The sequence below is a fragment of the Artemia sp. Qi Xiang Cuo genome, chromosome 18 (genome assembly GCF_049724085.1).
Source record: "Artemia sp. Qi Xiang Cuo chromosome 18, ASM4972408v1, whole genome shotgun sequence".
NCBI classification, from domain to species: Eukaryota; Metazoa; Arthropoda; class Branchiopoda; order Anostraca; family Artemiidae; genus Artemia; species Artemia sp. Qi Xiang Cuo.
In genome coordinates this window covers 45826192-45893264 of record NC_142811.1, presented here as the reverse complement: position 1 = coordinate 45893264, position 67073 = coordinate 45826192, and the positions used below count along the sequence as shown (strand labels likewise).

The window sequence follows — 67073 nt, the reverse complement described above, 5'->3', positions numbered from 1 at the left end:
TCATTGTCAACAATAACCCCCCAGGTCCTTCTCCTCACTAACTGCCTCAAGCTGGGCATCTCCTATGTGATATGCAAGTTTTGGATTATTGCATCCAAGATGTAGAACTTTACATTTAAGACATTGAACTGTAGACACCAATCCAATGACCATCTCTATAGTCTGTCCAGATCTTCTTGTATAGTTGACAGATTTAGGTTGTTTTAGTCCAGTACTAGGAGCTTGTAGTCATCAGCATATAGAATTAAAGGATTCTTCATGTTTGTAGTACAGTCATTGATGTACATACTGAATAATGCGGGCCCCAAGATGGTACCCTGTGGCACTCTACTTGTGACTGGTAGCAGTTCAGAATAGAAAGCATTGTTATTGCAGTTGTACATTAATACCCTCTGAGTCCTGCCAGTTAGAAAGGCTTCTATCCAAGCTACTATATCTTCATGCACTCCATATGCCTTTAATTTCAAAATTAATAGTTGGTGTTGAACTTTGTCAAAGGCTCTGGCTTGGTCAAGCAATATGACATCAACTGGCTGACCAGTATCTAAGAGTCTAGTCACTATAGCTTAAAGAAAGTAAAACAAAATTGTTTTCAGCTTCACAACTTTGCTCAATCCCAATTTATAAGGTTTTAAGCATATGCAAATACATTTCCTAAATTTTGGAAAAAAAACAACATTGATATAGCTTAATATTCTACTCAAATAATAGAAATTCTATTTTCAGAACTAAATCCAGAAGATATGATGTTAGGAAAATGAAACTTTCAGGGATGAGTCTACAGGCTAAAACATGTCCTGGGAAGGTATTTTGAAGTACCTACCTCTATTTGTTCTCCCTCAAGAGGGTCCTGAAATTTGCTTACATAACAGGTCTATTGAAATTTTGACAAAACAACATTTTACCACAATTTTCAGTTATTAGCCTAGTTTCTTTTTTTCTAGATCTAATTTTGAAAATTAAATTCTTATTATTTGATCGTAATCTTCGTTAATATCAATGTTTTTTGCTTTTGCTTTTAATTTAGGAAAAATATTCAATATCTTTAAAACCTTATAAATCAGGATTAAGCAAAGTTGTGAAGCTGAAAACAATTTTGTTGTACTTCATTTTAAGCAGAAGATCTATTTTATAAGGTTTCACAATAAAATAAAAGTTCAAAATTGGGATAAAATCCTTTTAAATAGACAGTGCATAGAAAATTCACAAAAAATACCAGATATTTTGGTCACTACTGATTACTACTGATGAATAGTTTTACTACTGATGACGGTCACTGTATATGTGACCAAAATATCTGGTATTTTTTGTGAATTTTCTACATACTGTCTGTTAAAAAGGATTTTATCCTTATTTTGAATTTTTATTTTATTGTCATGGAAAGACAGTGTGGTCTCCAAAATTATCTAAGGTTTCATTTTTATAACACACAGATTTTTAAAGGTCATCAAAGGTCAGGACCCTCTAGAGGGAGAAGGAGTGGAGGTAAGTACTTCAAAATACCTTCCCAGAACATACTTTTGCCTGTAGATCTATCCCTGAAAGTTTCATTTTCCTAACCAAACCCCTTTCCAATATAGCCAAAAGTAGCTAAAGTAGAATTTCACCTACAATTAAAAGCCTATTTTATGTTCTTTCTTAATGTAATAGTCAATTCACTTGTAAATCCCCCCCCCCCTTGATATTGCCATATATAGCCCAGTGAAAATAAAAAAGCCTTTAAAGAAAACCCTCAAACAGCAAAATTCTTGCTTTATGATATTACCTTAAATTGTAGCTAGGAGCAATCTAAGAGTTTCTCTCTGTAGAGCTCCAGAATCATGACTTGAGTTGTATAAAAAGTTCATTAGTGACCAGGTGCTGTTCCATGTTCAGTAGCATCCCAATTGAGTTTACACTCTTTGGAGGACTACTCAGCCTGTAGTCATTATTTAAAAACATCAAGGGATACAGCAGTAACTGTTTCATTAGATAGTTTGTTTTAACTATTGACAATGCAAGATGAAAAGAACTGATTGTAGACTCTAGATATTGTAGACTGCTTGACAAGTTTCAGGTGATGACCTCTAGTTCTTAAATTGGTACCAACAGTAGAGAATAATGCTGGGAGAGTATTAGCCATCATCAACTTTAGGCTAAAATAGCATTCCTTCTATTTCTCCTGTAAACAAGTGTAGAGAGATTCAGTTTTGATGGTCTTACAGGACAGGAAAACTTTCACATTCCAGGTATCACTTTAGTGGCATGTCTCTGCACATCTTCAAAGCTCTTATGTTTGTTTTTTTTTTTAAATAAGGGAAGGCAAAAGACATTCCAACTTCAAGGTTAGGATGCAAAAGTCTCTTATATAGATGACTGATGACTTTGGGGAAACAAGTTGATATTATGCTTAATCAGTCCTATGGTTAAACTAGCCCCAGCAGCAGACCTTTTAGCTTGAGTGCTGAATTTTAATTCTTTGTCAATAGTGACACCAAGATCCTGCTCATTATTTACAGAGAAGAGTGGGTGACCTAAAAAAAGAGTGTCAAGGACTCAGTTTGCCAAAGTGAATGATATGGCACTTGACAACACTGAATTCAAGAAGCCAGGCCTCAGCCCATTGACCCAGCAGTTGAAAATTATTTTTTAGCAGGGCAAGGTTTTCACAGGACAAAGCTGGCCAAAGAAGCTTCAGGTTGTCTGCATAAAGAGTTGATTTACTGCTGATAATAGAAGGAGCATCATTGATGAAGATATTAAATATTGTAGGACGCAAAACACTTCCCTGATGAACTCCACTCAGAATATGTGTAGAGAAAGAAAGAATATGATTACCAGTGTCATCAAATAACTATGCAAATTGAGATTGCAAATACAGAAAATCAAGGATCCAGAACAAGGATTTCTCTTCAAACTTGTCTGCTCATAATTTAAATGCAAGTTGCTTGTGACACACTTTGTCAAAAGCTTTAGAAAAGTCAAAGCAGAATCATGTCAGCAGGCACCCTAATATCAAGCAACTTGGTGATGTCATCATACAATTCAAGGAGATTGGTGTCAACATATCTTCCTGAACGAAAGCCATGTTTTGAACTGTGTAAAATTTTATTTGCTTCAAGGTGTTTAACAGCTGCAGAGTTGATTATTCTTTCAAAAATCTTAGCAACTGCTGATGTCATGCTAATGGGTCAAGAATTTTCACTAAGGTCCTTTCTACCTTTTTTAAATATAGGAATAATATGTGCATTTTCCAATCCAGAGGTAATCTGGAATGATTTAATGATAATTTGAACAAAAGGGAAAGAGGTTGACAAAACTGTACAACACTCATGTAGGATATGCAGTCTGGACCAGCAGATTTACCTTAAATTGCAGCTATAAGCAATCAAAGGATTTCTCATTGTAGAGCTCCAGAATGATGACTATTTGTATGCAATGTTCATTGGTGACCAGGTGCTGTTCCATCTTCAGTAGCATCCCAATTGAGTTTGCACACTCTGGAGGACCACTCAGCATCTAGCCTTTATTTAAACACATCAACAGATTCAGCAGTAACTGTTTTGTTAGATAATTTAGTCCAAAGTCCAAAAAACAAAAACCCTTGAGCGGATTGTGAATACTGATATTTTGACACATCTCTGTAATAATAATATACTTTCCCCCGACCAGCACGGATTTCTGCCAGGAAAATCGGTTGAGACCAATCTCCTTGAGACTTACAGCACCATAACAGATCACCTGGAGAAAGGAATCCCTGTGGACCTGATTTTACTGGACCTAGCCAAGGTTTTCAACAAGGTACCACACAACCATCTCAGATTGAAACTTTCAGCAGCAGGTACCCACTCAGACGTGGTCGATTGGGTCATGGATTTTCTGACTGGTCGGAGTCAGCAGGTTTGACTCTTCACAACTAATGGCGACAAGGTCTTCTCTGAAACATGTGATGTTGTAAGTGGAGTCCCCCAAGGTACTGTTTTGGGCCCTACCCTATTCCTTGTATACATCAACAATATGATGAACGGAAAAGAAAACAACATCACTCTCTATGCCAACGACTCCAAGCTGTTTGGGCCTGCAAACCAACAAAGTCTGCAGTGTGACCTTCATAAAATCCAAACGTGGGCACAAGATTGGCTACTTTAATTCAACACATCAAAGTGCAGTGTCCTTCACTTTGGAAGCAACAACCCCCGTCACCAGTACAACATGTCCGATCCCAATTCACTGACTAGCTTAGTACTAAAGACAAGTCCCAAAGAAAGAAATTTAGGAGTGCTGATAGATGAACAACTGAAGTTCCATGGCCACTGGCAACAAGCAGTTTCAAAAGCAAATTCAAGCCTTGGTCTCCTCAAACGCACTATAACCAGCTGCTCCTGTACAGTCTTTCTAAGGCTCTATAAGGCTATAGTTAGACCCGTTTTGGATTTTGGTACGTGTCTCACCTCCCCTTCTTATAAGAATGATACCAGTCTAATCAAAGGAGTTCAGAGACGTGCCACAAAGTGCATAGCTGGCCTACAAGATCTCCCGTACAACAAGAGACGGGAACGCATGCATAAATTGAAGTTTTTATAAAATTACTGGGTACTTCCCCCTTTTCAAAAATCATATTGATAATCTTCAGTAATTCCTCTCTAGCTTTGTAATCACCATATTAAAAAAAAAATCATTTGCCACACTATCAGCACGTGCGACTTTATTATTTCGTAATCCTTTCTGTACCATCTGTAATTCTTCCTCACAAAATAAATCTTTCTTTGCTTCCAAAGTGTCACAAGATAAGATAAGATTTATTTTAAAAAAATGGATTATCACTGGCCGTTAAAGGCCAAATTCGCATTCTGAGTCTGAGGTCAAAATTCTGAGGTCAGGTAAAATATAAAAGATAAAATTGGTTATGTACAAATTAAAAACTATTTATTATATCAGTAAAAAAAGGGATAAAAGATTTTCTGTATTGCAAGGTAGTACAAGGAATGGGAGATAAGGTGAGATAGGCTGGGTCACACTTCGTGGAGGACGATTTCTATCAGGTGCATGGTATTCAGGGAAAAAGATTCGCGGTACGGGGGTTCAGAAGTGCCAACTTACCAAAACGGAGGCACAAATTATTTCTTCGGCACTCGAGGGTATCTAATTTTGAAATATTTAACAAATGCAAATATGGTACCTTGCCCTCTTCAAAAATGATTCTTAGAGCTCTCTTTTTGACAGTTTCAATCTTTTGTGTTGCTTCATTTGGGAGGCCAGGGTGCCACACAGGACAAGCATACTGTACTATGGGACGCACAAAAGAAATGTATACTTGTAATAAATGTGATTGGGGAGCAACTAAATTTATTTAAAAGTTTAAGGAGGGAAAGTGACGAGTTTGCTTGTTTTAGGATATTATTTATGTATGAATATAGGAGGAATATATCTATATTAGGAGTATATTATAATGGGGGCGCCGCGTTTCAAATTGGAAGAAATTGTAACACCAAGGAGCTTAGTAGATATGACAGAGGTTTCAGAAGGGTGTTGGTCATAAGAGACAAAAGGAGAGGGCCTAGAATAGTCCCCTGAGGTATATCAGTAAATATGGGGAGATGATCTGAGAAACAATTTAGATATTTAACTGATTGAGATCTATCATAGGCAGCGCGATAGTGCTGCCTAAGTAAAGAACGATGTGGGCACAATGTATGATTTATTTTTTCTTCTTTCTCCGTACCCAGGATCTTCCTACCGAAGCAACTGACGTAGAAACTTCGGAAAGGGCTCATTCGATTGGAAATTGGAGTGGCTAGTGTCCTTTTTAATAGTCGGAAGTGATTGGAGGGCAACTAGCCCTCGCACGCCCTTCATTCCCAAACACATCCAGTCAAAATTTTGAGATAGCCATTTTGTTCAGCTTAGTTGATTTCCAGATAGAAATATCCTTTTGAGGAGGACACTCCCCCACAACCCTCGAGGCAAGGGTTTTAAGTTATGCCCTGGGGGCATATAAGACTTTTATAGAAGGCGTTGTCAGAGAAACTTCAAAAAAGGCTTATTCGATTGGAAATTCAAAGGGCCAGTGCCCTTTTTAATAGTCGAAAGTGATTGGAGGGCAACTAGCCCCCCCACGCCCATCATTCCCCCAAACATATCCAATCAAAATTTTGGGATAGCCATTTTGTTTGGCGTAGTTGATTTCCAGATAGAAAATATGTTTTTGAGGAGGACACTCCCCCACAACCCTCTGGGCAAGGGTTGTACGTTATGCATTGGGGGCATTTAAGGTTTTTATAGAAAGCTTTGTCGTAGAAACCTCAAAAAAGACTGATTCGATTGTAAATTTAAAGGCCTAGTGCCCTTTTAAATAGTCGAAAGTGATTGGAAGGCAACTAACACCCCTTCCACGCCCACTATTTCCACAAACACATCCAATAAATATTTTGAGATAGCCATTTTGTTTCCACAGAGTTCAAAGTTCAGGAAATTATACATTTGAGCAGGACACTCCCCTCACTGTCTTCAGGGCAAGGGTTATAAGTTATGCCATGGGGGCATATAAGGTTTTCATTGAAATCCTTGTCGTAGAAACTTAAAAAAGGGCTCATTCGATTGAAAATTCAAAGGGCTGGCGCCCTTTTTAATAGTTAAAAGCTATTTGAAGGCAACTAACCCCCCTCTCACGCTCACCTTTTCTCCAAACATATCCAATCAAAATTATAGATAGCCATTTTACTCAACGTAGTTGAAAGTTTCGGAAATTAGGTCTTTAAGGATGACAACAAAATTTGCACTTTACTGAAAAAAATATAAATGTTTTTACTTTTATAACTTTAATAAATCAAATAATATTAACATTTTGATTACTAGATATCAGTATATGTATATTAAACTGACAATGCACATTCATTTGTATTTTTTTTTCAGTAAAATGCAAATTGTGTTCTGGCCTTTTGAAGGCATAGGAGTTTTGAGCCCTATTCATGTTAATTTCTGCTCGTTTTGAGTTTGACTCGGTTATTTATTTTAATTTCTGTTCGTTTTGTGTTTCATTTATTTATCGATGCTGATTTGTGGTAGTTTCACGCTTGGTAGATTATTTGATTTTATTTTTGCTCATTTTTTGTTTAATTGAGTTCTTTACTTTTCTTTGAAAAACTTATTTTGTGGAAAAAGTATTTTTAATTAATTAGAGAGAAAAGAGGCAACGAGCTTAACCAGGAAAGTTTCAACGTGTAATTAATTTATAAGTTTATCTATGAGTAAATTATGGTTAATCAAATCGAAAGCTTTTTGAAGATCAATAAAAATCAGATTAAGCCAAGTATTAGGTTTTCAAGTAATTTACCCATGGTATCAACAAGATAGATCAGGTAATGAAGCTATCTCCTTCTTTCCATATTATTTCTTGTAACTTTATCCTGGTTTAATACATTTTCAAAATGTCCTGCCCATCTCTCTTTAACTCATTCCTTATCACCAGTTGTGGCCCTGTTCCTATCTTCAACTGGGACAAGTCTGGATTGATAGTTCCCTCTTAAATCTTTAACATGCCAGCACCATATTTTACTATTACGGCATCTGGCTGTATCTCCTGGATCCTCAGCAATTTTATCCAATCCATGGTCTGTACTTTACACTTTCTTAATTCATGTTTTAGTACTTTCTCTGCTTTCCTAACATTCTTCTTATTTTTATATGATCTATCATTCAAATACTTCTTGTGAAAGCTCCTCCTTTTCTCTACCAAACTTGAATATTTTCACTAATATTCCTAGCTGCGTTGCTAACTTCCCTCCTTAAAACACCATCTGCTACTTGACTATTTTACTAAAAATATTTCATTCATCATCTACATTTTCAAAGTTATAGTCTCAAGTTTAATATTCAACTGTTCCTGGAAAGTTTCTCGATTTCCCATTCTGGAGTCTACCCACGTCAGAATTCCCTGTAAGGTAGTTTCCCTTCCTAAATTTCAGCTTTAGATTAAGTCTAAGCACTGCTAGAAGGTGATCTTCACTTTAACATCAATAACAGCATACCTTTATACCCTAGTATCTTATACCAATCCTGCATCTTATTCACTACTAACTATCTCCTGCATGCGGCTCTACAGGGGCATGTACTACTATCACGGATACCTTGTACTTTTTAGTTGTAAAATGAGCAACTCGAATTCTATTATTAACACCTTTCCAACTTAAGAAAGACTTAGCAGCTTCATATCATTGAAAAGGAAAAGTTCCTTTTGGAAAAGTTTTTGGAAAAGGAAAAGTTTGGAAAGGATTCAGGAAAAGTTCCTTTTGATTCTTTTTAGTTCAAAAGGCTAGAAAATTCCTGCCCCAATAAAAATTTTGAAACAATCATTGGTGATTTCCAAAGCAGGCTGTCTTGTTTGTTGATGTAATCTTGTATCTTTCTTCCTTATGTATCTAAAAGGAAGACAGTGCTTCTGAAAATTTACTGCATATCAAACTACTGTAACTAGATCGAAGGTTAGGTTATAGTGATATATAAAAGAAATCACCCATAGAAGTTTGAACAATTTTTAGTTTTCCAGTGCTTTAATGATAAATGGGAAACAACTCACAAATTTTTTATTTCAGTCAAGCACTAAAGACCCTCCAGCCGTCCAAAGGTTTTACAGGTTCTCCACTTTTATTCATGGTAATTTCTGCTTGTTGTAATTTTGACTTGACTGATTATTCCTTTTAGTGATTTAGGTTCCATTATTTACCCATTGTATTATCTGTTTGTTTCAAATTGGACTTGTTTCTAACTTATTCTTTTCTTTTTTTACTTTTGTTTGCTTTTAGTTTTTTAATTAATTCCTGTTGATTTTTAATTTACACACAGTAGTTCATTTACGGCTTAATAATAGAAATATTTGTAAACTTTTTTTTGGATATTCTGCTAAAGGTCTAAAATGTCGGATTCCAATTTAAATTTTGGGAAAAATTGTAACATTGAGTCAATATTTCCAATCAGCTGTTGTTTTGTGTTATGGCTTTTAAGAATATTCTTGCTTAAAAATTTGGCTTGGGGCGCATGATTTTCAATCTTACAGTGTGATTACATGGTCCCAAAGATTTATGGATATTTGTTTCAAGCCAATAAAACAAAACAAAAACGGCTACCCTATCTGGGAATCCCATAGCCCCAATCTAATTTTTGTAGATTAGGAACTCCTTGACATTTAACTTTCAAACTCTTTGGATAAAATTTTTTTGGCCCTTTTATTAGCTCCATTTTTCAGGGAAGCCAACATTTCTCCTTGATTTTGTTATTAATGGTGACCCCTTGGCTGTAATCTTTTATGTGGTATCTTAGTTTTGTCAATGGTTTTGAACTGTCAAATTTCTGAAATACGGTAACCCTCTAGGCGTACAGAATGAAACCTTCCTCTTTCTTTACTAATCAGTATTTTTAATGTCTTTATCTGTGGCACAGTCGCGCTTGTTTTCAGTTTTATCACATCCTGGTTTTGCAAATATAATACTGATTATCTTGCGACCTTACAGAGACACAAAAGCTCCATATCATAAATTATTTGCTATTTTGTATAACATAGCTTGTTCACGTGTGCCAAAATTTGACACTGGATGGCTCCATTACACAGCATTACACAGCAAGGCTCCATGTGTTTCGTTGTTTATAAAATTTTCGTTTTTATTTTAGTTTTTGTGCATGTCTAACCATTGTCTTTAAATTGGTGATTCTAATCTATTGATTATAGGTAAGAAAATGGAAAGTGAGACAATTGGAAGACAGGCCCTTGAGAGATATAGTAGACAAATTATCTTGCCTGGAGTTGGGGTGGAGAAGCAGTTAATTTTGGCTAAATCATCAGTATTAGTAGTTGGCTGTGGTGGCTTAGGCTGCCCTGCTGCCCTTTACCTTGCTGCTGGGGGTGTTGGCACAATCGGCTTAGTTGATCATGACACTGTAGAAACTAGCAATCTTCACCGACAAATCCTTCATAGAGAAGGGACGGTTGGCATGCCCAAAGCAGAATCTGCTGCAGAATCACTATCAGCCCTGAATAGCAGCATTAAAGTAAAGACCCACAATGTATTATTTGACAGTAATTCAGCTTTACAAATCATTGCTGATTATGATATTATCTTGGATTGCACAGATAATGCTGCTACGAGATACTTACTTAATGATGCTTGTGTTATTTTGAAGAAGCCTCTTGTAAGTGGTAGTGCTTTGAGGTTTGATGGCCAACTAACAGTTTATAATTGGAAGAATGGACCTTGTTACAGGTGCTTATATCCTAGTCCTGTCCCTGCCACCTTAGTGACTAACTGTGCAGAAGGCGGGGTTTTAGGACCAATTGTTGGAACGATTGGTTCATTACAAGCCCTTGAAGCTATGAAAATAGTGATGGGAATGGAACCTGCTTATGGTGATAAAATGCTTTTATTTGATGGAGAGCTTGGTAGTTTTAGGTCTATAAAGCTACGACCAAAGCAGTCAAAGTGTGAAGTATGTGGAGAAAATCCTAAAATTAATGAATTGATTGACTACGTTGCTTTCTGTGGGTCTGGTCCTTCAGACAAAGAAGAGAAATTGGCACTTTTACCATTAAATAAAAGGCTTTCATCTACTGAATATAAGCAATTATTAGATCAGTCACATGACCATTTACTTATTGATGTTCGTCCTGAGAATCATCTATCGTTTGGAAAATTACCAGCTAAAAACTATTTGAACATTCCTTTTGAGAATCTAGAGAAAAACTTTGAATTGATTAATGAGAAAAGTAAAGAGGTAGTTTTATTTGTTTGCAGAAGGGGAAATGACTCTCAAAGGTCTGTTGCTGCGTTTGAAAAGTATCTTGCAACACTGGGTAAAAGTTTACAAGTTAAAGATATAATAGGAGGCATGCACTCCTGGTCGTTGGAAGTAGACCCTTCATTCCCAATTTACTGATATGTTTCTACAGCTTTATGTTTTATTTTTATTCAATTTTTTGTATTCATTTGAGCTTTCATTTATGATAATTTCCTGAGCAAATATCTTTTAACAGGCTTGATTTTGCTAATAATATATTTAAATTATGAAATCCAAATGAATGACTAATTTGTTGCAAAACCTTAAAAACCATCAAGTGAAAATCTGTCCTTCAAGAATCAATTTTTGCTTTTGTTTCTACATTCGTTTATTATTTTAATTTTTATTTGTGTAAATTGATCTTATTCCTTTAATAAACTATTTCTTAGTTTTTATGATTTAGAATCACTAACAGAGCATCTAAATTAGGTGCAACTGAAGGATATATGAAAATGGCGATTACTTGGAAATTTGGTTGATTAATATGTGTCTTTTATTCTAAGGACGTTAGTATAGCTAATTTATTTTGTAGCTGATATCCTTAAGTATGATTTCTTCACCTTTGAAATTATTGTAGAATAACGGCTTATAAGCAGCTTGTAACATAATGTTGCATCATATGAATTATTGTGGCCACACAATCCATACGGCGCATGGGCCAGTTTCCATTTTGTATTTTTTGTTTATTTTTTTATTGAATATTTTCTCTGAGAAAAAAAAAACAACAAATTAACCCTATCCTTCAGTTAATTACTTGTATTTTATAAAATTCGCAAATAATCAAAATTATTACAATCACTTGCTTTTGAGTTACAATTTAGAATTATTTATTTTATTATTGAAGTTATTCGTAAAAAACTGACAGTTCGATCGTTTTTTACGATTAAGTTGAATTCAAATATTTTTCTTGTAGTATTGCGGTCATTTTTATTGCAGTGTAGTTTTATTTTAAAGATATGAAAAATGAATTTTGTAATGAACTTGAAATGGATGACACGTGGTATTACTATAAATGCTAAAAGTATTGCAAGGCCACTCACTTTTAAGACTCAAATTTTGCTATTTGGACTTATTTCTTGCATGCCTTTCATTTACCCGTATCTGAGGTCAAATCTTGTCAAAATTCAAAGGGCTTTAAGATCAACAATGACTGAAGCCTCAAGTGTTCAGCCTCCTCCCAGTCAATACTCTGTTGCGTATGTCACTGCTCCATCGGAAGAGGTGGCGAAGGAGTTATCGCGGTAAGCAGTTTTCTTTTTTGTGTTTTTTTTTTAACCTTAAATGCCTCAATTGTCCGAATTCCTTGGATATCCCTGGTAACATTTATGTTTTTTGCACATAGACACTGGAAACCTCCAGTTCACACTTTTTGGACGTCCATCGTGCAATCTTCATAAAGGCTACTTCCTTTTTCGGACGTGTTTCTCCCCTTTGTGTAAAACTATGCAAATATTTTTGTGCTAAAAACTTTTGATGGGTAATTTTAATCATAATGGGTTTATCTAGAATCAACGTAAAATTAGATTCTTTTGATGTATATATTGTTATCAAAATTCTGTTTTTAGGAGTTTTGATTACTGTTGGAATGAGCTTTTCTGTGTTATAGACTGTTACTACGAAGTGTATAATAGCTTATACAGAAGAACGTTTATTATTGACCTTGCATTCAGTAATATTAACAGTTGTACATTTTTGATTAGTTGCAGTCTAATTACCGGGGGGAGGGGTTATCAATGGATGTTTTTGTAAAGGGAGAGCGTGTCTGAACCCTGAAAAAGTAAATTTTAAATCCAGATTCTCCAAATTTTCTTGAGGGTCCTTTTCATCAATATAGAAGGGTATTTATCCTATAGCCATCCTTCATTTGAAATGATATATTAAGACCAAGCATGCAATTTTGATGTTTAGGAGGTGGCCACTCCCCTCTTATTACAGAACTATTTTGATCAGAATTAAAAGATAACATTCATATCATCTTCACTGTACAGAAATGGAAGGTTTAGTAGTTCCTGTCTAGATCAAAAATTTTCAAAAACCCTCTGAAAAAATTATGACCCCGTCGTCCCTTTCCACTCCCCACAAAATTGTTCTCTTTTTTTTAGAGATAATTATCGCTTTTTGAGTATTTTATGAAAAAGCCAAACTTTCACTTATTGAAGGGCTAATAAGCATTTAGGATAACCCTAAACATAATATTAGCAATGGACAAAAAAAAATATTTTTTTAATCCAACAGCTTGTGACAACGAACTGAAAGTAAAGAGTAACTCATGTCAATAGTTTTAAAAAATCTAATACAAGGAATTTTGACAATTTATCTGTATTTAAAGAACCTTCTTCTTAAGGGGATTGGAAATTTATGAACTTCATCGCCCCTATTAATGCTATTGCTCAAAGACTTTTAGCACAGGAATATGTCTGTTAGTTTAGAATAGGAGGGAAGAAAACAAAAAGGGGACGATCTTTTTTAAATTTTTCCTTCAAATTTGGAAAAAAACATAAAAAAAAGAATAAATCACATTCATGACGTTTCTTTTGGAGAAAATATGAAATTTCATGGTTTCTGTAGATAGCGAATATTAACTTCATCGCCCCTATTAACGCTATTGCTCAAAGGGTTTTAGCACAGGAATATGTCTGTTAGTTTAGAATAGGAGGGAAGAAAACAAAAAGGGGACGATCTTTTTTAAGTTTTTTCTTCAAATTTGGAAAAAAATTAAAAAAAAGAATAAATCACATTCATGACGTTTCTTTTTGAGAAAATATGAAATTTCATGGTTTCTCTTTGCTCTAGGGTTCTCGGATATGTTAGTTTTTATGACACAATTATCATAAAGACTGCACCCGTTTGGGGGTTCTGTTGATCCTTTTTCTGAAATTATGCTGATTTGTATGTTCTCATAGCTTTTGATGGATAAATTAAAAATTAAAGTTTTTTGCATTTGGAATCAGTATTAACAATGAATCAGTTGATAAAGTGTAAATAGTCTGCTGTTACGAAAATTTTATGTATTTTTAGTTTTGGTTTATGTTGACAGCATAAACCAACATGTGTTGACTCTGTACTTAGCATTCATGTTCTAGAATGATAAATTTATCAAGCATAATGAAGCGACATTGCTATGTAAATTTGTTGTGGCAAAAGTGCCACAAAAACTAAAAGCGAAACTTGTGAAATCTTCTCAGAAAGTATTTCGAATAATTTTTTCTTATTTAATACCTATGCATGATAAAATCGCCAATGACACGTTTTCACTAGCATATTGGCATAACAAGTTAGGCTAATATGCTAATAAGATTAGTTATGCTAATAAGATTTTCATAAGCGAGTTTAAATTTCATAAGGCGGCTTGTGCTTGCCAGTTCCAGCTTCAAAGCCCCTATGCCCATATGGTATAGCAAGGATCTTTCCCTATGGCTTAAGACACGGGTTTTTGATACCTTAATCACCCCCATCGCAATCTCCTCATGTGAAACTTGGACGCTGAAGATGGATGACCAGCGTCGACTTGCAGCTTTTGATACTAATAATCTACGCCGAATCGCCTACCTTGGTAGAATTTCAAATACTGAACTCTTCAAGTGCCTTAAAATCCAACAACTATCCTCACCAAGGTCCAGCCTCAGTAACTTTGGTGGCTTGGTCATGTCCAACGGATGATTCATTCCTGTCTTTCAAAAATCATTTTTGCCAAATTCACAGTTCTCGTCCTTCTGGTCGTCCCTCAAAGAGGTGGAAGGACAACTTCGCTCGCGCCTCACTGCCTCTTCGAGATTTTTTGTCTAACAGAAGACCGCGATGCATACAGAAGTCACATAACTACATTTTAAGACCACACTGGCTGTTCATGACGTATGTAACCAAGAGAGCAAAGGATATAATAAATGAAACAATAAAATCAAATATGTAAGAAAACGAGGATTTTGTCAGCCAGCGAAAAAAAATATAAAGACAAAGAACAAGCAAATATTTCGACAAGGACCTCCGGCAAGTCTTTTTATGTGCTGAAAAAAGAAAAAAATTCTCCCCAAAAAACACGACTTGTCGAAATATTTGCTTGTTCTTCGTATTCATATATTGCCACTGGCTGACAAAATCCTCGTTTTCTCACCTATTTGATTTTATTGTTTGATTTATTATATTCTTTCCTCTCTTGGTTTCATAAGAAGTCACATCTACGCCATTACGAAGAAAGATGCCCCAAGACGACCCTCAAGGACAGACGGGACTTAAGTCAAGGGTAGAAATAAACTTTCTTGTTATTGGGAAGAAGCTGGTTCCTGCGGGCATAGGCTCTGTAACGGCATACGCACATGTGTCTTATTTGATGGGTTGTGTTGGTCGTGTTATCAAAAGAATTGATTACCCAATGTGAGCTCTTTTATTGTATTGCAAATGAAGTAAAGTATGTTCTTTTGAATATAGTTAGCCTTAGTAAGCATCAAATAGTACACTTAATTAAAAGAAAAGTAATTCGGAATCAGGTTTTAAAAGAAACCTGATGGAGGCATTTTCTTGTTAATGATAAATTTTCATTTGTGATACTATTCTTATACTAATATGCACCTTTAACTTTGTTTGAGAGCAGAATTGGAGTAGCTGAAAAAATAGATCTAAATTTGAATTAAAAATTGATTTCAGGAAAAAATATCTATTAGATTTTTCTGTCTCGTCTAAAAATGAATGGGGGAAACCAAGCTGAAGCATTTCTTTTAAGATGTATCGTAAACAATTGGAGACTTTGTCAGTTTTAGTCATAAAATTAAATACCAAGCTTTGTATTTTAAAATACTATTTTCCTTGACGGAGAAGCGAAATTTTTCGACTTATAACCAAAACAGATGTAAAGAGCAGGGCCGTATCCAGGATTTTTGTTCAGGGGGGGTTTTACTAATTTTTGACTTTTTTGGGGGGGGGGTTTACTAATGTTTGACTCAGTTTTCGACTAATTTTACTGATTTTTACCTAGGTTTTACTAATTTTCGACTTATTTTCGAGTCGGTCAAAAATTTTGGGGAGGGGTTCAAACCGGGTAACCCCCCCCCCCCTGGATACGGCCTTGGTAAAGAGGTTTGGCCAAGCGAAGATCCCTTTTTGCCTCGGGTGATTTTTTCTGGCTTGTGAAGTAAAATTTCACTCTTTTCTTAAAATTCTTCTTCTTTTTTTCTTCTCTTTTCTTCCTTCTTCTTTGAAATCCTTCGAAAATTTTTCTTCTTTTGGTGTTGATGTGGCCTATTGACTTTTTGAACTATTGAATTTATAACAGGGGCTATTCCTTTAATAAATTCATGATATGCTTTTTCTTCTTTAGCTCCTTATAAACATTCAGAAATCATCATTTTTAGTAAACACAACTTAAGACTGCCATTGAAATTTGTAAATGTAACGTTTATCAGTTTGTGTTTTCTAGGAAGTTGATCTTCTTTAAAAGGCGACTTGGATATTTTTTTGTGGAAGTTAACTCTAAGATAGGAGATCATCTCGCTCTTGCTGATAAAAAAGAAAGAAAAACTATATTGTGTTTCCTTAAGCCTTGCTGTGCCTTTGATTGTTTTTGTATTTTGGTTTAAAATTTAGATTCATTTTCTTTGAGTTTTTTGTCTCTTATTGAGGAAACCGCTGTATATTAAGGGTTTTTGCGATAATTACATTGAAAGCTTGTTACTAAAGCATTCCACAAAGTTTCTCATCGCCATAAGCCATAATCGAGTTACACGGACTCTTATCCTAAATATAGACAGCGTGCACATTCATATTAATGATCTGAAACCTCAATGTCCATTACATTAGAACCAATCTTTTAACATTTATTCAATTTTAGTTTACTTTTATTAACTATTATAATAATTTGATATTTACTGTGAATGATATTTCAAACTGGCTAAGAAGCTCTATTGCGCTGGTTTACATAAGCTGCGTTTGAATATAGACTTGTTTTTAAATGATGATTATTTTGAGCCTACTGATCATAGACCATTTTATGCTCTTTTAAGTAGCTTATACTACGGAATGACTTTGTGAAATTACTCCTAAAAATAATTTTATTTTTTAGTGGACTAGTGAAAGAAAAGCTAGCAGCTTGTGTCAACATTATCCCAAAAATAACATCAATTTATGAATGGAAGGGAGAAATAAATGAAGATAATGAAGTCTTAATGGTGAGTCATTGACTACATGCTTTCAAGTTTGATTGAAAACTTATAACTGTAATGGTTTCTTTTATCACGATTTCTTGCTTCAGCCAATAGATCGCCAACTCTTTTCTTTTTGTTGTGACTAGGTGCATATACTTTAACGTGAGTTCACACAGGGGAGGGGGGGGGGGTCAGGATAGAAAAATAAAGCCCCCTCTCTATTACTCATTCACTATTCTGAGATATTATAGACAAATATATTTTTTTTGAAAAGCATATTTTGCTATTTTCAGCGATGCATATGATTGATGTTTGTCCTTAAATGGTCAAATCAGGACACTCGAAGGTGAGGATTGTAACACTCAGTATCAAATATATTGATTCGGTGGAATCAGTTGTTTTATCTTAGTGCAATAACAATCAAAAAGTTCTAGAACGATGGGATCACTTTAGAATCTAAAAAAAGTAGAAATATATGTGATAAAAGAAACAGCTTTGCTCGCTAGCTGTTACCGGTACAGGGTAATATTACAAAAGCATAGCGAAAGAATTTTCCTAGGTAGTGCTAGATGGCGTTGATTGTATTCTTTTTTAAGCCAATTTGGGGTCTTTGCCGTACCAGTTTCCCCTATTATTGGAGCAAGCGTTTCAAGTGAGATTCAAAAAGCTCAAACATTCGATGATATTTTTACGGGTACGGTATTAAGATTTTCCTTTTTTGAAAGGAAATATTAAAGAAAAAATGAAAACAGTTTAAGAAAGGGTAAAAATGGGTGATAATCTAGATGCAAAAATGTAGTTCCAAAATTGGCTGAGAAACACATCTGTTTGAACTTACAGACCCTTTATGCATCTTGCCCTTAGCGATAGTTTTCAATGTCAAGTTTGCCCACGTTACTCGAAGTCAGACCAGGCCTTCAAAGCGGTTTCAAAGCAAACGTTGGAAAAGGTGAACGCAACTAAAAATAGAATCATGGAGTTTATATTTAAATTTATATCATGTAGAAAAAGTTATTATTTTTTACATTTTGTTTGTAAAGTAGTCCCAAAAAAGGCAGGAAGTTAAAGAAAGGCGGGATTCATGTAGTTTAAGAAATTAAAAGCTCCTTGTGCCGTAGACAGTTTAGTATTACCAAGCTGAACTAAAATTGCAAAATGCCTATAACATAAGCCCCACAAGCAGTGTACCGGTAGTACCTCTGGCGGAGAGCAAAATCCAAAAACTAGGCATTTTTCAGGTTTTTTTTTTTTTTTTTTTTTTTTTTTTTTTTTTTTTTTTTTACATGTAATGTTAGATAATGTAGTTTTTCCCTTCGGATACTGATTTGAATTTCCATTTAAATCGGCTTCTCATACTCCTCGCGATCAATCTTATGAGCAAAGATAAGGCTTCTTTGGCTAGTGTGATAAACTAAGGTTAATGTGGCAAGGTAAAGTTGCTTCGAGGATCCCCTTCTGTCTTCCCCGATTGGTGTCTAAAAATATTATTGCATATCATTGAATTTTACACTCAACTAACCATTTTACAGGTCTAGTGACATTCGCGATTAAGTTTTCGATTAAGTTCGGGGGAAGGGTGGGGGGTAACTGCCCCTCCCAGACCTCGGTTTGCGCCCCCCTCCCCCTCCCGCCGCGGAAATTTAGCTTCTTCAAAATCTTGTTAAAACTAAGATAAGCCTGCATAATTCAAGCGTCCACAGAAGCGTGTCAGTTTACTTTAGGATATCTACCTTTATGGTACTATATGGCTCGTTTTTCAGTTTTCACTGTCATTTTCACTTGATTTACGATAAGTTGGTCCGATTTCCTCCCCCCTCTCCTAGGATTTTGACGAAACGCCACTGCATTTTAGTAGTTTAATATTCGCAAAAAAGGAAATGTAAGCTTAATAAAGCTTTTTTTTTTTTTTTTTGCCGAATATTTTTCAAAATGTGAGTCAGTGTCGAAGCATCAAATAGCTCCTAATTGCTTCTCTTTAGATTTTTCTCTTTAGAAAAAGAAAATTTTTTCTTTTATGGAAAAATTAGATAATAAATTAAGGAGAGGAATGTTGCACGGCCGGTTGACCTCATATACTGTTTAAATAGACGCCAAGAAAAGGAAGAAAAGGCAGCTTGATTAACTAATCTTGTATTAATGCATTAATTCCACTACCATTATTGTTACATGTCAATGGGTCCTGTTGCAGTTCAGGTCTGCCCTATAGAATAGTTATTATTAGTCCCCGTCGTTACTGGTTAGGCAGCTCTAAATTTAATATTTGTGATTAAAGACATAATTTGCGTTAGAAACATAACCAATATCTCTACTAAGGAAAAATTAATGTTCTCCTTGTTCTTGAATATCTTTCAAATTTTATGATATGTCTCATTACATCTTCTTCCATATCTTTGGAGCAATTGTTCCCTAGATTCTGAAAAATGTTTTTTTGATATTTTCATTGAAAAATACTTTTTTGGCGTTTCCAATGAAAAAATCGCTCCCCCTAGATTTCGAAAAAAATTGCCCTCTCCCCCACATCTTCCTGAATAGGCGGTTCTGCTGTATAAACGTATATTTATTATTTTTCCATATTCTAACAAACCATAAATAAATTAATTATCGTAGTAAGGCTATATGCCTTTTAGGTATCGCTATAAATTCTAAACTTGATGTTCTCCTCTTTGTCAAATATCTTGCAATTCCTGTTGACGAGGGAGGATTCATCCAGACAAATTCGCTAATAGCGCTGAGCCCGTCTCGGACGAAACTTACTACTTTGATTTAGGTAATAAAGACGTGGACGTTCTGTTTTTCCAAGCTGACCTTATTTGTTCAAAAGAAATTTTGTTTCTAATAATAACAATTTATTTTAACCTACTTTACAAAATACATGTAGATAGTAGAGCAACACAGAAAAAGACGAAAAAGAACAACAATTCAAAAATAATCACGGATAAAAAAATCGAATAAGACTAGGATGTGGGCCCGACCGAGAACTAGTATCCTGACTGATCATTGCTTGCATAATGTAAAGCGAGGACAAAGTTGCTGTTGCGCCATAACGGCCCACAAGAGGCATATTTTGCACAGCAAGTGGCAAATATAATAAAAACTTACAATAGTTAATCATTTGTTTAAGATCTTGCTGATTAAAAAGCTGATACAGCTCAGAAGCGGATAAAATCGCATGGTCACAATAACTACTGTGTAGTTTAGTGACACCTTGCCTATTAAACGACCACGGTTTGTAACCACTGTCTCATAATTAGCTTTAAGTTTGTCCTTAGAATCTCAAACAAATTAACGCTGGTTGCTGCCAACTTATTCTAATATAGAAATACCAAGCCGTTTAATGACAGGGATACTTGGTATCGTAAAAGTATAGCAAGCAAGAAGATAGCACGATTGGCAATGTTAAAAAGTAAATATTCACATTTCAATGCATTCCGTGATCTACCTGTTCTATTATCCGTAGATCCGACCAAACTTACGTTCTGTTCTAGCTCCGTTTAGAATGTATGAACCATCACTTCAATGTTTTTTTTTTATTTTTAAGGTTTATCTACCCTGTGCATGATTTTGTTTTTTTTAGCAGCTGTGCTAAAATATCGTTTACGTTTTCATTATATTAACGTTTACGTTTGAATTAACATTTTGAAGCAAGAGGGCAATTTGTCCTCATTCGCTAGCTAAAATTTAGCTTATTATTTACAGAATAAAATTTTTAATTTGTCTTTGGATTTTTTTTTTTTTATGAGAAAATTCAAAAATTTTCCTATTTTCGGAGAAAAGTTTAGATTATTCATAAGAAAAAGTCTAGGTAATACCATAGTTCTGACTTGGTGAAGAGATATATCTGGAACTATTAGATGCGACGATGCAAGTATCTTGTCGTTTTGGTGCAAGTTACAACCGTCGATTTGTTGCATAGTCACTTGTTTCACAGGGAACTTTAAGCTTAATGTGCTACATCTAATACCACCATTGCTACGTTGTATTATTACCTTTTTTTTAGATAATAAAGACAAGGACGTCCAGTGTTCTTGAGCTGACAGATTTTGTTAAAAAGAATCATCCTTATGAAGTGTGTGAAGTTATTTCAACTGAGGTGAGTAGAAATTTTTGCAAGGCATATAGGGGAAAGGAAACAATTCTTTTTAAGAAAATCCCCGGAAAGGGACTTCCCTCCTGCAGTGTCCAAATGAAGTAAACATCTTAACATAATATCATGAATCATGTTTACAGGCTATGATAATTTATCCCCACTTGACGTTCTACTTTTCGTTTGGTTCCGCTTTCGTATTTCGACTTCCTGTTTTCGCTTTTCAGCTAAGTGGCTGGAAAACATGATTTTCCGCCATCTACCATCCTTCATCCGTAAAACGTGACGTAACCATCTTAGAGGTATACTGAAGGCATTTTGGCTTTTTATATGGTGGGGAAATATAAGTAGTAATGGTTGATTTTTTGTCATATAGTACATGATTCCTTAGAAATTCCGAAATTCTAGAAAGATTTTTCTTGGTGCAGAAAATTTTTCTTAAGAGATAACAAACTGATTTTATGTTTCCTCTTTAAACTTTCCTGAAATAATGATATCCAGACCGATAATCCCATAAGTTGAAAATTTCATCGATTTCTTTTGAAAAAAAGTTTCAAGGATATATACAAATGTGGCATTGAATACCATCTTCCTCAGTGGCGTCAATTATGGAGAGGATCATGGAAGGTTTTGTGCCTCCTAGATGTTCTGCCTCTCCCTCCTAGTTTTTGGAAATTTTATTTTTAGGGGCATTTTCAGTGAAAATATCTTTTTTGCATTTTTATTTAAAACTGACAAGTGCCCCCTCTTCCATCTAGATTAAAAAAAATTCTTGGATGCCTTTAAATTTTCGTCAATTGATACCAATGATTCATAAGACCGAATGTATTTCCATATGGCAACGCCAAATAATAATCGGCAAATAATTCAATTCCTTGGGGAGTGAAAAGAATAGTCTCTAAACAGAGCAATCAGGGTTAAATATTGAAAAAAAAAAATAAGACCGAATATATTTCCGGCGAGCCTTTAACTTATCTTTTGTTACCGATATAGAATAAAGGGTAGAGAAAGTTTATCAAGCGTCGTGATGTTACCCCATTCTACCTTTTTTCAACCATTTGCTTTTTAATCCATATCCGTGTAAATTTGAAGTTCTAAGGGGGGGGCAGCGGCCCCCCCCCCCGCCTTCCGTACGCCCATGAATGACTAAAACCAGAGTTCGAGATATATGAGTGCATGATTATAAGAGTATAATGAGTGTGAGAGTATCAGAGAACAAATTAATGAGTATAAGAAACTGATTGGAGAAGAAACCCAAATTTTGTGCCCGAGAGAAAAAAAAAGTAAAGTTAACACCATCTTGCGTTGTTCATTTAATTCATGTACTAGTTGTAATATTCTAAAATGAATATTGATTGTGTTTATTTTTTTATTATTTACTTCAAATTAGGTTAAAATAAAAACATGCTGAAAGGGTAGGGGGGGGGGAGTGGAGTGGCTACTTGGTGTAGGTGTAGTTTATTTTTGTGCAGTTCTTGTTTACATCTGTCTTTCCCCCTTTTTGTTGTCGCAATTTCGTTTTATTTCAGTTTTTACTTACATTCATACAAATCGCAAATTTTGTCAAATTTCAATGCGCGTCAATGCGTAAGTTCGTTCGAAAAATGTTCAACCCCTCAACATGTGGACGAATATGATGCGCTACAGCGAGAAAATGACGCACCGTAACAAAAACAACAGAACAATTCCAATATCAATTTTCATTTAAGGTTTGTGTTCCATGTGCAAGTTTTTGGTATGTTATTTTTATGCAATGCTAGTGTTTTGATGTTTCAACGTCACACGACAATTTTGCTATCATTCTATACCGGAGTTTCAACTTTATCCATCTCCCGAATTATATTTTGGAAATTTACTTTGCATGCGTTCTATATTGAAAAGTGTGTTGAAAGTCTGTTGAAATTCGTTGGAAAAACGAAAATTCTTCGAAGCTTTAAGCAAGTTTACATCATTCTCTAGAAAATCTAAGTACTATCATAAGATCTGAAACCAATCGTACATTATATTGTCCTTTCGGTGTAAGTTACGGCGGTGGGATTGTTGCAAAATCTCATTTCACAAGGAACTTAAACCTTAACACAGAATATCCTTTCACTAATAAAACATTATTGTTGACACCCCGAAAATCCACCCTTTACTCTGGGGCTATATTTGGGTTTTCTAGAGCTTCAAAACGAATGAACTTGAAACATTGTGGTATGGTGATTAATTCTTAGGAGCTATCCGCTTTTGCATAAACCTAAACATGAGGGCCACCCATCTTGTTCGAAATAGACTCGTGGTGCTTACCATGTAATGGCCTCGTTTATTTTCTGGCCCACACACAAGCAGCATGTTTTACACTTTTTTAAAGTTTTTTTTGCAAATTAATTAAGCGATATTTTCAAAAACTAATCTCCTTAAATTTTTCTTGTCGTTGATATTTATATTGTTTGTTTTATCAGTTTTTGTTTTTCAGATAAAGCAAGGCAATCAGCAGTACTTGGATTGGATTGGTGAAGTAGTTGCACCAAGCAAATAATTGATATTTTAGATATAAACGCAATGTCTTTATAACAAACTTGTATTGTAATAGCATCTGCCTGTAGCCTATTTAAGTTTGTGTGTGGGTGTAACAGGTTTAAAATAAATGGTGGTGAAATTTGATAATATAACTAATCTCAGTGAAATATTTTCTCCGTAATCTTAGTCTATGTGACCATGAGGACGTAGATATTGAGAAATTGCTAAAAATGGAAACTGACCATGGAATGTTCAGTTTCGTGAGTGGGCTGGGGGTTCATCATATAGACGGCCTTTGCAGTCCTGAACTAATTGTTAGTAAGATTTTAAATATTAAGAAAATGAATTTCGTGTCAATGAAGTTTGTTGTAGAGGAATTTGTCCAACTGGGTTACCCTTGCAACACGTGACTTCAATGTAAACAAGATTTTTGAAAGTGTTGTTTTGTTTATTGATAAAACCATGACACATGAGGACGTAAACATTGAGAAATTGATAATAAAAAAAAGACCTTGCTTTTCATAAACAGAGTTTCCTTATAACAGCAATACTTTACCATATATAAAGACATTAGTTTTAACGCTAAATAACGGGACAAATCGTTAATGTAAACGTGTGAAAGTGTGCCTCGATACCAATCCTGGGATATTCTCAGGGATAATAAACTTGTGTTCAGCAATAACTGTTCTGTGCTCTATTTCTAGTTTCGTGATTAAAGCATAACATCATGTGCTTGCAACTGTACAATAAGTTCTATTAAATCTTGCCTTCATTATGGCTATTTCGGACAATGTCGGCCGAGTGAAAACTTCTTTTCGAAAATCCATAATAGAGACACAAGGCAATATCTCAGTAAACATAATCAATACTTGCAGTTCTTTTTTTTAATGGGCATTAACCCGCGTCCCTTAAAAGCGCATAATTGAAATGCGAATGTAAAAAATTCACAGTTCAATCATTGCATGGAAAACCGAGCTATTTCTCAAAATAACAATCATAAAAATAGATTTTTGTTCAAAAATTATTTGCGTTGATACTTACTGAAATAACTGGGGATTCTGTGAAATAATAAACCCTCCGTCAGGTAAAATTTTTTAACTCAGGTCAAGCAAACAGAAAGTAAAATAAAAAACTATCTCGTATGGCGTAACAAGGTGATTTCCATGATATTTTGAGTTATACATTATCACTTTTTGGAGCAGAGAACGTCTTTTCTTTTCGCAATTTTGAATGCGTTGGCAGCGATCGAAACTTTGTCCCTGCTCAAATGTTTTTTGCGTGTCTACACTTCACAGAGAAAGGCTTTCGGATGGCGGCTATTATTCCCTTACTTTTCAAGTTTCGGGATTTCATGAAACTGCTAGATAGACTGTATAATTCTATTAGATTTATCTCACTTTAAAAGTTGATTTTAGCACTTTCCTAAAATCTCTAGTTGTTTCACGAATAAACTGATTTTCTATTTTACCTAAGACGATGTGAAATAAATATGCCAACCAAACTTTAATTGAAATGAAATAAGTTTTCCATTTAAACAGTGTTTTTGTCATATTTAGTGACAACAAAATACATCGGGTATTTATGAGCAACCATCTCGTCTGCATGGTCATATGGCGTTCTTTATCATCAGTGATTGGATGATTTTTGGCAGTTTTTTGGGGTTATTAGTGGTCGTCAGTAGGTGATTCAACATGTAAAGTGGAGCAATTACAAACAAGATGGAAATGTTGTTTATATGGCCCATCTTTGGTAGACTTTATAATGGTTCATCTTTCGTGGATTTTAGTTGACCATAATGCCCAAGCTAAGCCACAGCACAGTCAACCTGTTGATAAAAGTACCAAAATTTATGAATGATATGTTTTAACGTCAAACTTGTACTACTTAATGGAGAAAATTGAAACGGCGATATATTTAGTTGGGAAGCCTACATCAGCACTAACTTAGTCCTAGCTATTGTTTTCTAATACTGTTTCTTTGTATGTTGCCTCAGATTCATCATCATGCAGGGAAACTGCTGTTTCAAGATAAGAAGAATTTTAAAATTTGTTGAAAATTCAAAAAGAAATTCCTTAAATTTTTATTCCTTTTGGTCAATAGTTAAAACAACGATTGAAAGTTGAATTTAAGTTCAATTCAAAGGAAATTATTTTCTCCTCCTTCTTGACAACAATTTCCTGCCTTTCTCTTCTCATTCGCTTGCTTGTGTTTTCTCTATTTCCGGTATTTCTTTTTCCAACAAAATATGTATAATTGCGACCTTTAGTTTGCAAATAATTAATTCCCTTGCATACTGTTCGGGTATATACTAATTCTTATGAGGAGGAAGCCCTTTGGATGTATTTTCAAGCGAAGTTGCTCATCTCGATACACTTAAAAGAAAAAAGAAGCATACTACAGTAGAATCAATAAATTTAGTATTGGCTCGTTTGAGATTTGGCGATATAAAATTATTTAGTTAGCTCTTTCTTGTTAGGTTTTTATATTTTCAAAATATGTATGTACATTTAAGGGGTATTTAAACTATTAATTCTACAAGAAAAATTAGTAAAAATATGTCAGTTTAAAGTCAATAGATCTATTATTAATTTAAACAAATTACAGTTGCAATTCATAAATAACTTGCCTTTTAGTGCGCCAAGAACAAACCAGAACATGATAAAAATACATGTTCATTCATTGTTTTATTCGTTTATTTCTTGCTTTATTTATATAATCGTGGATATGTGTCTCATAAGTACTCTTGATGATATACTGATGATATACATACTCTTGATGAGAATCCCGTTTCTCCCGTACTCTTGATGATATACTTGATGATATACATACTCTTGATGAGAATCCCGTTTCTCCCGTACTCTTGATGATATACATACTCTTGATGAGAATCCCGTTTCTCCCGTACTCTTGATGATATACTTGATGATATACATACTCTCGATGAGAATCCCGTTTCTCCCGTACTCTTGATGATATACTTGATGATATACATACTCTTGATGAGAATCCCGTTTCTCCCGTACTCTTGATGATATGCTTGATGATATACATACTCTTGATGAGAATCCCGTACTCTTGATGATATACATACTCTTGATGAGAATCCCGTTTCTCCCGTACTCTTGATGATATAATTGATGATATACATACTCTTGATGAGAATCCCGTTTCTCCCGTACTCTTAATGATAATCCCGTTTCATTATTAATTTTATGCCTCAAATTTTAGACAGGTTCGTGACATAGATTAATGATCATGAAGATGTACCAGCACTTGATTTGAGGGAAGCTAGAAGCACTTAGAGTGAAGTTAGATATTCATGAGGTACTTGGTAAACATTTCCGTAAACAAGTTCCTTCAGCGTGTTATAAAAAGAACTATTACCATCCATAATCAAGCCAATACCTACTCTCAGAGGGATAAAGGATAATTACCCACTCGATTTTGTTTAAATACTGTGGACTAAAATCGCATTTTTGACGCCCAGGTCAAATGTGTGTCTACTAATGAAAATGCTCAAGTGCTCCAAGTCGTCGGTTGCATCAGCTCAAATATCATTTGAATTTCTTAATGCAAATACAAAATTAAGTATAGTAACTACGGCACAATTGAGCTTCAAAATGTTTTTATTTAACTAAGAAATAGTAAACCCACCGAAAAACATTAAAAGAAAGTAACCACAAATAAGTAAACATGATAACAAGTAATACTCTATAACTATAAATAGAAAATTTGTTGCCAAAACTAGATAACGGGATAAATCGTCTACATTTAAAAGAGAAAAAAAACTCCCAGAACAGATCTTGAACTAATACTCAGGCGTAATAGAGTTGTGTGAAGTTTCACATTTTTCCCGATGCGTGTGCGTATTCACAGAGACGTACGGATGCAGAAAACTTGGTGTTTACTTAGAAGCTTAGGAATTATTTTTTAAAAGAATAAATATTTCGGGAGACTAAAATTGAAGTTTTAGGAACAGTAATATGAAACTTTCAAAGTTTAATCCAGCAATAGAACGGAAAGGAAGTATTGGAGATAAAGCAACAATAAGCATGTCCCTTAGTCAGTAAGAACTGGTCTGCATACTCAGCTCACACAGGAGAACTTGAGCAAGGCTAACATATTTCGAGTCACGATTTTCTTCAAATCCAGGAAGAATAACTTAAGGACGCTAATGAAACCAAATCTTGCAATTTTAAATATATTAATCTTGCTATAGAATGGAAGGTATGGATCAAGAAGCAGCTGTAATTACTTTCCTTAATTATTATCAAGAACTCTACCAAACATTTAAGCGGGGCAGAGATAAGGATGTCCTTCTCCATTTCTAGTTTGGAATAAGGCACTGAAGTTGGCTTTCGTAAATTCGGTTGGTTTAGCTTCCAGGCATAGGCAGTGAGTAGGCTTCGAATGGAACAATACGAGGTACATTTTCCCGACAGGTGAACCTAGTATCAGTAAAAATTTTATTCAAATTTAGGAAGGAATAGAATTTAGTAAAGCTGATTGGACCAAATCTCTCCACTTTCAGATAGATTTATCTGCTTATACAAGTAAAGCATGGATTAAAAAAAGGAAAATTACAAGTATTTGTCGCAGCTATTAAGACGCCCCAAATATTGATAATCGGGCAGCGACAACTGGTTTCTATTCCATCATTAATTTGGACTTCAGCTTAGTTGAATCTCTAAAATCTTAGACTGCTCAGCCACAGAGCAAACACAGCGAGTAAGCCTCGAATATAGCAATATCAGGAATATTTTCCTGACAAGAGAAACTTCAAGTGAGTAAAACCTAAGTAAGGTTTTTCTTTAAATTTTGGGAGGAATAAGTTAACAAAACTAATAGGACCAAACCACTGAAATATTTACTAGATTTATCTGGACATAGAATGTAAGGCAGGCACTAAAGGCGTAACTGTTCTCCTTAATTAGCATGAATGTTCCAAAATAAAGGAAATCGATCACGACAGCTCTTTCATGTTCCATTTTTTGCCCGGGCTAACAGCTCTAGCCATAGCTTTAAAACTGTTCTTTTAAACAACCAAAAACATATATGTTAGGACGTTTAAGGTATATATCTTCGTTTCTTGCTTTGTAGTCCTATTTAACGCCGTGTATAACAGCCTATTTAGTACAACTTTAACCATGATCTTTAGGCCACACAAAATGATTAGGGGGCAGTTACAGCATTCATGGCTATTTGAATATATTTTAGTGATCTTGCTAAGCTCGTATATCAAGTCTCAACCACACTAAAAATCATCCGAAAAAACGTCAACACATTACCAGAATATCAATTGTTTTTAGTTTTCACAGTTGGGTAATTTTATAATATATTAATAATGACTTAAACCTTTACGCCTTGAAGTTTCAGAACTTATTGTGATTTAGGTTAAATTTTAGTATTATCAAATACAGTTATTTTTCACTTGTAAAAGGCAAAAAAATGCAAAAAAAAACGAAAATTTGACAAGCGTTCTATAGCACATCAAAAATTATCAAGAGCTTAAAATTCGTAGACAATATCCAATGCTTTATCCTACATGGGCGCCCATATGGGGGGGGGGCAGGGGGGGGCTGCCGCCCCCTCCCGGGCTGAATGATGTTGCCTTTTTTTTTTATTTTTGTTCTGAGATTTCTATTATATAGCATTAGAAGTGCCAATTAGACGAGGTTTGACCCCTCCCCCCTGGAATTCAGCTTATGGGCGCCCATGTTATCCTATGATAATTTTAGGCATAAAAGAAGACGCACAAAAAACAACCGAATTTAACAAAAATAATATAATAAGAGCAAAAATTGATAGCAGGCCTAAATTTCTTATACACAGTTTTGAAAGCGCAATGCCCGAGAAATGAAAAAATAAATCCTGTTCTTTCCACCATCACATCTACAGGAATCCCGAGAAAATGGCATACCAAAGAGGATGGGTGAATTACAGTCTTAAGGCACTTACAGCATTTGAGTCTGCTCTTTCTAGAATCTTAGAACTTTCCCCCATAATTTCTTTCATTGTTCCTGCCACGGAGCTGTCTTTTTATGCAGGAAATCAGGTCTTTAAATATGTAGTATCTCCCCCACCAAAAACTCTTACCACCCATATGTACGGTTTCGACTATTGGGATAGTTCAATAGGACGATGCTTCTAACTTCTAAAAGACAAAATTAAGATCATGCAAGGGGCTACATGTCTCTTATGGGCACTAATGCGCAAAATAATGACAACAGAATGTTACTACGTATTTTATTCCGCATAAATAATTATCTAATATTTTCAGCACTAACAAATTACCCAATTTATCGTATTTATTTTCATCCATTATATTTGTTAGTCAATTCAGTGTCTTATAACTGCCGAGTGAAGCAAGGCATCATATCCCGTGAAGGAGTAAAAAATCTCGCGGCCTTTATGCTTGTCAAAGTCGGCCTTTTCGACAGTTGTAGGTAGAAAAAAGGACCCAAACAATAAATACAGCTAAGCGTAAAATAATAATGATAAATGTTACAGACCACAAAGAAGTTGTAATAATATAAATCAAATAACAGCACATTATAAATCACATCTTACCAACAAAGATGGTCACACTGGCGTCAATGGGAGGAAGGAAGGGGACGTCTAACTTCTAGATTTTTTACCCGTGCCATTTTGAAAAATTAATTTTACCGCCTTCCTCGCAAATTTTCGTTAATAGACGCCACAGGACGGTAATTAATAATATTATCCAGGCTAATAACAACTTAAAATGCCGAATTCCTGAAATATTAGAAGCGTCGCTTGTTAACTTACCAATTTTACTGTTTTTATAGATAGCGCTGAAAGTAATTTTCTAAAATTAGCTCTTTAAATAGTTATTTTTCCATTGAGCGACCGGCATTTTAGAAGAGACCAACATTTAGCAGCAAGAAAATTAAACCATGAGAGAAGGAAACAAGTCTTAAATGGGTAAAGGATCCTGAAGATAACGATTGATGGAAGAAGAAAATTAAGACTTCGCAAATTCTCATTTTAACGACTGTTTTAGTAAGCAAGATCATAACGTTAGAAGACGAATGGAACATTTTAGCGAAACTTAAAAAAAAAACTAAGTGAATATTTCTTATTCGTAATTTTCTTTGTATAAGTATTATTACACTTTGACAAATAAAAAACGAAAAAAAAAATAACTAAAAGATAAGAGCATCCTAAAGACTATTCAGAAACTCAATTCAGCTCAAACACCCGGTGCTACTGCACTCACACCCTCAACCTGATATTGCAGGTTCTGCAATACAAAAAACAAAACCATATCCTATTTAAAACTACTGTGTTAACACCAACACAGTGTACTCTTCAAAGTAATTTTTTAACTTGCCTCAAATACAGCCCTTAGTTAAAGGGCTAGCTGACCACATCCACACAAAGAGCATTAATGGTCACCGCCAATTGTCACTGAAACTTTGAAAAAGTCTTTATTGTAAATACTTAGACAACATTATTTGTGAGTTATATAGGGGGAAACATAATAAGATTTCTTTAAAGATAGACAATTACAAGAAAATGTTGAATAAATTAACCCACTTCTTATAGATTTAAAGCTTAAAGTGCGCAATTAATCAGCAGAGGATGGATACATTATTCTTCTGGGTATAAAAAGATTGAGAAAAATATACAACTTACAAGTCACTTAGGGTAGTTAAACTGAAGTTATACTAGCAAGATCCGTAACTGATATAGAACTTGAAACTACGGGAACCATTGGACTAACATAATTTATAAGAACTTGAATAACTCCCATGTAACTTAAGATTATGTGACTCAGCTTAACATTCTGTACTATACAGAATTACCTAAATATAGCATTCTATACACAACAAACAACTAAATTACTTAATTCACAAACCGAAATTTTGTTTGAATTACTTTTTCGATTCTTAGAACCAATTATAACAGATATTAACATTATTAATCATTATAATGCCTAAAATGCGGAAATAACCCTCAGCGTTTTAGGCGCGATATTACGTCCGAGACAAAAATTTAGTACTATGAAACAGCACAGACAAGCGTCAGAATCCCGTAAGGAGGATTTTTTGCGGTTTAGCAAGCTCAGACACACTCAGTGGAAAGCTGCAAGACGGATATAATAATTTAATAACATATTATTTTTAACCCGCTACAAAACAACAAAACACAAGCGAAGTACTATGAAAAACCTACAAAAAAGAAACCTCAATATACACAAATATAATGCACAACCATTAATGGCAAAATCACCGGATTAGCGAGTGGAAACAACACAGAGAAAAAACAGCATTATCAGCTATTACATATTTGTGATTAAAACAAATTAGTTAGGATTGACTAACTAATTAGTTCGTGAATCCTAACTAATTAGACTAACAATTAGTTAATCTATTGACAAATAATTCTATTAATAATCTATTAATGAACAATATGCTATTAATCGATCTATTAACAACTAGTTGATCTATTAACAAATAGATTAACAATTAGTTAGGACAAATCCAGTTTGTTAGTGGAAAATACTGATATCTAGTGGGATTTTTTTTTTAGCGTCAAATACAAACAGTTACCAACGTGTAACGTTTAGATAAAATGCCACTTCGATCTATTTCCACATTACGGTAATGTTTTATCCCCTTGGAGTGACTTGGATAACCCCTAGGATTGACTAACTAATTAGTTAGTGAATCCTAACTAATTAGATTAACAATTAGTTAATCTATTGACAATGACTTCTATTAATAATCTATTAATTAACAGTATATTATTAATTAATCTATTAACAACTAGTTAATCTATTAATAAATACATAAGCAATTAGTTAGGACAAATCCAGTCCGTTAGTGGAAAATACTGATATCTAGTGGTTTTTTTTAGCGTCAAATACAAGCTGTTACCATCGTAGAACGTTTAAATAAACTGCCACTTCGATCTAATTCCACATTACGGCAATGTGTTATCCCCTTGGAGTGACTTGGACAACCCCTAGGATTGACTAACTAATTAGTTAGTGAATCTTAACTAATTAGATTAACAATTAGTTAATCTATTGGCAATGAGTTCTATTAATAATCTATTAATTAACAGTATATTATTAATTAATCTATTAACAACTAGTTAATCTATTAATAAATACATAAGCAATTAGTTAGGACAAATCCAGTCTGTTAGTGGAAAATAATGATACCTAGTGGGTTTTTTTAGCGTCAAATACAAACTGTTACCATCGTGGAATGTTTAAATAAATTGCCACTTCAATCTATTTCCACATTACGGTAATATTTTATTCCCCGCGCAATTTAAAGTTGAAACATAATTTTTATAGTTGACCACCAGTAGTAAAGACTGGAAAGACGCACTTTTCATTAGGAAAGACAACAGCTTTAAGCAATAGTGCGGTAAATATGTGTACGCTAAATTTAATGAAAAGACACAATACTTTTAAAAATACTCAGGAGTAAGTATAAGGTTTAAATATTAAATTCTCAACATTTCAACTGTCCCCAATATAAAGCACAGATCATTCACAAGCTTGTTTTCTTTTCACGGTTGTGACTGCAGTATAGAATGTGCCTTAGTTTTACGCAGGCTTGAATCGTAATCCGGTTTCAATTTCTAGCAATAGTTGCACTTGGGATTTTTTGTCATTGAGAACACAACTTGTGGGCAAAAAACTCCTTTCGAGTCAGTAAGAATAGAAAAATCAGGATCAGTAGATATTGGATATTTTTCATTAAATTGGCTACTGTTCTGCCCCAAGCTGTCTTAGCAATCGTGATTGGGTAAACATGCTAGAATTCCAAACTGTTTCCATAATAAATGCCTGACCAACATGGGAATAGTCCATCTAGGCCATATGGCCGGATATGGGACATAATACACATAATAAGACAGACATGTTAAATATTGTTATTCCTTGTACTCCGCATTGCTTATATAATATACAGCCGAGTTAACATATCCTGTTATCTGTTACAAGCTAGACATTGAGAACTAAAGGTCAGTCGCATTAGCAGCCCTAGAGACGCCAAAACGCAATTTATAAGTGGATTTGTTTGCTATAGGGCAGTTAAATGTGTATCTAATCAACAACACATTCAGCAAAAAGTTCTTCTTTAATAAATTTGTACTCGAGTGGCCCAGGTTGACAAATTTGAAATTTCAAGTGTTTATTTAAGCTGCATTTTTGAGAAAATCTCTGTTTGCAAATTGAACATTCATAAGGTTTTTCTCCTCTATGCATCTGCATGTGTTTGGCCAAATCAGGCCGTCGAGAAAACATCTTCTTACAAAGTTCGCACTCATAGGGCTTTTCCGATGAATGAATTATCATATGGCTAGTCAAATGAGATTTTTGAGTAAAACACTTTTTGCATAAATCACAGGTATACGGTTTTTCCCCAGTATGTATCATCATGTGTTTAGTCATGGTCACCCGCTTTGTAAAGCCCTTTTTACATATTTTACATTCATGTGGTTTTAAATGAAATTTCAAGTGTTTGGCCAAGTTCCTTGCCTGTGGAAAAACCTCCTTGCAATATTCGCACTGAAATATTTGTTCTTCAGAATGTTTTTTCATATGTTTCATCAAGGCTGACCTGTCATAAAAGCTCTTGGGGCAAACTTCGCACACATAAGGTTTTTCCCCATTGTGAATTCTCATATGATAAAGAAATGCTGACCTTTGAATAAATTTTTTGCCACATATCTCACATCCATGTGGCTTATCTCCAGAGTGAAGTCGCATATGTCTAGTTAATCCAGCCTTTTGAGCAAAGCTCTTGTCGCAAGTTTCGCATTGATATGGTTTCTCCCCACTGTGTATTCTTTTATGAGCAGTAAGGTGCGACTTCCTAGAAAATGTTTTACCACAATCTTCACACTTATACCGCCTTCTAATAATATGATTTTCTCGATGTCTAGATAGCTCTTCATTGGAACTACAAGTCTTTTCACACATATCACAATCATAAGCTTCGAAATTCAATGTATCCTCCTTTGTAGCTGGTACTGGATGCGAGACTTCTTCTGGCAGACCTATTGGTGGTTGATGTATGACCTCTTCTTCTGCGACATCAAAGGCACGTTGAATTGTGGAAACCGCTTCCGATTGGACGTATGAGTGCCCTCCTTGATGGTTTCCTTTGAATGAACAAGTTTTCATTGAAACCACGGGATCGGGAACAGGGTCTATTTCTCGTTTTACACAAATGCCCGCAGAATCAGAGGTACACGGCGCAATATCTAAAAAAAATCCTTAATAATTATAATCAAATTTGAATAAATTACCACTTACTTAATAGCTATTGCATATGCTTAATTAGTGATTAATTGATTATTAGACCCCTAAACTCAATTATCAATTAAATATCATTAAATAATCTACTATTAATTATCAATAACAACTGATTACAATTATTAGTAAAAGCTTATTTTGAACTTCAGCTAGATAATTGATTTATTATATTAATTAAATATTTAATCAGTAATTCATTAAATATAATGAATTATTAATGAAAGATCAGTTAAATGCATTACTAGTATCTAAAAATAATGATTAACTTACAAAACAGTTGATTAGAAATTATTCCTATTAATTAAACCAATCTATTAACGGAAATTATGAATTACATTCTAATTAGTTAAAACTAGGATTGTTTTTTGCATATTTTTTTTTCAATTTGTCACAAATTGAAATAGCAGCACACTATTTTAACGAAGAATTCAATTACACAATTACCACTCTATTGAATATGGCAATAACTACTTTTGGGGGATTCAACCATCTCCTTCTGGTAATTTTCTAGAATTTGACTACTGAAAGTTTATATTTCCCAAGCAATTTTTTGGTTTAATTTTTCTGTAGTTCTAAAGTTTTATTGCTTGAACATAAACCAACAATTTGCTATCCTCCAGTAACTAAAATTCTACTTTATCAATTTATCAATTACATTTTTAAAATTTACTTTTTTTATTTTTATTTTTTTAGGTTAAAAAATAAATAAAAATACTTCAAAAAGATGTGGAAATATACTTTCCTGTTGTTTTTGCAAAATTTTTTATAGTTCTCAAAGAAAAGGTCTGAGTAATATTATAATACTGACCCCATGAATAAGTATATCTGATACTAATGAATCTAATGATACGAGTATCTCATCCTTTTGATGCAAGTTAAAGATTGATGCTTAATACAAAAAAAAAATTAAGAGAAAACACCTTAAAAATAAAGACATAGATACAGTTTCAGTCATCTTTGTTGAGTTTCAGTCATCAAAGTTGGAGCCAGTGTTCCCAAATCAAGTGAAAATGACAGTGAAGACTGAAAAATGAGCAATATAGTACCATAAAGGCAAAGATATACTAAAGAAAACTGACTTGTTTCTCTGGATGCTTGAATTATGCAGGCTTATCTTAATTTTGACAAGATCTTTTGCAAAAACTAAATTTCAGCTGGGGAGGGGGGCAAACATAGGTCGGGGGGGGGGGGAATTGTGTCTTTAGGGAATAGCTACCCCCTGACATATAGCACATAGCAAGTACGCCCCTGGAGTCTAATTAATGACAAATTTAAGAAAATATACTTGTACTTCCTGTGTCACCATGTTTGCTTAGATCAAATTTTTTTCCCTGATATCAAGGTTCTTTTACTTCCTATAATGCATTAGTTCAAGATCAGATTTTCCTGTTTTAAAACTTTCAAGAGTGGATATGAATATACCATCTATATCTGCAAATAGGACAGGAATGGGATCATTGAGAGTTCAAAGCGAGTGGAGCTATCTTAAATTTGATATATTACTTGATTCGTATTCAGTGGACCTAAACCGGTTTAAGAAGTGAAATAATTTTGAACAGGTAAAGGAACATTAGCATTACGGATTCAATAAATCGAAGCAATCTGGTTTCATAAATGAAAAAACTGATTATGATCTACGAACTATACTAATAAACAGAAAGATAATTAATCTGCTGTGTTAATGTTGCATTATTCGCCCGTGTTAAATTTCGTTCAGCGAAACAAGGGAGAGGGAATAGATGATGAGATTTGGAGCGGAGTTTTTTTTTATTATGATGTGATTGTGATCCCAAAGAAATGGCTGGGCTCGAAGCTGGATCCCGATTCACTAATCCAGAAGCGAACCGGAACGAAGGCGCCATCTAGTCACCTTGGTGATATCTTGGAAACGCTGAAAAAAGGTGATTCAGATTGTTTTATAATTCCAACTTTTGTCATTCGAAGCCCTTCGGAAGTACCAGTTATCCCGGCTTCGGCTTACTCAGCTTTGCTCTCGAAAGTCAATGAACTGAACCTGCATCTAAAAACTATATCAAATCAGTTCAAGTCTTATTCAACCAATTTTTCACCGCTACCCCAGTCCGGGCCTGCTGCTTCTTCACTACCGAATAGCCATGATACAGTGATTGTTTTAAACCTTCCCCGAACAGTTTGCAACCCCAAAAATCAAAAGGAATTCTTCGACCAATTGTCGAATCACGAATCAGTTTCCAGAGTCCGCCCAAGACGTGACAAGTTGTATGTCAACATTGCGAAATCTGTTATCTCGGATTTCTGCAATTCTATTAGTGCAGCCGCATCGGGTGCTAACACTAATACTGTGCTTAAGCGTCACCTTGGGATTTCTAGAGGTATCCCTGAGGATTTTGACATTGCTGGACTAAATTCGTACCCTGGTGTGACTGAACCACTCGTTTCGGCTCTTCTCAAAGAATCAACCTAGAGTTTTCGGATACATTCGCAAAAACACAATGCCATCAAGAACGGCCAGAAAATAGGTTACGAAATATTCCCTGTGTACGATTTCATCAGTGTACCCCGTTGCTACTTTAAATGCAGATCCCCAGATCACATGATGATGGACTGTACCAGTCCTGTTGATAAATATGCTCGTTGTTCCGGAAATCATACTGCCTCTAAGGAAACGCCTTGCCGAAATAGCCCCAAATGCGCAAACTGCAACGGTGATCATACATCCTTTAGTTTGAAATGCTCAGTACTCAAGTCTCACGTTTCCAGTAGTGCCCGAAAATGACGCAGTCCTTTTCAGCTGTTTCGTATAGCATAAATGGTACACGAGGAAAAGAGCACGTTATTGACGAACTTGTATGTAATTATGACATTGTCTGTTTGCAAGAACACTTATTATAGTCAGATAATACAAACCTGCTTAAAAGAAGGGCTAATCATGTCGCTTCCGTATCGGCGGCACGAACTACTTTTGGACGGCCGTCGGGTGGGCTTGCATGTATTTTGAACCGAAATAGTGTCACTTGCTACTCGCCTATGCTTTTTTAACATTTTGGCTGTGCGGATTAACGTTTTAGTGATCATAAATGTTTACTTGCCTTGTGAAAGAAAATCGGTTCAGTCTCTTAAAAGATTCGCTAAGACTTGCAGTGTATTACAGAAAATTTTGGAATCCGTCTTAAATCGAGGTTATCGTTTTTTGATCGCGGGGGACTTTAACGGTAACCTGCTGTCATCGAATATTCGCTGGGATTTGATATTTGATTCGCTGCCGCAACTTAAGCTGGTTGAAAAAACTTGTATATATTCTTATCTTCATCATTCCGGAAGCCAAAGTAATATTGATCATGTTGTTTGTTCTCCGGCCCTACCCGTTTCTACCGTAGCCGTTCATGAAGATCATTGCGATTTAGATCATCTACCGATTTCGTTTGTTTGTCAACTACCGATTTGTACAAATCGTAATGCTTTAAAAGCAGAGCGAAAATGGGTTTTCCGTCGAAATTGGAATAAGACAAATCTATCGCTTTATATTTCTACGCTAGCTATGCTACTTGCTACAATACAAGTTCCTTTCCACCTTCTACAGCTTAGCTGTAAGTCTTCAAATGATAAAAAAAAATTAAATGATTATTATCTAAAATTAGTTTCTTGTCTAAAAACAGCTGAGTTGTCCGCTGTACCACTGGAGCGAGTCAGGCGAAACACGCGTAAATCGAGTGGTGGTGGGATCCAGAATTGAAATCAATTAAAAATAAAGCAAAGTTTTGGTTGCTTATTTGGGTTTCTTGTGGTCGTCTGTCTGAAGGGGTTATTCATCAAATAAAGCAAAACACAAAATTAGAATATAAAAAATACCTGCGCTCCACTAAACTGAAAATTTCGAATTTCCCGTAAATCTGATTGGCAAAACGTAATTAATTTTGAAAAACTTGATAATTTTTTTTGCTATAAGCCCCATTAGTGCCGGTGCGTGGCATAGCTTTTATAGTAAAATTTTTAGTTCAGTAAATTATTACGTCTATTTGGTTTTTCAAAACTTCTTATTGCCGTACATCCCGTATTGCTGAGCCAAACTCAGATTTTGTCTGTCGAGCTCTCTGTGGTTCAGCAGGCAGTGAAAAGGTTCAAATCGAATTCCCTCAATTGCGATGGCATTTCTGCCAACCATTTAAAAGTTGATTGTCCACTTCTTTTTCCAACACCTGCAGTTGCTTTCCCAAATGTGCTTGTGTGTGTCTGTGGTACCGGATATTTTTTTATGTTAATATGTAACGTCAATTCTTAAAAGAGAGAAACCTTCTAGCGATTGCACGTTGTATCGGTACATAACTGTGTCGTGCAACCTCAGTAAAGTTTTTGCATATATTCTTCTTCCATCGATATCACAGTTTATATAATTATCCAGTAAGATTATCGCAGATCATTTCTGGTCTTCATTCTCGGTGCGAACAAAAAGCTCCTCCCACTTCTTCGTGCAGTTATGGATCAGTGTTTTTGCGTCAATCAATGAAAAATGGTTAGAAAGGGCATTATTCGAATTTGTAAAAACAGAAAAAAACTTGGTGAGCCAGCCAAGTGGTTTGCAACTGTCCCATCTCACAGGTATGACTTAGTTTATATACAAATTATGACTTAATCTATTATTTACATACAGTAGACTCAAATGATTGGCCTATGTAGGATTTTGTAAAAAAGGAGGCGGGGGGTTGATGAAATTTGTGAAAATAAGGAATTTTTTTTTCTTCTAATAGCTGGTGGAATAGGTGTGATGGTTTCAGGGGCGGATATATATATATATATATATATATATATATATATATATATATATATATATATATATATATATATATATATATATATATATTTATATCGGCGTGTACAAACAGCTCCTCTCATTTGATCTGCCATCAGCGGTCCAATTACCCTGGAACACGTATTTTGGCAGAAACTTTCTCAAAATGCCTTTGAAACCAATTTGAGACTTCGAAACCTATTTTTAATTCCTAAAAACATCTAATAATAACATTACACTACTAACTACCGATTTTCATGTATGTATTGGAATAAATTAATTTAAAATTAGTTTCTTCAAAATTAGTGTTCCAACGTTGAAGCCAAGTTTCGCGTAAAAAAGAAATCTGACTTGTCTACCCGTGAAAAGATCTGATGCCGCTTATGTTTCTACGTTCTCTGGAGCGCTCGCACCCCGGTCCGGGTTTTTATAATGGGTGAGATGGGGAATGATCATACTGGATAATTATATAAACTGTGATCGATATCGAGTGCACATTTTGGCGAAAATCAGCTTGGATTTTCGCCTGAGGTAGGCTGCAAGCAGGCCCATCGAGTTTAAATGAATCTTCTTATTGACGCAACTAAAAAGGGATATGAACTCCATCTTTGTGCCTTGGACCTTTCCAAGGCTTTTGATAGTGTCGCCCACCTACAAGCTTTGTTCTCCCTTTTTGGTCACGGCATTAATCTTTCTCTGGTTTTTCTCCCTTGTTAGTGGTATGTTAATTCCTTTCTGTGAATAAAAACTGAAGTGGCTATTTCTGATTCTAAAATTCCGGTTTGGCGTGGTGTCAGACAAGGTGCAGTCCTTTCCCCTTCTATTTCTAAACTTTTAATTTCTTCTGTTTTATCTTCTATCCTCTGTTTTATCTATCTTCTGTTTTATCTATATCAACCACTTGTATTTTTCAGGTGGTTAATCTTTCTTACATAGCGTATGCTGATGATATACTTCTAATTAGTAGGACTAAAAAATGCCTTTCTGTTTCTGTGTCAACAGTTGCAACAAACCTTAGTAAAATTGGTCTATCACTGAACTTCTCTAAATGCGAATAACTTTCGTTTAACAGTAATTGTAACTCGCCTTTAGATTGCGCTTCTTTTTCTGTCCCATGTGTCTCTTCTTTTCGGTGGTTGGGCATACTCCAAAATTGTTGCCAATCGGGGGAAATACAGTAGGAAGACCCTTGCTAAATTGTACTCTGTTTTTACTGATCATTCAATTTTGTTCCTTCCTGGTGTTTATCCCATTCTTGGGTGAAAAGATACTTGGTCATTACGTTTTTATTATTTTCGGTTTTCTACTATATTTGCCCCCGTGGTACCGGAACCGTAACCTTGTCTCAGTTTTTGAGCTTCCACATATAATTGAAAAGCTAGTTGGGCTTGCTGACAAACTCCCCCAGACAGTGAAGGCTTTCCCAGCTCATCATGGGTTTGTTCGCCTCCTTCATTAATTTAGTGCTTTTACTGTGTATTTACTGTGCTTCTATTGTGTATTTAGTGTTTTATTGTGCATTACTGTGTATTTAGTTGCTTTATATGCATTTTTTGTTTTTTCTTCTATTTATACTCCGCTTTTATTACTTTAGCTGGTTAAAAATAAACTATTATTATTATTATTATTTATTGAAGAATAAGAAGGTAGATATATGGTAAATATAATTTTCTGAATGACAAAGAAATCATAGAAAAATAAATAAGACTTAGTGCTTTTTAGCATAATATTCGCACTATAGCTAGATAGGTCAAATCGATTGCAGTTTGTTCATAGATTTTGGTAGTGCGGGGGGGGGGGGTCCTCTCGAGGAATCATTTAATTGTTTTAATTTTTAATTCAAATAATTAACTGAAAGTCCAATTTAGCTCCAAATTATCTTATTCGTAGTTGAAATGCCCAATAAGGGCTGATAAAGCAGTGTTCCTTACATGTTGGATTTAAATACTAACACATAGATGTAGAACTGCCTCTATTTATTATACCATGCTAACATCTCACCATTTTCGCTTTTCTAAACATTTCTTTTAGCCAGATCCATAAAAAGAATTGACATAAATGTACTAAAGATTATAACTAAAATTAGTTGTATTTCAAACAACGCCAGTGCTACTTGTGGGAAATTTATCTCTGCGTAAGTGTGCTGTAAGAAATGTTTGCTGCAAGTAGCGCTGGCGTTGTTTGAAACTCATCTAATCTTAGTTATAATCCTCAGTACATTTATGCACTGAGGCCTTCCCTTATCGGCGTAGCGCTGGGGTCTAGTTCTAACTCCTATGAAGAATTGGAAATGTTCAAGCTGTTAGTTAATCAAATTGCTTTGTTTGTATTCTTTTTTTGATGAGGAAGAGTGTTTAAATATACCTTAATAGAAATACATCTACTACTACTACTACTAACAACTCATCACAGCACCAAGCCGCCTGAGGCCATAATCTACCAAATCTACCATATACCTAAATAAAACTTACCTTCTTGAGAAAGAGGCAGTTCCAAATTGGGAATTGATTCAGTCATTTCTATGTTCCCCAAAGATCTGTAAGTCCTTATTTTGACAAAATCAGTGCTCATTTCATATTTGAGAACTGAAAATGCTACAATGAGAAGAAATGTAGATACAGCTCTTCCTTAATTGAAATAGCAGCCAACATTCCCTAAAAATATTTTTAATTACTGTCTGTTATTGTACATATTATCATAAATCAAAGGGCAATCATGAAGATGACATTATAGATATTGGATCAGATTTATTACTAGCAATAATTGATGTGGGATTTGCTTCAGGAATTACATATTTTCGAAGCAGATTTATCTTGGAATAGTTTGTAAATTTAAAAGTTTTGCTTCAAAGTTTTTTAAATTGTGCTAGAAATTCTTTATTTCATAATTAAAAAATAATTCTTAGTTTTATAAATAACAAATTTAGCATATTTTAATAGCACAAACATTGAGGGCAAATTAAATACAAATCTTTATTTTTCTTGTCAAATAGTAATAGGCTAAATAAGAGAAAGAACAAAAGAGAAATTTTTTGAATCTTATCATTATGATGATAACACCCTAAATGGATGGAATTTACTATTTGGGAACTCTGCACCCAAAAGTTTGGCTACAGTTCCAATCTCTAATTGTAAAAATCTAAAATTACTGCATAGTTGGCAATTTACTGAAAACAAATTGTATTATAAATATTTGGGGAAAAAAATGAAAATAAGGACAGTGTATATTGATAAAGTTGGTTCAAGACAAAAAAATTTTGAAACTAATTGCCCTGCACCCAGTACAATCCCAATTAATGGAAAGAATTAATCCTTCATTATTTTTTGAATTAAGAAAAAAAGCTTTCCAAAACAGAAGTTTTTCAAAGAGAAGTAAGGAGAAACAAAAACCAATAATATTTCAAACTCAAAACGACTAGAAATTACTATTAAAGAATAAATCAAACCTAAAACAAACAGAAATTAAATAAACAATCATAGAAAACAAATATGGCCTACAACAGGTACTAATACAAATGAATAAATATATTTTAAAACAAGTAAAACTTAAAATTGAATATACAAAACAAACTTAAAGTGAAGAAAAATATTTTACTATTAAATAATAAATGAGACCCAGAATGAACAGAAACTAAATAAACAATCATAACAAACAAACAAACAACAGGTAATAATATAAATGAATAAATAAAATTTAAAACAAGTAAAACTTAAACTGAATATTCAAATCAGACTTAAAATAAACAAAAATCAAAGAAACAAGAGTTTGGCTACAGTCCCAATCTCTGTAAAAATCTAAAACCTACTGCATAATTGGCAATTTACTGAAAACAAATTATATTATAATTATTTTCTTTTATGCTTATTACAACATTGAAAATAAAAATGGAAATTATAATTAAATAAAATCTTGAACTGATGAGCTTTCATCAATTAATATGATTATATATCAAATTTTAAGTTTAATTTATTAGTTCTTTCCAAGACTTTCAAGGCACATAGACCTATAGTTTTCAGTAAAGTGTCAATGATGCAGTAGGATTTAAACTTTTACATTTAAGGAAGGGGGCATTAGCCAAACTCTTGTTTTTAGTGATTTTTGTTTGTTTTAAGCTTGATTTGCATATTAAGCTTTGATTTGCATAGCCTATTCAAATTTATGGTTGTGATATTTGAATCATGATACTTGATTTGCATATTCAAATTTATTATCACAATACTTGAAATAAGAGTGTTTACTATCATGTTTTGACTTTTACCTTGTATTTATATTTATATATATATATATATATATATATATATATATATATATATATATATATATATATATATGTATATATACGTCCATTAGGAATGGGCAACAAAGTTTATTGGTATTCCTTATGTAATGATATTAGTAAGTATTTTAGAATTTTAGCATTTTATAGTGTTTCTTTCTGGAGTGGATGTGTGGCACTAACACCTAGGCCTATATTTGTTTGTTAAAGTAAAGTAAACCACTTTGTTTACAGTTGAAGCTGTTGAGAAGGAAAAACTAAGAAGAAATCCTAATATACTTACTTTAATTATTCCCAAAGTACTTCACTTTAACCCCTCCCCCCCCAAAAAAAAAAAATTTATTACCATAGTAGTTCTAGGTCTCATAATCTGGAGTGGGGGGGGGCATAGCACCTTAATAGGAGAGTGAAAATATAAAATAAAAGGAACTTAATGGCAGGTGTCAGAAAAACTGGGAGGGGGGCAGCTTTCCCTGCCCAGCCCTAGTACTGCCCTAATGTATAAACATATAGCCCAAACTCCATATTTACAATGGACTTTTCTGTTCCTTGATTATGTTAATCTTATATTCAAATTTACTTAACAGAAAAGAAACACTGTCAACAAAACTAAGAAACAGACAAATACATAGGGAATATAGGTAAAGGTCTAGATTAGGGGCTATTGAGAAGGAAGCATGCTAAGAAAACAATTCTTACTTCATAATGTACAGAATAATTGTAGCTAACACATTTTGACTGCAAATTCATCTATCTCCAACCCTCATAATATACAAATAAAATTACATTTCCTATACATTCCATAGTAAGTATTGACCAGTTCATATTATTGATCTAGAAATAAAGTGAACATACCATGCCATTTTTTATGCTTTTTCTGAACATAATAATTGCTTTTCTTGCAAATTCAATTTTAAGCTCTTTTAGAACTTGAGAATTATAATTTCATTCTATTTTTTTTTGGATATAAAACTGGGTTATAATATTTGTTCTAAACTTATTATTTCATTATAAATTCATTTTGTAAAAGCAGTATAATTCACAAACATTGATTTGTCAAGATGAATTTGAATAACAAAAATCAAAACAAATCTGCCAGGTTCCTTCTTATTCTGTTAGGCTGCTTAAAAACTGTTGTTTCACCTATATGGTGAAAAATATCAAAACCAACAGAAGAAACATTGCAGACACAAAAATCGAGAAATTGTTTTGAATTTGTATCCAACTTAATTGTGACAAATCAATACTTAGTAGATTATATAACTTTAACAAAATTGATTCTATAATGAAATAGTAAATTTGAAACCAGTGTTTTAACCCTTTTTATAGACTACCAAAAAAATAAAATAGAAAGAAATTATCATTTTCAAGGGTCCAAAAAAGGCTTAAAACTGAATTTGCAAGAAAATCAGGTAAATTTCTACCAAATAATATTATTGTGTTAGGACTAAATTTAATAAAACATTCAATGCCTTTTTATTAGAGTATTACAAACATGATAATCATTTATATCGGAAATGAATTTCAGCCCCCCCCCCCTAAATATACCAATTCCGGGTTTGGGTAGGTTTTATAAATATATACCCTGAATTGGCATATATAGGGGGGGGGGCTGAAATTCCTTTCCGATAGAAATGATTACTATATTCGTAATCAGCATAAAAAAAGGCATCGAGTGGTATATTCACTTTATGTGTAAGTCAATAATATGATATGGTAGAACTTTACCAAAAATCAATGATTATATTAAGAATGAGTACACAATCTGGCATTTAATTGCATGCTCACCTTCCTTGTAGGCTTATAATAGCCTATGAACTGTTCAATATTTACCCATTCCACTAGGCCTGTCACTCATGTTTTTTGTTTCACCACAGTTGATTCAACTTATGGGTACACTGGCTCAAACAAGAGAGATAAATCTTTGAAATGCAAGGAAAATATATAATTTGGGCTGTAGGCCTAGGCTATATTTGCAGATTAGAGGGGGGTTGGGAGTAAAGAGTGGAGCTGTGGTCAAAATGAGTAAGCCATAATTATTATGTGTATAATAAAGTAAGAATTGTTTTCTTAATATGTTTCCTTCTCAATAGCCCCTTATCTAGGCTAATTTGGGCTATATATTGACACTTTAGCAGAGGGGATAGCCTAATGCAAAGTGAAGTGCTATTATGAATGATAAAAGTAACCTAGGTATTTTAGATTTTTTTTCAAATTGTTTTCAGATTTTTACTGTTTCCTTCTCAACATCCCCAATTGTACAATGATACCTTGGAATTATAGAAATAATTATTCTAGGATATTTTAAAGTTGGCTAGTTTCCAGAATTTCCTAGGCTAGTGTTTCGTTGGGGAGAGTTGAACCATTAAATTTCTACCACTTTTTGCTATTACAGTTTTTGTCTCGAAATGATTATTGATTAATCGTCCTCTCTTGTCTAGTGTTCATAATAGGTCGTTATTTGACTCTATATTCTAGCATTGCTTTTCTTTGAATTTTCATATGATTTCTGCCATCTATTCATTTTTCCGTATTGCTGACCGATCATCCCTATCCCTTATAACTTGCAATTAAAAACGATGAAAAAGCTGAGCAAGCTCCTATTGGGAGGTTACCATTGTGCAGGAAGGCATTTGTCCAACATTCAAGCAGTCCTTCTACCAAAGAAGACTAAAAAAACAGCCAAAGCTAAAATGAACTTAACCTTAGCCACATCGTAAATTTAGATCACATAGGGACAACTATGATATAAGAACAAGTAAACAGAATGACACATTATTAAAACTGTTCGAGAGCCTATAATGAGCTCTTATAGTTAAATAAATTTTGGAGGCTTTCTGTTTTCTTTTGAGAAGGAAAATTTTGCTTTCACATCTACCTAGTAACAGAGCTCAAGAAGTTACTGGAGGCGGGGAGATCATTTTCTTACTATTCTGAATAATTATTCAAATTTTGGTATAATTCCTAGGATGGATAAATGATAGACTATCTATCAGCAAATGAAATGACATCAGTTTTGTACAATTCTAAAAAAAGGCTTATGCCAGCTTTGCCGCTCACTAGGAATATCTGTCTTGTTTTTTTTTTTTTACAATTAGCTATGGCTCTCAACTTTTTTATCACAGTCCACCAAGTTGATTTTAATTCAAAAATGACATGAATCTATAAATTTAATTCACAGAAAAAAATTTCGAACACGACAATCTTATCCAAGTCGTGATTTAAGAATTTCTCGTTTTTGCTTGTAACTTCTAAAGGAATTAGAAAATAGAGAGAAATGTTTAATGCTGTAGGGAAAAAACGATACACAAATTGAAAAGTTGATTGAGTGTCATTGGATTTTTGTTGCCAGAATTAAAATTTGCGAAATGTTAGTTCCCTTCTCACCTAGACAAACTCTTGCTTAAACTCCTTTGTGCATCCCCTCTAAGTATCGGACAAAGGTTTTCGGCTAGTTATATATATATACAAAGAAATTTGAGCATTGATATTTCATATTGTTTGCTCACTCAATGTTAGGCAATACCTTTGAAATAATAAGAGAAAATTTAGGGCAAACAAGAAAAAATGGGTAGACTGTTAAAATGGGTGGAATCTACGACAAAAAAATATACCACGGGAAATGCGTCTGTGAAGTCAACAAGGTGTCCCCAGAGCAAAGGAAGCAGAGATAACAAAAAATCAAACACTTAATTTAGTTTTTTTTTTTTTTTTAATTACAGTATCAACAGTTTGCTGGGTGCCAGAAGGCGGTTTACTAATAACATCTATTGTAAGTTAAAAAATAGATAACAAATTGTTTATGTTGAAGTTAATAAATTTATAAAGTTTCCAGTAATGGTGCAAGCTTTTATGGATGGTGCTGAGAGTGGAAAGGGGGGATAATAAATGGAAGGTACTGCTTTTAATCTGATCTTCAACTTCCCATGGTTGGAGTGTATTTTCATGCGGAAGGTAGAAAGAAATAGAATTCACTATCTCTGAGAGGAAAATCGATGGATATTTTGCTTCGATGTTATGAAAGATACTGAGTATCTAAACAGTCAAATTTGAAGGATACTTGGGGAGGATAAAACAGGTGACTCTAAACAGCTTACCTTCACCTTGACTTATGCCCGTGAACAAGCTTTCTGGGAATTGAAATTATCATTGGATCACAAACATAGTTCCAAACACTTTTCTTTGCACCGAAAATTAGTACAATTTTTGCAATGCATGGGTTATAACTGTTGGCTCAACATAAGATTTGATACATGCATAACTGATAGCTGGAAAATCATGCTATGTGAATACCAAGGCTTCTATAGATTTACTATTCTGAGTAGGTCAGATACAAAAAAACAATAACAAGAAAAAATATAAACAAAATTGACACCACTCTGAGAAGTAGTCCCTTCTATAAAAAAAAAGCTGAATAAAAACAAAATAAACAGTAGTCACGGACAACTTATTATTACAAAAACTCAAGCAAAGCGCAAAGCTCATGTAACATTGCATAAAGTGCAAAGTCAACATTCTTCAATATCCAAACTGTCTCAACCTAAAAATAACTACAAGAATTAGTGACTTCTTACTACAAAAACACCATACCCTTATTTTTCCTCAGTATGAGGCTTCAAAACTGCTACTTTCTTCCTTTTAATCCCAGTTGAGGTAACCATGGCAAGTTCAAAACTCCTTGAGACTTTATTTCCCTATAGGACTTTCTCCCTTTTAACTACTACTACTACTATTAACAACTCACAGCACCAAGCCGCCTGAGGCCAACACAGCTACGCAAGCTCCTCCTCCATCCTAATATATCAAAAGCCTCCCTCTTTACACCCTCTCAGGAAATTTTCATTTCCCTTAAATCTTTCTTTACGACATCCTCCCACCCTAAACGGACCTGCCTTCCGTTTAGCCCGAGACGGTTGGCCGAAAAGGACAATCTTCGGCAATCTGTCATCCTTCATCCGCACAACGTGTCCTAGCCATCTCTGCCTTTCTCTCATTATAGCCCTAGAAAGCGGGAACGAACCACACTTTTTGTACGGCCCACTGTTTGAAATACGGTCAGTAAGTAGGGGACCCAAAACAATCCATAGGCAATTTCTCTGGAAAACATCTAGCAAGTCTTCTTCCGTTTTTGAAGCGCCCATGCTTCAGAACCATATTGACAACTGTCATCACTCTAGCTTCCGATATTCTAATCTTGGTTCGCGGACTTACATCCCTATTCCTCCAAACTTTTTTCAATTGTGAAGAAACACACAGAGTCTTGGGTATTCTATTTTTAACATCTTTACTGCTCCCACCGTCTTTACTAATAACACTACCAAGGTAAGTGAAGCTGTACACTTGATCAATATTTTCGTCATCTTTTCATCTTCACTTATTCCTAGCCTTGGCGATTTATGCCCATGCCAAATCTATCGATAAAGAAAGCCAAATAGCATGAATGACAAGGCAATTTTCTTGATTTTAGCGTCACACTTGTATTTAAAAAGCAAAAAATTAAGATTGCAAGAAATTAGTTTAAAGAGTTTGCACCAACAATAATTTGTGTCCAACTGTTCTCTACTAATACTAAGTCTTCTTAACTTTTGTCAGGATCCTCTCCTAGATAGAAAAATTGCTGTTATAAGGTTCAATCTTTTCTATTTTTTAAAAATATGCCCCGAAACATCACTTTGATTTCTTAGTTAACATAAGAATGTTTAGCAGGTGAACTATGGTGAACGTAAGAAGTCATAAGAGACAACCTTAATTAGCGCTATAGTTGTCTGTAATTTTGATTTATAAACAGACGTGATGTCGGCGTGGCCCGGCTATAAGTCTTCTTAACATTAATTTTTAAACCTATTCTAGCACCCTAGACCCACAAAACCTCTAAAATAAAATTCATTTTCTTCACGCTTTCATCTAGGATGCTTAAACCGTCAGCATAATCTAAGTACAGGAAAGTTTTTCTTCCCCATTTCATTCCGTGTTCTCTCATTGCCTTTCTTGTGCTTCTTAAGACAAAATCCATCAAAATGATCCATATAATGGGGGACACAACGCAACCATGTTTAACTCCTGATTCAATACGAAACCAACAGCTAACCTTATTTCCTAACTTAACCGCAGCAGAGTTATTCTCGTACATAGCACTAATCACTTTAATGTATTTGTATGGTATACCATACAAGGATAAAACCTTCGCTAAAGCTATTCTATCAACAGAATGGGACGCTAGCTCACAATCTATAAAGCTGAGGACTAAAGGTGTTTGATAACTCAGGCACTTCTCTATTAATAACCTAAGAATGAAAATTTGGCCGACACAACCTCTACCCTTCCTAAAACCGAACTGTTCCTCTCTTAAAACTTTGTCTACAGTATCTCTCAGTCTAAAAAGTATCATATTGCTAAGTAATTTGCTACCTACAGAGTCCAGGCTAATTCCTCGATAATTACCACACTTACTCTTATTACCTTTCTTATACAGTGATTTAATTAGGGCTTTCCTAAAATCGGTAGGTACTTCCCCTTTTCAAAAATCCTATTCGTTATCTTCAGTTACTTATTTCTAACCTCAGTGCCAACATATTTAAGAAACTCATTTAGCACACTATCAAACCCTGGCACCTTATTATTCCTTAATCCTTTTAGTTTTGTCGCTAATTCTTCCTTACAAAATAAATCTTCCTTCACTTCCAAGGTATCACAAACTTGTTCATTTTCCTCTACATTCTTTCCTGCAACTCTATCCCGGTTTAGCACAATCTCAAAATTTTCCGCCCATTCCTCTTTAACTCTTACCTTCTCACTGACTGTGGCCCCATTCCTATCTTTAACTGGGAAAAGTCCAAATTGACTACTCCCTCTAAATTTATTAACATGCCAGTACAATATTTCACCATTATGCCGTCTAGCTGCATCTTCCAGATCCTTGGCAATTTCATCTATGGTCTCCATGACAGACCTCCTTAGTTCATATTTTAATACGTTCTCCAATTTCTTTACATTCCTCTTATTTTTATATGATCTATAAAATTAGATAAATCTTGCACAAGCAATTTCTCCTCTCTATTAAACATAAAGCTTTTTGCTAAGCTCTCTGTTTACGTACCGTTTATTCGACTGCATTTGCTATTTATGTTGGTTTTGAGATTAAAAAATGATTAGCACAGTTGGTACGAAAATTCATTTTAAATTGTTTGACTCTCTTCCGTGCTACAATGGTAAAAATGATGTAAATGAATTTGCAAAGAAAGCGAGAATTCTGAGCAAGGTTATCCTGGGAAATCAATTACAGGATGTGTTAGCCCTAAAATTGGAAGGTTACGCTTTTTTATATTTTTCCATGTCAGAATTTGATGATTTTGTTTCCTTTCGAGTTTGTTTTGAGGCTGGTTTTGCTAGTACCAACACAGACAAGAAAATTGAAGCATGGCACCGTTGTTCATCAGTAAAATCAATAATTGATTTATTTTCCTGATGAACGTCCTGAGGATTCCTGATGATGTTCAAAGGTCCAAGAGTCTTGTAAAGTGACAGAATAGCAACAGACTGGATATGAGACAATCTGTTGCACGGTGTGTACCAAGTGTCTGCTAGGACAATTTCTAGTTTTGCCGAATCCACCATTATTGAAGTAGTTATAATGTTGCCAAACTAGAGCCTTTCTACAGTATACACACTATTAAGCATGGCCTATACTTCCCTGAAGAAGCTGCACGGTTGCAGCTATAAAATAATTTTTTTTTAAGAATTAGCGACAGTACTAAAAGGATTAAAAAATAATAAGGCTCCAAGTGCTGATAGTGTAGTAAATAAGTTTTGTAAATATGGTGGCTCTGAGGTTAGAAATAAGTTACTGAAGATTAGGAATATGACTTTTAAAAAAGGGGGAGTACTTAAGGATTTTATGAAAACCTTAATTAAACCACTGTACAAGAAAGGTGATAAGAATGAGTGTGGTAATTATCGAGGCGTTAGTCTGGTCTCTGTAGGTAGCAAATTACTTAGTAATATGATACTTTTTAGACTGAGATATGCTGTAGACAACATCTCTCAGAGAACAGTGCGGTTTTAGAAAAGGTAGAGGATGTGTCAACCAAATTTTTACTCTTAGGTTAATAATTGAGAAGTGCCTAAACCATCAAACACCTTTGGTCCTCAGTTTTATAGATCATGAGCAAGCGTTCGATTCTATTGATTTTGAGAGCAGTGAAGATGTTGAAAGTAGAATAGCCAAGGCTCAGGGTGTTTTACCACAGTTGAAAAAAGCTTGGAAGAGTAGGAAGGCAATTGTACAAACCAAGACTAGAACATTGGGAGCTATAATGACGACAGTGGTCAGGTATGGCTCTTAAATATGGGTTTTCCGAAAAGTAGATGAGGATTTGCTATATGTTTACCAGAGCAATCGCCTACGGATTGTTTTGGGTACACGGCTGACTGCCCATATTTCAAATAGTAGGCCGTACGAAAAATGTGGTTCAATCCCGCTTTCAAGGGCTTTAAAGAAAGAAAGGTTGAGATGGCTAGGGCAAGTTGTGTAGATAGCAGATTGCCGAATATTGTCCTTTTCGGCCAACCGTCTAGGACTAAACGGAAAGCAGGTCGTCCTCGTCTGGGGTGGGAGGATTTCTAGGGAAACTTATTCCGCTTAAGAAAAAACTATGTCACTTTAAGAAGCCATTCTTTTTTAGCACTATAATCAGCAAAACGAACACACAACATCGTTGCCCAATATTTTTCCTTTTTCCAAAAAAGGTCTAATTTTTCAGCTATGTATAACTGTATATCTCTTCAGATTTTTTAGGTAAGGTGGATAACCAAGGTTTGCCCGGTAAAAATGGGTAAGCCTATAAATATAAATATATATATATATATATATATATATATATATATATATATATATATATATATATATATATATATATATATATATATATATATATATATTTCTTATAAATTACTGCCTTTCTATGACAGATGAGTTAAGTACGAAAAACGACAAAAGAACTTTTAATAACGACAGTGAAAATAGGATATCAAATAGATAATGATTAATTTGAATTCACATCCAGAACTATTTTTCAAACATAAAAAACCAACAATTAAAGAAAACAGCACTCAATCTGAAAAGAAAAAGAGCTAATAGAAGAATAAAATATAAACAAACATTAACATTTAACTTTTATAACAGAAGAGTTAAATACAAAAAAACGACAAAAGAACTTTCAATAACAACAATGTAATTAGGATATCGAATAGATACCGATTATTTTAAATTCATGTCCCTAATTATTTTTCAAAAACAAGATACATCTGATGCAAAAAAGAACTAGTAGAGAAATAAAATTAAAAGAAACAATTACATTTTAAACAAAATTCAATTGGTAAAACTGTAAAAAAAAAAGAAAAAAAAAGAAAAAAAAAAAAAAAAAAGTATGAGATAGTGAAATAGGTAAAACAACAAATAGTATAACAAGGTGTTGCAGGTGACAAAATTCAGAATTTAAATTCAGAGTTATTTTAACGGGAGAAAACCCAAAACACCAGAGTTTATGCAAAAAAAGGAAGAAAAAACAATTCGAAAAGTAAACAATGAACCAAACACCCACGTTTAAACAAACAAATTCCAGTTTCTATAAGTTCCAAAAAGCAAAATCAGATGTTGCTATAGGTCAAATGATCGAAAAGCATAAATAGAAACATCTCTTGCAATAACAAACCACAAGCTAAGCTCCAAATTTGAAATTATTTTAGGAAATAGTGTGAAATTCCTACGTAAATGAAACAGAACTTTCATTAAAATGTTACTTCTAACGTGACTAGATTCATTCAGTGGCACACGATCCAAACGTAGTGTCTCCCTGCTTTTTGAATGGCTTTTATAAGGTCCTTTTTAACTCGATGAATAAACCTATAATCACACATATGACCAGTAGAATTTTTTTTTGCTAATTTTGTCTTTAGACCCACCGAGCATTCCAGAAAACTCTTGCAGCTATCCCCGCACCGCAGCCTAACTGCTAACAATAAATTACCAAGTTCGGAAACCCCTCTAATATGATATATTGTGTCAATTACGGTACAAACAAATTGTCTTCCCAAGTGAATGTTTAGTAAAAATGAGAAACATACTGATGAAAAATGATGAAAATCACAGAGAAAAACAATGAACTGATTACCAAGTCAAAATATACACCTCTAAATAATTATAATTTTGAAAATCGAACCGAATTTTTCCAGAAGGAACGTTGAAGAAGGACGTTGACTTCTTACATTTCAACGAAAGGATTAATCCATAACTAATATGTTACGATTACGATTAATTTTAGGATTAATACCTACTTTAGGATATTATTGCAAATTAGATTTTTCTTTTCTAAAATCTCCCTTCTTCCTGTTTATGATCAAATCCTCATATAGTGATTTTCGTAAATTCCAATGATTTCTCTAAAATTTAATTAAAACTAACATTATTATCAATTATATTTGTTCAAGTTCTATTAAAGAGCGTGAGGAAGAAACAGAAAGAATGTTCATCTTTATTTATCTGAGGGAAACATTTCTGACCTTTTTCTTCAATTTAATGATGAGCCTCCTGAATTATAGTGTTGTTTAATTCAATTCTGGTATTTTTAACCCGTTTCCAGTCTCTCGAGTTCATATATCATATTACAGAGATTTAACTTCAGGGGCGTTCCGCGGGGGGGGGGAGAGAGGTACGCCGCCCCTCCAACGGTTTTGGCATTCGGTAAAATTTTCGCCAAAGCCGAAAATTTCGGCAGAAATTTGCAAAATTGCCCGAAATCTAGCAAAATTCTTGATTTCTGCAGAAAATTCGGCATAAATCAGGTAGCGATTCGGTAAAATTTACGAAGATCGCCCCCCCCCCCCCCAATGAAATGAGTCTCGAGATGCCCCTGTTTACCTTGCATGTGTTTTAAAAATTAATTTTTATCTCAATATTAGTTTCAGAAATAGGTTAAGAAAGTAATATGTCTTCCCTATCCTTGATTATTTTTCCCAAGCATAGAATTTAAACAGTATTTTTGAAATTATGTTTCCCAATCAAAGAATTTAAATACCATTTCTTAATTTAAATTATATTTTCAGTAATCTAGAAAAAATGACTTTTTTCGGAAAAATATAAATATTTTGTAGATCTCGGACGAATATTTGTAGATTTTGGACGAATTATTTTCGAATATTTTGTAGATTCTAACTGTTTCATGACCTTCATGAACTTAAAAAAAATCCGATGTTCTTATCGTAGCTCCTGAGCTATGATTATGGCCAAGTATTATTTTCAGAAACATGCAAAAGGGGCTTAACGTTGGGAGGGGTTCAACTTTTGTACCTAGTTTTCTTATCAACATTGCGTGACGCTATAAATCTTGTTTCTATCGTTTTTTTTACATTTTGGCAGGGTTTTTTGGCCCTACGAGCGAGCATACTAAGCAACATAGCTAATCTATGAGATATGTTTGGCTGGAATTTGGAAAATAGCGCAAGCTTTTATAGAATTATATAGACTCTGCTTGTTGATCAGATGATTATTTTACTTTTAAAATCCTGAAAATATAGATAGGACTATGAATTCTTTAAGTAACTCTGGTACGACTTTAGTTTTTGCCACGAACCAAGAAAGAATCTATTTAAGTAACATATTTTATGTTATAAATTGCATAGCTCAATATAGAACACGATCAAATCCATAAAAGTTACTTTTGAGATGAAAAAGCTCAAAGTTTCGGGCTATTACAAAGTTCATTACCATATATTGTAGCTCTGAGGAATAGCGAAAGCTTTGGATTAGCTTATGTGCAACAATAGATTGTCCGACAAATCCCTGAATTTAGAACCTCTTAGGAATATCGTAGATTAGTCATAGAATAGTTGGAACCTCGTACAGTTTGAACAACTTTACTTATTCATAAACATAAACAATTAACATTAGTCAACGGGTTTATAAAGATAGAAATTTCAATAGCCCACTGTTATTTCGATTTGAGGTCATCTCATGTTTGAGGAGTATCACGGACCGTGGATCACGATTTTTTTTCAAAACTTGGAAAAAATTGTTTACATAATTGAAAAGTATTGTTCTAGCCCTATCTTCTAGAGTGTAATCTTCTAGAGTGTAACCATCAACTTTCCATTTCTTCATTACTTTCTTTGTAAAATGCACAGCTTTGTTTTGTAAGGGATTCAAGCTCTTTATATGATCTTTGGTACAATTGTATATGTTTGAACAAGGTTTATGTTTGCACTAATGCAATAATGAATTCAGTAGTGCTATTCGCAGCTATAGTTTGCAGCTATGTTACCAAAACCAACATATTTTTTTTTTTTTAGGTAATAGTGGGTGTCAAATAACAAAACATTTGTGAAAAATTAGCTAAAAACCTAAAAATGCATTGAACGAAAAATTTTAATATTTTTTGTTTTCATTTGAAGGTTTAGTTGTCTTTGGAAATCAACGAACTGGTAATATCTGAAATTTTTCGGACAAAAAGTATTTTCAAGTTTAACTAATTTGTTTTACTTATTTATTTTACTCTTCACCGTGGCAAATAGTAAAGAACGAACCACAGCCCTTGGTAACAATAGAAATTGTTGCAAAGAATAAACTCCTGCCTATACTAACAGAAATATTAAAGAAAATATTATCTGTTCATGGCATTTTCAAGAATTGAATAGTTTGTATGAATAGTAAAATTGAAAAGACAAACAAATTTAACCTCCCTGGATTCTGAAAAATACTTAATACTTAAAGCTAAGAAATGAGCCGGGGAGTTTTCCGGTGGATTTCTTTTGTCTAACAATTCAAAAGTGCTATTTTAGTCCAAATAACAAGACAGTAAGTAATCTGATTTACGGGTTAGCAATTCATGGGGGTGGGGTAAACTAACGGTTTTGAGAAAGAGATTGCAATGCCCCTTCCTCCAACTGCACATTTATGATAAAAAACATGCACACTTTACACTATTTACGAGCTTTATAGAAACTATTTCAGTCTTATACATAGCAAAGGTTGAACGTTTTTATTGCCATGTGGAGTTTTCTGGGGGATGTATTCAGTTATCTGAAGTTTTTGTTTTAAGTCCAAATAATCAGATTCTTGAGGACACTCATTATTGTATTAAATTCTCATGGAGGAACGGGCCCACTATCGATATTAGGGGAGAAGGGGGACATCCCTTTTTCTCCGACTGCAAATACATTCTAATAAATTAGCATAAATAAGAAAATAAATGTTCACTTTTACACAATTTACAATTATGATTGAAAACAGTTTAGTGTTCCACATAAAAAAATTCGTCATTTTCATTATCTTCACTTGGATCGGAACTGGTGTCGTTAGTTGCTCCCGTTATCATAGGGTCAGGAAGACAACTGTAAAACGACTGATGGATTGGAGGTATGAAAAGCGAGAGCAGAAGCAAGTCTCCTTTCTTAATTTCATCCATTGGCCTACGAGTGGGATACAGTAAGTCTTGTTCAATATCCACTAATGAAATAAGGGATTCACCTTCTTCGGCTTCTTTCTTAATATTGATTTCACGAAAACAAGCAAGGTCACTCAGAGTTTCCTTGAATTTTATTATGAAAGGAGAGTCTTTTTCAAATCTCAACCATCGCATTTCTAGCCAGTTGAAAAACTGATCATTTATATCTTTCCGTCTGGTAGTAATGCATTTTTCCAGTGCTTTTGTGCTCAGGAATTCATGTCTTGGCATCTTAACCACTTTAAAGCGAGGATATTTCTTCTTTGCATCTTCTATTATATGAAACCAATCATCTGGAACAAAGATAGACTGATTTCTCTTTCCTTCCTTCTCTATGATTTTAAAGTCGGTATCGTTTGGCAGTAAGCAGTGACCTGGCATTAGAAACTTCAGATCAATTTTTTCAACCTCCATAGTGGGATCCTGAAGTAGTTTAAGGAGAGTAAGGCTGGTTTTTATATTTCTATTTTGCGCTTTACAAGTCTCTGAATATAAAACAATGTGTTTATATGATCGAGCGTTTTCAACCAAATGTTTACGGATGCAAGAAGCTAGATCAGCAGATCCCCTTCCGCCCTCTGTCTCATCCCAGACATACATATAACTAGTTTTGTCATTGAAACAATGAATTCCGAAGTTGCTAACGTAAAGATTTCTCTTATAATAGGCTATAGAAGTAGTTAATTTTGGAAACAGAAGTGGCTTTTGCAAGTCAAATGTACAAACATACACGTCTTCAGATACTCTCCCACTGTCTTCTTTCATTTCATAGCGTTCATGATCCACAACTCTTAAATGAATTTCTTTTTGGATTTCAAGCTCGATCAAATTCAGGGCCTCGTCTTCAGATTTGAGGTTCAAGGACACCGTCTCACAGAAGCTACAGGTATCTTTAGAAGGTACCTTAAAACTTAAGTCAAATTTTGCAGAGAAAACATAGTAATAATATTTTTCCTTAACTGGTTTTTTATTTTCATTGGCACATTTTTCTACGTATAACTCGTACATTTTTTTAATACTCAGTTCTGGGTTGAGATACTTTTTATATATACTGTCTTTGCGCACAGAGGGGCACCGATAACACGGGAAGGACTTGATATGAGCAACTACATCAGAATCATCTATTTTATTTGGTACAACTTTCTCTCTCGTACATCTAGCCTCGAGAGATTCATCTTTGCTGACGCACCTATATAGTCTCCCCTTACTGACTTGAAGAATCTGTGAGAAAAATTGCTTGCAGACCTTTACAGTATTATTACCGTCTGGGATAAAGTAGTGATAGGCTTTGAACTTAATTGGGCCAGTCCGATCCCTTGGACGGTGTCTTTGAACGCTTGATGATCGCACCAATCCTCGCAAAAAAACGTCTTGTTTCGAGGAATCACCCAACCTCCAAAAAGAGTTAAAGAAGTCTTTCAGTACTTCCTTTGAAGAAAAGTTTTGAGGACATTTTCGGGGGCATTTGCAATCAAAATTGCCCTTGAAAGATTTTTCTGGTACTATTCTTTTTTTTCTTGTTGTATATTCCTTACCACTGTGCCTCAGCACCCTTTGTTTATTTCGAGACCATTCTTGTTCATTTCTAGGTCTCTTTCTTCGTCTTCGTGCAGTCGCACTGTCAGCTTGAGTTTCGGGATTTGCAGCTGAGGTCATCTGTGGATCATAACTGGGTGATAGACTATGACCAAGAAACTCTTGCCTACAAGAAGATGTACTCGGCTGGGAAGAGTTGGCCAACAGGACAATTTCATATCCTGGCGTCTCTACATCGTCTAAATAATAAACAAAAATATTTTTATACTTCATAAAACCATATTTTAACGGATCCTAAACCTTTAGATACTGTCTGACAAGCAGAAAGAATTAATCTATTTTATTGAGTAACTCTTGGTTGCGCCCTTACACAAGTTCAAGAGGTTCTCCCATTCTGGGAGGGGAGGAGGAGTCCATAAGAGAAAATCATATCATGGTTGCAGCAATAGCTGCAATCTAGTAAAGAACGGACTACGGCCCATAGTAGACAGAAGTCCATAAATGCTTTTGAAAAAACTGTTTGGGGAGAAAAAGATTGTCATTTGTAGCTGATTCAGGGATAGTAACTGTTATTTCGATTAGTCTTAACAGTAAAATATCAATTTGAAAACAAATTTATATGAATTTTGAAAAAGAGCCTAAAACCCCTCGAAAATGGTGTAGGACCGAAAGGTACACCAATGGAATCGGTCATTGTCAAAAAGCTGATACAGAGAAGTAACAGCCCCCTCACCACCTTGAAAAATAAGGAAAATCACTTTTTTGCATGAGTAGCACTGATGCGTCCTATTTTTTCTTGTTTTTTCTTCTTCACCGCTAGCGAGGCACTGGAACATCATAGAGAACCGTTTAAGGACCATTTGGAAGAAAATTACTATATTTACCTGCTTTTGTAAGTATCAAAACATATTATTAAAAATAAAATACTATTTCTGACAAAACCTGAATGAAATGCAGGAGCAATTACAAAAGCTATACATTAGAAGGGGAGGGGGGAGCGAAAATATTTGTGACCAGTTAGATTTACACAAGGAGAATAAACGTTGGCACACTCCAACAGTTTGAAGAAAACTGCAGAGAATAGCAGCAAATAAGGCAAATGCTTTAAGCTACAACTTAAAGTCGCAGGAAAAAGATACGAAACAAAAGAAATGAAAAAAAAAAAAATCCTCAAAACCAAAATGAACTGAAGCAGCTTTGTCAAAATCACTTATTAATACGGTACACTTTTCCTATTCTTTCAGTGGTAAAGATTGCAGTACAGATTTTGCTTATGCTTTAATTGTTAATGGGTTTATTAAAAATTTGGGTGGTAAAACAGAGAGGACGGGAAACTGAGTAAGAAAGGAAACTGTAGTTGGTTTATAAGAAAAAACAAACTAAAATGCCATCTAGCATTGCACAGGAAAATCACTTAATTCTAAAACCATTACTAAAAATATTAGGGGTATCTTTTTTCTAAATCTTCCCACAAAAACTACAACTTTACACTATGACCTGACGCAGTCTATATGGCCTCCAACACATCCAAGTTTGCTAAAATCTGCTGCTATTTAGTATTTAGTTGGCAGGACACTGGCTTACAGAAACCAGCCAGGCAACCGGAAACCGACTGTCGAAAAACCTGCTGCTAGGCTGAGCTTACCTAACCACCATCATTACGCAGAAAAAGTATGTTCTAGCCCTAAGATTTCTTAGAGTCCCTTCAAATTTGATATAGCTTGGTGTAGGATGCTGGTATAAGGTTATCATATTATCAACACAAGAACCAAAAAAGATTGCATTGAAACACGGCTTTATTGTCCCACATTGGCTTTATCCCCTGGCGAAATATGTCCCTCTTGTGTTTTTTTTAATCTGATTTCAATTTTGTATTAGATAAGCAAAAAAAACAATATTTTTTTTATTGCCCCTAGTTGGATTTTTTGATCTGCAAACTAGTTGGATTTGTTGAAACCTAGTACAGAGCAAAGCATCGTCTTTGATAGTGAGATATTAGATAGCACCGAAGTTCAGTCTAAATTGAGGAATATTACGACACGGCGTACGTTTCAAGTGAATGCTATTAGCAGTGTCTTCAAATAATTTTTTCTAAACATGAGGTTCCTGAAACTTTGAAATAGCTCCCTTTTAACATTGAATGATTTCAGAGAAAGAAAATCGAATAGAAAATGTTGAATTTAAAATAGCCTAGATACTCAAACACCAGATTCATAAATAATTTCTAACCTTCAGAATCCAAAACTCCAAGTCGTAAAATTATCAAAACTTTTCATCAGATACATAATTTAAGGTTATTTAAAAACAGTGTTTTAGAAATAAGATAAAACGTTCTGTAAAAAACCCTTCTCATGCTGCTGCATGTTGGTCTTATCACAATGGTAAATGACATGTTCCTTCACGATGTCATTATGCCTGGTGGCTGTAGCACCTGGCATCAAACTTTTCACGAAGACTTTAAATTTTGATAAATCAGCAAAGAAAAACTTATAGTCCTACGTAGGTTAAAGGTAGACTTGTTGACATATTTATTCATATATCATACACGATGTCAAATATTGATATTTCCTACGAATATTCATACCAACGATCGTGCTATAGACGAGCATGACTTGGTATTTGACTTCTAAACCAAGAAATGGCATAATTTGATTCCAATCATTACTCTAAAATTGCCAATCTAGGAAAGGAATAGAATGAATAAAAATTTGACAAACTTCATCCCACAAATGAAAATATTACAATAAGTCCGTTTCTTGGTCACAAAAATTACTATAGCCTTACGAGGCCAAACTAATCTAGTTGTTTTTTTTGCCTTTCACAAGACTTGCTCACACCTAGAAGTTTGTGAACAATGTTAAGAGCAATAAAACTGGTTGTTGGCATTTCTTACAATCATGCATCTTCATGTGTTCACTGGCAACTTATGTTTCACCAGAGTAGAAATACCTAGTAGTTTGGTGACCAAAAACGGGGGTATTATTTCTGATTAGCTTGGATCGTCAACAGACTATTACAGAAACCTCGAATCTAAATAGAATTTTACAGTTAGGACCTGTTCATTACATGGAGAGTAATTCTAAAGAAATTTTAAGAGGCCTAACTCTGTTCACTGTGGCTGAGCTAGCCCTAAAAGACTAAGGAAAATTATTAGATTAGCCCATTAACAATGTCAATGTTTACTAGTTATGTTACTGAGATTCATAATGTATTACGATTATTTTAATTCGCCGATTTATGACGCAAGACATTATATTCCCTAACTAAGATTGGAAAAATAGGAATTTTTCTTTCGTGCTAGAAGCATGTACTAAACATAACTGTTGCAGAATACCAAATACTTAAAAAAAATCCATATGCGTTTAATTTTTGCATTATTTAGCCTTAAAAGTAAATTTTAAAGAAATCCCAAGTATATTGTAAAGAAATTCTAAGAGGCATAGCTCAGTTTATTGTGCCTGAGTTAGCCCTAGAAGACCAAACTGACGAATATTACTGCATTAACAAATTAACAGCCTCACTGTTTAATAGCAATGTTAGTGAAACTGATAACATGATATGATTACTTTGATTTATGACCTAGGTCACAATACTCCTAAACTAACAAACACCCAGCATTACTCGCAGCAGGAGCAAGTTGCTTCTCTCATCCGACAAGTCTACCGTTTCTACACTAATTCTGGAGATGTTTCATCTGAAGTAACTAAAAATTCTGTCGCCTGATTTCCATATCCCTCTTAGAAATTACATCTTTCGTGTTAGACATGTACTAAAATGCATCTGTTACAGAAAAAAAAATGCAACTGAAAAAAAAAATAGTCCATGTACGTGAAGAGTAAAGGGGCTGGGGTACCAGTCATTGTACATTTATTGTATACGACGGGTTTTCAATATATTATTATTATTATATATAGGATAATTGCCGTTCGTTTTAAATGCTTTTCTTTACTTTTATTTGTAAAGTTTTTTTTTATTTAACTTAACTTGGGCTTTAATGTGATATTGTATTCGATCCAAATACAAGAGAAACCATCCCATCCGTCCCTTGCCTTTACGCAAAAACTTATCTTTGGCATAGCAATTTTTCATAAATGAAAACCGCCCCTGCAAAAACTGACCCTTAACATTTTCTTAGAGGGAAGTGGGACCTTAAATACCAAATTGACTTTTCAGGTCGTTATGTCTATATTTCTTGGGTTAAAATTCACTGAGCCCATCTTTGTTCATGGGAAACCCCCCTTCCCCTGTGGAGACGGCCCTACTACATGATGTTTATTGCAATAAAAAATACCTGTTCATTAAAAGCAAAACAAGTAAAAAATAAATGAACAAATTATCAAAATTAATACGTTGATTTAAATACAAATCAGCTTAAAATATAAATATTTGTTGTAAAAGAGGCACCAGGCCTTTGTAACAATAAAAAAATAAGTTAAAGGCATATAGACATCAACAGATTGAAATAAAAATCAGCCTATAAGATGAAAATTATCACAAAAAATCATCAGGCCGTTGCAAAAAAAAATAATAAAATGAAATCTTCTCCGAGCTTTCTGCAGATATTCGATGCCCACGGGTTCTATATGATCCTCTTTACAAATTAACAAAAAACAAACCAACAAATGAACATTCTTTGCTTGTAACCAAATTTTCCCTTTGTTTATTTGTTACTTTGTTACCAAATTACTCAAAAAAGGAGAAAAACTTGTGTTTCTGCATATCTGAATTGCACTAAAGGGTTCGTTGTCATACTGAATATAACGACGCAAATTTGATCAAGGTGCCCTTCTTCTACAACTACACAAAATTTCTAAGACTATTAACTTTTTTATACACGATTTTAAATTAAATAAGCCTTAAATAATTGAAATCATTGTAAAAAGAAGACTTTTTTGATACACTTACTTTTATCAAAACTGTGTTTTAGGGTTTCGACTACTGTCAACACAGGTCACTCTTTACTTCAGTTCGTTTACTTATGGAACTTTTTGAAACAGCATAATCTGTAGTATAATTGTGCAGGTGGTCATCGTGCCTGAACTGACAGACAAGCAGACATCAGAGCCAGAAATACTGACTTAACCATCTTAATATAATAAAGAATGGCCCCATTAATTGTATTACTCGGAACATCTGTCCTGTTTAAAAAGCAATTGAGAACATCTGGCTAAACTAGGAGTTTCTCTGGATCTAGACATTATTCCGGATAGGTATTTGCTACTTCAGACATTCTCCTACAAGGAATTCTATATTTTACCAAAAGGAACAAGAAAAGAAGGATTACCGATGATAGCATCATCTGACCCTTCAGAGGATCTCAAAGGCTTAAATGGGTTCTAGGCTAAACCAGAGTTCCTTAGTCAACAACAATTTTTACAGACTCAACTCTGGATTTAACAGTTTCCCCAAAAAAGCTTGAACAAGCTCAAATCAGAAAACATCTTTGGCTATTGAGCCCAAAGTTCTCTGATACTGCTTGTTCACAATTCACCTTTCTATATCAATCGTGACTTGTTGTAGAGCATTAAGATCTTATACATCACCACAAATGTTGTGTTTACAGTTATCAGATCATACTCTTTGTGCTATAGCTTTTCTCCAAGAATCTTCATCTTGAACATCACCGGGGACATGAACATAGCCATGTGTAAACCAGGTGCTTTATTTTTATTTGTTTGCTCATCAGAAATTACTTAAATATTTCCCTTAATGAACTCTATGCTTCACGATAAAATTACCCATCAAACTGACAACAGATATTCCAGTGACTATTAAGCTAAATACAGCTGAGGCAAGGGCGGATCCAGGATTTTTTTTTTTTGGGGGGGGGGGTTACTAATTTTTGAATCAGTTTTTGACTAATTTTACTGATTTTTACCTAGGTTTTACTAATTTTCGACTCAATCAAAAATTTCGGGGGGGGGGGGTTCAAACCGGGTAACCCCCCCTCGATACGGCCTTGCGTTGAGGATGCGTTTTCTCCCCCCCCTCGTATATACAGCTTTTGATATCGTTAAGTCCTCCAACTCATTACCCCAGCCTTGTATTTTCACGTTTAATTAGAAACTACACGAAAGTTGAAATGTCAAATCTTTACTTAAAGTATGCTAAGATTTTGCAGAGGTAAAGACAAGGAGACAAGGTTTCAATATACCTTCATAATCGGTAATAGTTGAATCCAAATCGAAGGGATCAGCTGCCACCGAAATGCTGAGAGAATTATCTACAGGAATGTCTTGATCCGTCTGCAATAAACCAGAACTTACAGACTCAGAATATTCCTGAGAGTCAGTCTGCAATACGTTTTTAACATCTAAAAGTAAAGATGAATAAAAAGAAAAGAATAATGTAATATATCTTAATTCTATAGGTATACCAGAACAGTCAATACAAAAGCATACACTTGGTAAAAAGCAGAGTGACTTCCTTAGTTTTATTTCATTTTTTTTTTTTTTAATAAACGCCAACTACAACTTATTTATTTGCCAGACTAGGGGCTTCAGTCACTAAAAACTAGGCTTTAGACGCAAAAAAGGCCTATTATAATGATTACTAAACAATAGAGAGAGAGATAATACAATGACTTGAACAAAACCCAGTGGTCTAGCAGAAGAAAAATAATTTGCCATTTATGAAGTTAAAAATACATCATTTAGAGGAAATAGTTAAAGAATCCCCCTTAGTAATAACAATTCATTTATGCCCTCTACAGCCTACATACGTGAATGTATACAGAGGAGTACAAGAAATAAACGAAAAACAAGCAAAACTATGCTTCTGGGGAGAAGGACGATAAGGACACTCACAATTCATTGAGAATTACAACATTCAAGACAACAACACTCATAATAAACAACTCAATTTTACTAATGCTATGGCGAAGACACTATTTATTTATAATACTTGACAATTATGGAGAAATATAGTTTATTATCTCTTGACCATCCCAGAAATCTATCATATTGCTAATCCATTTTCGTAATGATATCAAATATCCCGTATTTCCGGTTAATATACCTGTTTCTGAACGAAAATAGGATTCCAGGGAAATATTTACAAAACTAGAAAAAATTCACACGATATGCATTTTTTGCTATTAGTTAACATCTTTAACAACAGATTTCCTAGTATTGTCAATTATTGTACTTGGCCTAACATGTAGCCTCAAATACGAATCAGTATATCGATTGATTTTAAAAGCCACATATTCTATCTAATATAATTCAGCATGGGTTTGTAACCCACGAAATATCTTGAAGCATAATATTTGCATTGAATTTAGTAGTTTGATCTCTTATTTTGCTTCCAATCTCTTTTATCACTAACTAAGAAATTCCAGACTGTATCCATGATTTTTTTCGGGGGGGGGGGGGCTATGTACAAAACTTTAAAAAACACATCAAAAAAAAATTTATGTTTATTTTTGTTACGTTTCTAAGAGCCAGACAAACATTTCGGGGGGGGGGGGTCAAATCCTTTAACCCCTCCCCCTGGATACAGATTTGAAGAAATTATATCCAGTTTGGCAGGCAAGTAACCATAACAGATACCTGTATATCCTTAATGGAGTGAATTTAATGAAGTGATATTTAATATAGAGAAATGATTCAAGTGTGTACTGATGCAGAGGGCTTCTACTGTATCCCAACTAGAGATGAAAATATGGAGTAGCAAATGCTACTCCATACCCTTGGTTAATATTCAATGGCAGAGTGAAATCGGGAAGATATGGGATAATGTAAATAATGAAACTGTTAATCCGTACAAAAAAAAAAAAAAAAAAAAAAGACCCACTGAGTCATATACCGCATTTTTTTCGTCATTTTTAGTCTGGTTAAGAACTGGGATGTATTAATGCGCTTCAACCACATCAACCAAGGCCAGCCTAAAGGTTATTCCCCAGCGTGGCAATTCCCCCAAGGTTATTCCCCCGTGGCAATGCAAGATAAATTACATAAGAACATAAAGGAACACAGGTTCGATCCTTGGGCTCAGAGTGGACCAAGACAAAAAAATATAATTTTAAACATGTTTTATTATTTTTTATTTATATAATTTTAAAACGTGCCTCTATGTTTGTGGCTGGGAAGGGGGTTTCAGAATATTCTTTGAGGGAATCCCCTCTTATCACAACTTCTATGTAGGTGTTAAGTTTTAGAAAGTTGTATGATAACA

The 67073-nt window shown here is 34.3% G+C and overlaps 4 protein-coding genes across 6 annotated transcripts in view; 2 read left to right on the top strand and 2 right to left on the bottom strand.

The window, feature by feature from the left end:
• The first annotated feature begins 8570 nt into the window (after window positions 1-8570).
• On the top strand, window positions 8571-10916 carry Uba4 (Ubiquitin-like activating enzyme 4). Its single transcript, XM_089104053.1, has 2 exons — window positions 8571-8631; window positions 9701-10916. Exon 2 carries the CDS (start codon window positions 9709-9711, stop codon window positions 10900-10902), a length of 1194 nt encoding a protein of 397 aa, XP_088960179.1. The 5' UTR covers window positions 8571-8631; window positions 9701-9708; the 3' UTR covers window positions 10903-10916.
• An 850-nt stretch (window positions 10917-11766) lies between these two features.
• On the top strand, window positions 11767-23667 carry LOC148941554 (uncharacterized). Its single transcript, XM_089104054.1, has 4 exons — window positions 11767-12044; window positions 16856-16961; window positions 20935-21027; window positions 23480-23667. Exons 1-4 carry the CDS (start codon window positions 11767-11769, stop codon window positions 23540-23542), a joined length of 540 nt encoding a protein of 179 aa, XP_088960180.1. The 3' UTR covers window positions 23543-23667.
• A 5553-nt stretch (window positions 23668-29220) lies between these two features.
• On the bottom strand, window positions 29221-46366 carry LOC148941553 (uncharacterized). 3 transcript variants are annotated; one of them, XM_089104260.1, is made up of 3 exons: window positions 46260-46366; window positions 42062-42244; window positions 29221-34773 (listed from the first exon to the last, which is right to left on the bottom strand). In XM_089104260.1, exons 2-3 carry the CDS (start codon window positions 42159-42161, stop codon window positions 33611-33613), a joined length of 1263 nt encoding a protein of 420 aa, XP_088960386.1. In that variant the 5' UTR covers window positions 42162-42244; window positions 46260-46366; the 3' UTR covers window positions 29221-33610. The 3 variants fall into 3 exon arrangements, with proteins under 3 accessions (XP_088960386.1, XP_088960387.1, XP_088960388.1); XM_089104261.1 differs by having other exon boundaries at window positions 46244-46349; XM_089104262.1 differs by having other exon boundaries at window positions 46137-46266.
• An 8384-nt stretch (window positions 46367-54750) lies between these two features.
• Window positions 54751-67073, bottom strand: part of LOC148941552 (uncharacterized) — a 20058-nt gene continuing 7735 nt past the window's right edge. The window contains exons 3-4 of the mRNA XM_089104345.1: window positions 65053-65211; window positions 54751-59137 (exon numbers count right to left, since the gene is read on the bottom strand). Of these exons, the coding sequence (XP_088960471.1) occupies window positions 57150-59137; window positions 65053-65211 (2147 nt within the window). The 3' untranslated portion in view covers window positions 54751-57149. The remainder of the gene's footprint in view (window positions 59138-65052; window positions 65212-67073) is intronic.

What these genes read in the sequence shown, in the direction of transcription:
- Uba4 (XM_089104053.1), top strand. Translation starts at nt 9,709, where the DNA reads ATGGAAAGTGAGACAATTGGAAGACAGGCCCTTGAGAGATATAGTAGA.
- LOC148941554 (XM_089104054.1), top strand. Translation starts at nt 11,767, where the DNA reads ATGAATTTTGTAATGAACTTGAAATGGATGACACGTGGTATTACTATA. An exon ending in GTGGCGAAGGAGTTATCGCG is followed by an intron (nt 12,045 to 16,855) that starts GTAAGCAGTTTT and finishes TTTATTTTTTAG; the next exon opens with TGGACTAGTGAAAGAAAAGC. An exon ending in AAGATAATGAAGTCTTAATG is followed by an intron (nt 16,962 to 20,934) that starts GTGAGTCATTGA and finishes CCTTTTTTTTAG; the next exon opens with ATAATAAAGACAAGGACGTC.
- LOC148941553 (XM_089104260.1), bottom strand. Translation starts at nt 42,161, where the DNA reads ATGAGCACTGATTTTGTCAAAATAAGGACTTACAGATCTTTGGGGAAC. An exon ending in ACTGCCTCTTTCTCAAGAAG is followed by an intron (nt 34,774 to 42,061) that starts GTAAGTTTTATT and finishes GATTTTTTTTAG; the next exon opens with ATATTGCGCCGTGTACCTCT.